This window comes from Adiantum capillus-veneris, chromosome 3 (assembly GCF_014529385.1).
Source record: "Adiantum capillus-veneris isolate H3 chromosome 3, ASM1452938v2, whole genome shotgun sequence".
Lineage (NCBI taxonomy): Eukaryota > Viridiplantae > Streptophyta > Polypodiopsida > Polypodiales > Pteridaceae > Adiantum > Adiantum capillus-veneris.
In genome coordinates, this window is record NC_140933.1 from 87792352 (window position 1) to 87864440 (window position 72089).

A 72089-nucleotide genomic window follows, 5' to 3' on the forward strand; every position below is an offset into this window, starting at 1 on the left:
CAAGAGGCTACATATGGTGATGCACTCCAACTACTACTAGCAAGAAGGCTCAAGGTGGTTGAGAGGGTAGCCATCGAACCCTATGAACTCTACAAAGCTGAAGATGGTCACACCAAAGCTAGGCTAATCACTGGTGAGCAAATTCTTCGCATCTCTCAAATGGTGGGATCCAAGAGAGCTCAACTTTAATGAAGTGCTTCATGGAAGTTTGTAATTAATGCACCAATGAATAATCCCATTTTCTACAACTTTCAATCAGTTCAGAATATTAGGGTGAATGTGCGCATTGATAGAAAGATTTTTTTCCAACAAAGATTGGTCTTCTATTTTGGAGCTGAGAGGTTGAGAGAGATATTGCTTTCCCCTGACCCTATAATATTTCCTATTTTGGAGTATAATGTATCTTTTGATGTTCACATCTTCATCTTGCTTTAAGCATACTCCATGAATCATAGGGATTTATATGGACCTTTCCAACCTCTTGCTAGACAAACTGTGCATATAATAGCTAGCACAAAGCTTAGGTTCCAAAACATCATAAGGGACTTACTAGGCCCTCGTCGTCTAGCTGAGATTAATGCATCTATCAATCCATTTATTCTACCCTTAATAAGATATGATTTGGGCCTAGACGTTTTCATCTTTGTGCTGTATTGAGAGGAAGGCAACCCACTTTTATGATGGCTTTCCCAATTTTTTTTGGGCGTAGTGGGGAAAATGCTGGGGATTTTTTGGATAACTTGGAGATGGCTTTCCTTGTCTCCGGGAGGGATGACGAAGCATTGAAATTGAGAGCTTTTCCTTTGGTGCTCAAAGAAGAAGCTAGGGTATGGTTCCAGGCTCTAGATCCAACCCAAAGAATTGATTGGGAGGGATTGAAGGTGGCTTTCCTACGAAGATTTCAACGAGCCAATTCGGCAGAAGAACTATGGCAACGGCTTCTGTCCCTTCATCAAGTTGACCCTCATGGTTATGCAACTTATGAGGAAGGTTTTTTGAAACTTTGGGGGAAATGGTCAGACTCACTAAACCCTGGTGAGCGATCTCCCAATTGCCTCCAAAAGGATCGATTTATCTCAGGTTTGTACCCCTTGCTAAGGGAGAAGGTAAAGAGCAAATTTCCAAATGATTTTGAAGATGCCTTAAGAATTGCTAGGGAAAAGAATAGAAAGATTCTCTATCAAGCCCAAGCTGGCCAGCTAGCTTTGGGAGGCAATATCACAACTATGGAAGCTTCTCACATACCTCCAAATGTGCCTAATGCACCAGACCTCAATAGAGGTCAACAAGAAGATATGCTCCAACAAATAAACAATTTCACAAACCAGCTAGAGGGGTTGAGAGTAAATCTTGTGCAGGGTGCAAGAAGGCCTATTGAGGGAAATGGTGGGAATCGGCCACCAATGCGACGTCAAGCAATACAATTGTGGGAAATTGGCCACGGCATGTATAATTGCCCTCATCCCAGAAGATATGACTACCCTGTCAGAGGTCCTCGACAACAAGTAAGTCCACCCCGTGCTAGAGCTCAAGCACAAGAGCAACCGCAACCTCAAATTTTGCAGCCACCTCGTGCTCAAGCTCAAGCCCCTGCTACTCAACCAAATGTGAGCATCATAAGGATGGAGGAGGTCCTCAAGGGCAGAAGCAACCACGAAGAAATAGCTAAAGGGAAGATGAAGATAGATGAAGTGGCTACAATGCCTATCAAACGTGTGCGTGTCCAAGATGAAGTAGATAAAGAAACAAGCAAGGATGCAAGAAATGAAGCAAGTACATCTCGGGCAACTAAAGATGAAGCCAAGAAGAGAAAGACCCGTACTAGGTCTCAAATTGACATCTCTGATTTCCCTATGGGATCTCGGACACAACCTTATGACTTGACAGCTGATGTGAGTTCTCAAGGACCAAAGATTACTTGGCCACAACTACTTCATATCTCCCCAAAGCTTCGACGACAATGGTCAAAAATGGTGAGCACGAGGGCAAAGCGAAGTAAGCTAGTAAGTGTAATCAAAGCATATGGTCTCAAGGATATAGTGCCTTTGGTGGAGGCTCAAATCAAGGGACAACGGATTCCAAAAACTTACATTGACAGTGGAGCAGAGGTTTGTGTCATGACAGAAAAGCTAATGCATCAATTGGGTTTAGAGGTAATGGAATCATCAAACTTTAGGGCAAAAATGGCCAATAATGTCTCTGTCACTTGTGTGGGTGTAGTGAAAGCTTTGAGAGTTTCTGTTTTTGGAATCACTACAGAGGTTGATGCTTATGTGATGCCAGTAAAGGGAGAAGGATACCCCCTTATTTTAGGATGACCTTGGCTCATGGGTATAGGAGCTAGGCAAGATTGGGCAACATGAGACTTGGAGTTGAGGCCTCGCATGGGTGGCCATAGTCGGAAGGTGGTTTATAACCTAAAGAATGGGCGACAAGAGAACCTTGAACTAGAGACGTCAGCTGATGAGTGGAGCTCAAGTGGATGCTCCTCATCCATGGACGAGGAAGAGAGTTCAAGTGAAGAGAGTGATAGCACTCTCGAAGTCATGGGCGTCACCATAAAGGAAACTACCTCATCAGAAGACAACCCAAGGATCCAAATGGAGAATGTGTGGGATGCCAGCCTAGAGGAGATGTTATCCAAGGATATAAAGGAAGAAGAAAAGGAGGGTTATGTAAATGTTCTCAAGAAGCATGCATCATTGTTTATTTCTGATTACACTCACATTACAGGTGTCACTGCAGTGAAGAATCATATCCATCTAAAAGAAGGGAGCAAGCCAGTAGTACAAAAACTAAGAAGATTAGGAGTTGTGCAACAAAATGCACTGTTGTCTGAGGTGAAGAGACTCTTAGAAGCAGGATTCATATACCCAGTAGAAGATTCAGAATGGGTCTCCCCAGTAGTGGTGAGGCCAAAGAAGAATGGTAAATGGCGAGTGTGCGTGGATTACAAGCCTCTAAATGCTGCAACAAAGAGGGACCACTTCCCTCTCCCATTTCAAGATGAGATTCTAAATGAAGTAGCAGGCCATGAGAGATACACAGTGTGTGATGGCTACTCTGGCTACTTTCAAATACGCATTGCAGAGGAGGACCAGAAAAAGACTACTTTCATCACACCATGGGGATGTTTTGCATTTTGAGTCATGCCTTTTGGTCTCACCAACGCTCCAGCCACCTTTCAACGATTCATGAACATGGTCTTCCAACCTTACTTTGGTAAGTCCATAAGGGTTTTCATAGATGACTTTTGTATTTACAGCTCCAAAATTATGCATCTCGGCAAGATTGATGAAGGATTTACTCGTTTAGCTAAGCTGGGTGGACAACTAAACAAGGACAAATGTCACATTGGGGAAAGCAAGGTTACACTATTAGGGCATGTAGTGTCCATTGATGGAATCGAGGTAGATCCTGAAAAGATAGAAACATTGCTAAATCTACCTTCCCCAACTTCCATCAAACAATTAATCTCCTTCTTGCAAAAGCTAAGATATTTGAGTAGATTCATACACTTACTCTCCCAAGTGATATTTCCTCTACAACAGCTGACTCGTCAAGAGACGCTTGTTTAGAGTGAAGGAAGTGAAGGGCATTTTAGAGAGATTAAAAAAATGTTAGGGTCACTCCCTGTAATCCTCCAACCTTGTTGGGAAGAAACATTCTTTGTAAACCCTAGTGTGGGAGAAGAAGCCATTGGTGCTGCCCTCCTACAAAAAGATCCAAAAACCTCCTTTATGAGGCCTGTGTATTTTGCTAGCCGCCTCATGGAAAACACAGAGAAGGCCTACACCCTGATGGAACAGCTAGTGTTAGCTCTCATGTTTGCGGTAACCAAATTTCGGCCATACTTGCTGCCGAAGAGGTTTGTAATTATCACTGTGGAGGATATGTTTCCCTATGCACTACAACATATGGAAATCTCTGACAAAATAGCAAAGTGGGTGGTGCGACTTCAAGAGTTTGATTATACAATACAGGTTGAAAGAACAACTCGAGCATGCTTAGCCGACATTTTAACAAACAAGTGCTATGAAAAAGTTTTCCATTTGAAGAGAAAGGAACTTCCACCACCTCCAGCTCTAGAGGCTTTGGTCAATGCTTATAGCCTCTACTTTGATGGAGCATACAAGAGAACCAAGGATAAGGCAGCTGCAGGCATCGTGGTCTTATCCCCATTGGGAGAGAGGATCTATGGTGAAGGGATCACTCTAGAAGATGTCCACTCCAACAATGAAGCAGAATATCATGCTCTAATTCATGGCCTTTGTTGGTGCCTCGATAATTCAATTAAGAGATTAAACGCTTTTGGTGACTCCATGCTTTTGGTAAGGCAAATGCAAGGTACATGGGCTTGAAAAAATGCCCGTCTCTCTACTAAAATGAGAGAAGAAAAAGCTCTTATGAGGAGATTTAGGGAGGCACAAGTACATCATGTGCCAAGAGACCAGAACAAGGATGCAGACCACCTAACATCATCAAAGTTAAATGAGTCAATAGTGGGAGCAGTGGCCATCAAACTTCCACTTCAGCAAGGCAAGGAGGACTTGGAAGATATTATGCACATTCTGGAGCAAGGAGAGGCTCCTAAACACTTGAATGCAGGGGAAAGGCGATGGTTAGCTAGGAAGGCTACCAGGTATCGCATAGTAAATGATGACTTGTATTGTCTTGGTAAGGATGGTGTGCTTAGGAGAGTTCCTTTGAAGAGTTTATGACCATAATCCACAGCATTCCATAACTCTCAAAGAATAAGGCTTTGTTGAGTTATGTCATGTTGTTGACCTAGCCATCAACACTTCTTTTCTATTTGGTTTTTGCAGAGAATGTGCGGAAGCAATTTTAGGTTGCAACAATATCAAGGAGTCGGTCAAGGTGTCCATACTTTGGCACATGGTTGATGAGAAAGACATTCCAAAAATGATCTCTGATCCTGCACATGATGCATTGAAACAATCCCTTCGAAAACTAATATTGAAGGAGTTTTAGAACATTATTCCCCTTGGGACATGCTTATAGTGTGTGACTCAGTCAAGATCAGTGATAAGGGGTACAAAGCATTGTATACATGCATAACAAAGCGTCTCCGCAGAAAGGGAATGGCTCGATGATCAATTTTACCAACCCCATACAATATGGCTATTGCAAGAAAAACTGCAAAAAATGATGTTTCAACCCTGCTAGGTGGGTACAAGTGGGTTGATGACAACATGCCAATGTTTTGTTTACAACAGGTTCAACAATGTTTACGTTGAAGTAGAATCCATGCAACTAGCTATGATCCAATATTATGATATCACGATAGAGGAGACAGGTGAAAAAGCTATATTTGTGTTAAGATTAGATGAATGTCGGGTTTTCAAAGGCTAGATGGTGGAGCACACAAGCCTCACAATAATGAGAAGGGCACTGGTGGGAAAGGGGCTACAATGTGAAGAGGCGGTCGGTCGCTTGGTAGGAGGCGGAAAAGGCTAGATTTTTATGGGGTACAATTAGAGAAGAACATATGGTGGCAAGTGGCATGGGCACTCCCACACGAGGAGAATGACAATTTGAGGTGGTATTTCAACCGTTTCGGTATTCAAGAGGCAATAGATCGACAACGCAATGGGGAGCTCCTCAATCTCCCTGGCATTGGAAACTTTGAAATAGAGTGGCACCTTGGTGGCATCTTGAAAATGCTAAAATGCATGTTGGGCACTAAGGGTGGTGCAAAAACTTTATTTCCATGCATTTTTTGTTGCCATGCAAATATGCCTAAGGATGCATTGGGTTAAGGCACAAGGGTCAAAAGATCAGAAGTCCGCAAGCAAGTAGGGACTAAGGGCCCAAATAATAATCAACAAAAGGCAAGTGGGGGCCACGTGTGGTTCAATGGCATCATGACTTGCAACCAAAGCAAGCCACCATCTCGTGTAGAGGAGGATCTATATTGGCATCCCATTCTTTCTGTTCCCCTTAATTGAGTGCATGTGTGTTCCTTTCATTTGAGACTTAGAATTTTGGACAAGTTGCTAATGCTCTACATAAATTATGCATGGAACATGGAGCTAGAGTCGCAAGAGGAGTGCATTCGTGCGCTCGAAACAACTTTGTCATTGGTAGGGCTTCACTCCGATGCAGTAACCCTCTCAAAGGACCGCAAAAACCCAACAACCACATAGGATAACCCTAATAAGATATGTATGGCCATGGGTGGGGAAAAGGCAAGACACTTGCTTTCAAACTATGAGGAGGCTAAAATCTATACTCCTTTTTAGATATGGAAGCAGGTGTGTGACATAACAACCTACCTTGGCAATGAGGCAGCACTAGGGCTGAAAAGAGCACATGTGTGGGAAGCATGCAACAAAATGATGAGGCTCCTTGAGTGGCTGCACCTTAGTGAAAATGAGATACAATCATTTAAGGTGTCTATTAATAAATTCATAGAGCTAATGGTCGATGCTTGGGGTGAAATTCGTATCACACATTACATGCATATCTTGTTCGCCACAGTCCATACTTTCTTGATAGGTATGGATTCCTTGCACTCTTGAGCAATCAAGGGGGAATGGAAAGGTCACAATATCAGGCAAAGGCTGCCTATTTTAAGAGCACTCAGCATCGCGGTGGCAAGATCCATAGCAACTTGTTTCAACGAGATGCTCAGTTGCCTCTATCGTGCACTAACCGATAGGAAGAAGCAAAGGGCATGGGGAACTTGTCTCTTAGGTGCCATATTATGAAAGTGGTGAGTGTGACAAACGCAAGGATACCACGTGTCATATGCACACAAGAGATCATTGGCATGGAGGAGAAATTGGCAAAGGGAAGGGCGTGAGTGGCTTCTCACGTAGTAACAATTGTCACATTTCCACTTTTTGGAGCATATTAATGATAAATTATAATTTCTTAAAAATTTGAGCCCTATAAATATCAAAGTGAGTTTTTAAATTCATTTATAAGTTTGTGAGCTCTCTCTCTCTCTCTCTCTCTCTCTCTCTCTCTCTCTCTCTTTCTCTCTCTCTCGTCTCCTCCTCCCTACTCTCACCTCCCGCCGATGGAAACCAACAACCAAGAAAACAGAATCACCCTGGAGAACTTGGACAACATCAGACTTCAATAGTTCTTTGATACTCTTGGTCCACTCCCACATGCGCATAGGTCAACGATACCAAACGTCGAGTAGATACAACAGATAAACAAAGTGGCAAAGTGCTTGTGGGCCAAGAGAGAGTGCTAAGGGCAAGCAAACTTTGATTGATCGCAACAAGATATGCAAAGGAAAGAATGCAAGAGTTTTACAAAGAGGAAGAGAAGCATCTGATTGCAAAAGCAAAGAGGACCTACAAGATGCTCCAAGAGCGACGATACCCACACGACAAGATTGCTAAGGTCTTGAGCACAGAGGTTAGTACAAAGTACAAGAGAAGTCGGGACCAGAGACCTAACAGAGACTCACAACTACTCACGAATGAGTAGGTGGCCGATCTCATAACCGGGGCTTGGTCCACCTACTCACGAATGAGTAGGTGGCCGATCTCATAACCTGGGGCTTGGTCCACTTGCTCACAGATGAGGATGTGAATGCTACACAAGACCAAGAAGAAATGGCTAGGATGATGCTTGATCATCTAAGAAAAATCATTGGCCAACCAGAGACCCGCTCTCAAAAAGTGGTTGAAGCCAGAGCGACCTTGCTCGAGAGTGTCAACAGGAAAATTTCCCATCATGATGCCAATAGGCTTGAGATGGCCTTTTTTGAAGAGGAATGCTCGCTTGCGTTGTAAGATCTTGGCAAGGAGAAGTCCCATGACTGGGAATATGTTCTAACCACTGAACTCTTCAAGGAATTCTAGGATGACCTCAAGGTCCAAGTCACATGTATGTCTAACCAAGCTTTTGCTAGGGGGTCGTTGGATCTCAGTGTGAAAAGAGGGCCTATCCCTAAATAGATTGTTTGCTTGCAGTTGAAGCACTTGTGTCCCATAACTATGTCATAATAATCAATATCTAATTCTCCTAAATGATTTTCTCATATTAAACTGATCATTTAATGTGGGGAAGTTCCAGGGGAGAAAAAGCTAGAATATTGGTTAAGCTAGCAGACCGGCCACAGTAGGGATCCAAAGGAGGGAAAATAGGGATCCAAAGGGGGGGACATCTGCAAAAGAGCCATGTGAAACAATGGGCTAAAAAGACCCTAAGGTTCATCCCATTAAGACTTCCAAAATGCTAAGGTTCCAAAATTCAAAGGTTATGTCCAAAGGTCAACCTTAAGGAACTGGATGCTTTGTGTGTGACCAAAAAAGTCTTGCATATCCCTACATAGGAGGGGGCGATCCTTTCTTCTAGGGGATGAGAGAGAAAGCCACACACACACACACACACACACACACACACACACACACACACACACACACACACACACACACACACACACACACACACACACACAAGCTCCCTTTACACAAAGGGAATGAGGGACACATGTCTTCCTAGGCCAGATGTCCACAAGGTGTACCCAATTCCTATTGGATGGCCTTGGAGGTGGACCAATGAGAATTAGGCTAGAGTAAATCTAGTTTAATTAATTTAAAAACACTTAATAAAAGAACCAACGAGAATTAAGTCTCCTAAATGATGACTATTGGACAGTCTCCCAAGGGATCCAATGAGCATTCAACAGCCCAATGGCTTGCCTGATTCCTATTGGCCAGGAGGTAAAGGGGTCCAATGATAGTTTAGTTCAATTATTAAATTAACTAAAGCTCTCACAAAAGGGGAAAGGGGGACACATGTCAGAAGGCTATCACTTATGCTGCTTAATAGACATTGGCTTGACTTGGGGAGGGCCAATGAGGGTTGAGGAAGAGCAAATAGCAAGAGGGCTCGCCGAAGAGAGAGAGGGGTCTGATTTTTGCAAGGCATTATCATACACACACTCACACAATCTCATGTGTGAAGAAAGAGAAGACTATCTCTTCCCAAGCTTTAATGGAGAGCTCATCACCTACTCCAAGCTTGTGAGATAGAAACCTACATCGACACACTCTTGGCATGTGGATGCAAATCCAACCAAGAGACAAGCTTCAATGCATGCTCATCTCCTCTACCATGCTAATTACTAAGCTAAGCTATGATAATATGAGTGATTATGTGAGGAGATGTACATCTTTCTCGTAAGATACTCCTTCTTCCTCTCAATCTACTCTCATACCCAGCTAGCTCTCACCATCTTCGAAGGTGTGTGAGGTCTTGGGTCTGAGAACGGGGATAGTTAAAGCTGTGTTTGCTAAGTGTTTTGCTTAGTGCATGAAGCTTTCATCTTCATTGCACTAGCTAGTCTTGAAGGAACACAAAGAATTGTATTGTACAATGTCTCTCTTGATGGGAGAAACCATAATACAAAGCCTTTTGGAGGGGGGACCGGCTCCATGAAAATCCGGTCCTCAACTATTGTCAATAGCTTAATTTCTCTCTCTTTTGAAAGTATTGTTGATGCTATCTAACTAGGTGTTATGCTTTATGTTGCTCTCTCTCTCTCTCCACCCAAGCACTCTTGTAATTCTCATTAGGAATCTATTCTAATGAAATGCCCACTATGTTCATGCTAATTTCCGCTACAAACAAGTTATTAGGCCATTAAATGTTACATTGGTATCAGAGCACAAGGTTTCTCTTTTCTTGCTCAAGAAGGGAGGTCCTCAAGCTAGCTATAAATGGTTGGTATTATTAATTTCCTGTGAGTAAGTAGAATAGGGATTTTTTAGCCTTGCAGTGCGCCTGTCTTCGTGCAGTTAATGGGGCATCACCGTCGAGAGCTATGGTCTTAATAGTGGACTCCTACGGGGCTTGCCTACGGCTTGAACACTATTGAGCTATTAGAAGCTTGATAGGAGCCGGTGCTGTTTTGGTGTCGAAAGACCCTCTCTTCTATTCCTTGCAATTAATGGTATTCGAGCCGCGGGTACAGTAGCTTGAGTGATTTTTCTAAAGGGGTAAAGAGGAGTAGAAACTAGGTCTTGAAGTGCCAAAGTACACCTAAAAAGTTTACACCTAAAAGTTGTTAGAATGGATGACAATAGTAAAGAGAGTGAAATTAATGTTGATAACTTTGATTTTGCTAATGAGCAAGCTACTAATGTTGCTTCGATGCTTGTTAACTATCTTGTTTCTAGGCTTCAACAAGCCATGGGCAATCCATCTCTCCAAAGCGAAGTGCAACGGCAGCTCCGTGCTCACGGGATTCTCCAAGCTCATCACCATGACGAGAGAACACCTAGGAAGCCTCCTTGTGAGACTCCCAAAAGAGGTCTCTCTCTGATTCGGGAAGAAGAAGAGAATCCGTACGAAGGGCTCAAGAATTTACTTCTTGATGATGCATCTCCTTCCCAAAGGAGAACTCAAGAGCCTCCACCGAAGGAACGAGAAAGAAGTGAGTCTCCTGCCACCGCGGTGGAGATGGCTCCATGAAGACCGCGGGCTAAACGCTCTCCATCACCACCAAAGTGGAGAAGACCATCACACTCTTCTCCACGCCATAATTCAAAGAGGGATGATAAAAATCAAGAGAAGAAAAAGGCGAGAAAGAGGACACCCACTTCTCCATCTTCTTCATCCTCTTCCTCTTATGAAAGTGATGGTATGAAAAAAGTGATGGTGCAACCTTTGAACCATCAAAAAGAAAAGGCCATAGGAAATCCTATGCCGCATGGAAGAGGTCATCCAAGCTGAAGAAGTTCAAAGAGGGAGGGAAGAGCATCTCTTTCCTTACCTATGATGGCACCTTTGGTGCTACGGACAAATTCTTGGCCTTTATCCAGCAATTCGATGCGGCGTTTGGAGATGAGGGCTTTACGGAGTCCTTTAAGCTATGCCATGTAGCTATGCACTTTCAAAAGTCTGCCAGGCAATGGTGGTCTAGCCTACGAGCCAACGGTGAAGGTCCACGAACATGGAAAGCGTTAAGAGCTTCCATTTTGAAGCAGTTTTTGGCCACCGATGCCAAAGACAAAGTACTCACCGAATGGCGAAGCTTAAAGCTCTCTCCCTATGAATCCATCCACAAATATGTAGAAAAGTTTTAGGACCTACAACTCAAAGCCACTGTCTTCAAAAAGTTGGATTTTGGAGAGAAAAAGCAACAATTTTGTGCGCGCTTAACCGAAGAAATGGCGGAGTATGTCAACTCCAAAAGGCCACGTACCATATCGATGGTAATACACCATACTATGGTGGCCTCACGAATCAATTTCCAAACGGGAGCGAAAAGAAATAATAAGCCCCCAGAAAACAAGGGTTCCAATGAGCCTAAGGGGAAGGACAATGTCCAAAAGTCTCCTAAGGGCAACTCCAACAAAGCTAAAGAGAAGGGAGTTTACAAAGGTAAGAACAAAGTCTCTCCTGAAGAGCTTGAGCGTTATCGTAAGGATAACCAGTGTTTCAAGTGCGGCAAGCAAGGGCATGTGTACCACGCTTGTCCCCAAAAGAACAACCGCCAAGATTCTCCTAGAGCTTCCTTGGTTGAAATCCAAGAGGATGAGACTCACCAAACTCACCACAAAGGATCTCCTCTATGCCATGCTTGGGGAAAGGTAAGAGAACATGATGCTTTTATTCTCTTTGACCCTGGTTCTACTCACAATTTTATATCTATAGAGTTGGCCACCAAGCTAGGCATACAATCCTACGAGATGGGAGATTTCGTACCCGCAGACGGTGCCTTCAAGGGGCAAGAAGCTTCAGTCACTCCCTTAATCGAGAAATTGAGGCTTCATGTCCAAGGCTATGTGGACAAAGAGGACTTCTTTATCTCTCCTCTCAAGCATGAGGATGTAATCCTAGGGGCACCATGGTTTGACCGCCTGGCTGCCGATGTTAAATTTCCTGAAAGGAGAATCTCCTTTAAGTTCAGGGAAAAAGACATGTATATAGATGCTAAGGAAATGGGTAATACTATCCCCATTGTACATACACCAACTTTCAACAAGTCAATAAAGAGCTCTATTTTCGTGTACATGATTTTTGTTAAAGATTCTCAAAATAAACCTAATGCTTTAGCAAAAGAAAATAAAAGCAACCAAAAGTAATTAGAGTTATTCAATTTTCTCAAGGGGTTTCAAGATGTTTTTATTGACGACATCCCTTGTGAGCTACCTCCTAAACGAGGTAATGATGACCATGCAATTGAACTTCTTCCAGGAAGTTCACCGCCTAACAAACCTCCTTATAGAGTTTCTCAAGCTCAACAAGAGGAGATTATGCGGCAAGTGCATGAGTTAGTTGAGAAGGGCATGGTTAGGCCTAACTCATCTCCATTTTGCTCAACTGTGCTATTAGTGCAAAAGAAAGACGGCACATATCGTATATGTGTTGACTATAGAGCACTAAATAGGATCATGCAATTGTGTCGACATCCCTTGTGAGCTACCTCCTAAACGAGGTAATGATGACCATGCAATTGAACTTCTTCCAGGAAGTTCACCGCCTAACAAACCTCCTTATAGAGTTTCTCAAGCTCAACAAGAGGAGATTATGCGGCAAGTGCATGAGTTAGTTGAGAAGGGCATGGTTAGGCCTAACTCATCTCCATTTTGCTCAACTGTGCTATTAGTGCAAAAGAAAGACGGCACATATCGTATATGTGTCGACTATAGAGCACTAAATAGGATCACTATCAAGAATAGGTTTCCCGTTCCACGGGTAGAAGACCTATTTGATAAGCTACAAGGATCGACCTACTTCAGTAGGATTGACCTAAAAAGTGGCTATCATCAAATAAGGATAGTTGATCAAGACATTGTAAAGACCGCATTTTGCACCACATTTGGTCTTTATGAATACATTGTCATGCCTTTTGGCTTGACCAATGCACCAGCCACATTCAACTGCTTGATGGAGAAGCTGTTCAAGCCTCATCGAACCTTCACCGGAGTGTTCTTTGATGATATTATCATCTACTCTAATTCATTAGACGAACAAAAGAAACACCTCCAGGTAATATTTCAACTTTTAAGAGAGAATAAACTTTATGTTAATCGAAAGAAAAGTGAATTTTTCTTGCAAGAGATTCAGTATTTAGGTCACATTATCTCTCAAGATGGCATCCAAATGGATCCATCCAAGTTAGAGGTAATAAAAGGATGGCCTAAACCAAGGAATCTTCATGAACTAAGAAGCTTTATAGGTATGTGTGCATACTATAGACGCTTCATAGAAAAGTTCTCACAAATTGCGGGACCATTACATGAGCTAACAAAGAAAAGCGTTAGGTATACATGGTCTGCTAAGGAGAACAATGCTTTCAAAAATCTTAAAGAAAAGCTTATCTCTCAACCTGTGCTTACACTACCGGATCTCTCAAAACCATTTGAGGTCCAATGTGATGCTTGTGGTGATTGCCTTGGAGCTGTTTTGCTCCAAGAAGGGCATACCATAGGCTATGAGAGTCGAAGGCTCGACCCTGTTGAGCAAGCTCTAGGCATATATGAAAAGGAAATCCTTGCAGTTCTACATGCCTTAGACTCATGGAAGCACTATTTATTGGGGACTCCTTTCATTCTGCGAACGGATCACCAAAGTCTTATTGCTCACATTGCTGGCAAGAATAATCAAGTAGCTGATGCACTCTCAAGACGGCCGAGAGTGAATGCGGTTTCCATAGCAACTCACAATGATCTATCTTCAATGATAGATGAGTATGCTATTGATCCCGAATTTAGAGATGTGATTTCACCCTTGCATTAGGGAAGAGAGAAGAACCATTTACTTTACAAGATGGTTATCTTCTCTATGGCAATAGACTATGTGTTACTAACTCACTACGTGAGAAAGTAATGTATGAATCTCATGCTCCACCTTATGCGGGGCATAGAGGGATTCAGTCTACCTTAAAGTGAATTGAAACATATTTCTATTGGCCTACCATGAAAGTGAGCATACAAGAGTATGTTTCTAAATGTGTGGTATGCCAAAGACAAAATTTGATAGAGGGAAGCAACTTGGATTGCTTCAACCCTTGCCAATCCCTAATTCACCATGGGAGAGCATATCCATGGATTTTATCTTTGGATTGCCTAAGTCTATCCATGGGAATACGGGAATATGGAAGATAGTAGACAGGTTCAGTAAACAATCTCATTTTATACCTGTCAAAAAGACTATCAAAGCCCATCAAATGGCAACCCTCTTCATTTCACAAATTTTCAAGTACCATGGCTTGCCAATGTCCATAGTGTGGGATAGAGATCCTAGAATGACCAGTAATTTCTGGAAGGGTCTCTTTGAGAATTTAGGGACAAGGCTAAACTTCTCTTCGGCCTATCATCCACAAACGGATGGCCAAAGTGAAATATCTAATCTAACCATTCTCAATCTACTAAAAGCCTATGTAACAGAAGTAGATCAAAGATCCCAATGGGAGAAGTACTTACCCTTAGTGGAGTATGATTACAATAACACTGTACATACTTCCACGGGAAAAGCACCTTTTGATGTAATTGAGGGAAGATAAAAAAGTACCTTGCTACTTAAGGTACATGGGAAGATCTTCGCTGCAGATGAGTGTAGTCGAGACCTACAAGAATCTTTTCAAAAGATTAAGGATGCTATCTCTATCTCACAGCAAAGGCAAAAGGCTGCTGCTGACAAGCACAGAAGAGCCCAAGCCTTTAAAGAAAACGATTGGGTCTTGTTAAAGTTTCCCAAGGCTCGATTAAGGCACACGACGGGCAATAATCCTACGGGCCACCAAAAGTACTATGCTAAACTAGCAAAAAGGTACTATGGTCCCTTCCAGATTCTTAGGCCAATCAATGAGATGGCCTATCAACTCAAGTTGCCCAATCATTGGCTCATACACAATGCTTTCCATGTGAGCCTATTAAAGCCGTACAAAGGAGAGCCACCTCAAGAACCAACTATTGAAGACCCACTGGAGATCGAGGACCAAGAGGAGGTGCTGCAGCCCAAGTCCATTCTACGACATGAAGACAAGGTACTAAGACGCGGTAAGACTATCCGACAATATCTTATTAAGTTTGAGAATTATCCTTTTGAAGATGCTAGATGGATGCAAGGCATACAATTAAAGGATAACCTAAACTTTGTCAATGCTTACAATGCTTCCCAAGAGTAAGCATATGTACAAAATGTTAAAAATGAACAAAGTTTCTTTTGTCTTATAAGACTCTCTTTTTCTTTATTGTGCACAAAAATGAAGTCGTATGCATGCTTAGATCAAGTTTGCGGAGACGACGTCTCCCAAACACCAAGTACAGCTTGTCACTCTACTATGGAAGATTGATAGGACTAATGTGCAGACATGCTTGCGGCAGCCTCAGGCTCTCAAGCGCCAAATAGACTAGTCATCCATTGTGGAATGATGTCGTAGGGTAACATAGGGATCCTCTACCCGCTAAGAAAAAGACTCATGAATATGCTTTATCTTCTGTACACCATAGTCGAGGACGACTATGATTTCAAGAGTTAGGTAATGTCATAATAATCAATATCTAATCCTCCTAACTGATTTTCTCATATTGAACTGATCATTTAATGTGGGGAAGTGCCAGGGGAGAAAAAGCTAGAATATTGGTTAAGCTAGCAGACCGGCCACAGTAGGGATCCAAAGGGGGGGCCATCTGCAAAAGAGCCATGTGAAACAATGGGCTAAAAAGACCCTAAGGTTCAGCCCATTAAGACTTCCAAAATGCTAAGGTTCCAAAATTCAAAGGTTATGTCCAAAGGTCAACCTTAAGGAATTGGATGCTTTGTGTGTGACCAAAAAAGTCTTGCATATCCCTACATAGGAGGGGGCGATCCTTTCTTCTAGGGGATGAGAGAGAAATCCACACACACACACACACACACACAAGCTCCCTTTACACAAAGGGAATAAGGGACACATGTCAGCTCCCTAGGCCAGATGCCCACAAGGTGTACCCAATTCCTATTGGATAACCTTGGAGGTGGACCAATGAGAATTAGGCTAGAGTAAATCTAGTTTAATTAATTTAAAAACACTTAATAAAAGAACCAATGAGAATTAAGTCTCCTAGATGACTATTGGACAGTCTCCCAAGGGGTCCAATGAGCATTCAACAGCCCAATGGCTTGCCTGATTCCTATTGGCCAGGAGGCAAAGGGGTCCAATGAGAGCTTAGTTTAATTATAAAATTACCTAAAGCTCTCACAAAAGGGGAAAGGGAGACACATGTCAGAAGGTTATCACTTATGCTGCTTAATAGACATTGGCTTGACTTGGGGAGGGCCAATCAGGGTTGAGGAAGAGCAAATAGCAAGAGGGCTCGCCCAAGAGAGAGAGGGGGCTGATTTTTGCAAGGCATTATCACAAACACACTCACACAATCTCATGTGTGAAGAAAGAGAAGACTATCTCTTCCCAAGATTTAATGGAGAGCTCATCACCTACTCCAAGCTTGTGAGATAGAAGCCTACATCGACACACTCTTGGCATGTGGATGCAAATCCAACCAAGAGCCAAGCTTCAATGCATGCTCATCTCCTCTACCATGCTAATTACTAAGCTAAGCTATGCTAATATGAGTGATTATGTGAGGAGATGTATATCTTTCTCGTAAGATACTCCTTCTTCCTCTCAATCTACTCTCATACCCTGCTAGCTCTCACCATCTTCGAAGGTGTGTGAGGTCTTGGGTCTGAGAACGGGGATAATTAAAGCTGTGTTTGCTAAGTGTTTTGCTTAGTGCATGAAGCTTTCATCTTCATTGCACTAGCTAGTCTTGAAGGAACACAAAGAATTGTATTGTACAATGTCTCTCTTGATGGGAGAAACCATAATACAAAGCCTTTTGGAGGGGGGACCGGCTCCATGAAAATCCGGTCCTCAACTATTGTCAATAGCTTAATTTCTCTCTCTTTTGAAAGTATTGTTGATGCTATCTAACTAGGTGTTATGCTTTATGTTGCTCTCTCTCTCTCTCCACCCAAGCACTCTTGTAATTCTCATTAGGAATCTATTCTAATGAAATGCCCACTATGTTCATGCTAATTTCCGCTACACACAAGTTATGAGGCCATTAAATGTTACAACTATGATGTCTGTGGCATACAAAATCATTGCCAAGGCGGTCACTATTAGAATTTGCCCCTAGTGGAAAAAGTCATCTACCCGATCAACACTAAGTTTATCAAAGGAAGTTCAATATATAACAAAACCTTGGTAGCAATGGTTGGCATTGAGTACGCAGCCTTCACAATGCGAGAGTGCATTTTGCTCCAGCTTGACCTGGATAAGGCATATGATAGGATTATGTGTTCCTTCATTGAAGATGTCATGGAATCATTGTGGACTTTGGGCCTTGCCTCTGTCGTCTTATATACACTCTAGGTGCAAGCATTAAATGTGAGCTCTTATTTAATGACATAATTGTGGGCTCCTTTGAAATCAAAATATCTATCAAGAAAGGATGCCGCCTAGGCCCTCTTCTCTTTGCCATTTGTTTGCATCCTCTTGTTACGATGCTCAAAGCTGCTACTCGATGGTGGAAAGGGGCAAATGGGAACACCGAACACACACAACATGCCTCTCTATATCCCAGGATATACATAGAACCCCAATCCACTAGAGAACTCTCTTTGCACAACAGACATTGGTGGGTACACTTGCCGACACATGCCCGAAAGCACACACACAACCAGAGAAGAGAAGGGGAACCGACACCTATACACGACAATGATGGCTTCAATTCACATAAAACACAACCATATACAACATAGCTCCAAGTCAACACACTCCTCGGTGAGCACACAACATAACCTGGGAAACCCTCCTGGCTTCGCATCAGCTTCACTACTCAACATCCTCACGGATCAACATCCTCCCATCTATAACATATGAGCTTGATTAGCAGCCTCTGGCTAAAGGATGGCAATACTTGGATATCAACCTTGCCCTCCTGGCCTCCTCGAGCTACTGCTTGATCAGGTTGGCTTTAGATTTCAACGACCTTTTGTACTCTTCTTTGGAGGCCAACCCAATAGATTTTTTGGAAGTTAAACAATCAACCTCCTCTTCGAGTTACTTCCATTGGTCTTCCTGAGCCTTTTCATATGAGGGCTTGAGATTTCAATGACCTTTTGTACTCTTGTTTGGAAGCCAACCCAATAGATTTTTTGGAAGTTAAACAATCAACCTCCTCTTCGAGCTACTTCCATTGGTCTTCCTGAGCCTTTTCATACGAGAGCTTGAGATTTTGATCGCTTTTTGTATACACTGAGCAAAGAGGTGCCCATCATTAGGTTCTTCTAGATTAATATCTTTACTGAGTTTACTCAAAGCTTTCTTGGTCAGCCTTCTAAACAGAGGGTCTTTGAACAAGTGTGCCCTAGTAACAATAGGGGATTGCCCCACCCCTTTGTCTTTTCTAAGTTTCATGTGTAAAGGTAGATGGTCTAACAGGATCTTCGTTCCTAGCACATCCATCTCAAGTAGCAATGGGATCCAATCAGCTTGGTGAGAGTAGTAGCACCTACCAAGCTTGGAAGCCATGTATTCATACAATAAGCTTGTGTCTGTGAAGCTTGAAATATTGTTCCAGGGACCTGCCTCCACATGTCCATCATAGCCCATTTCTCATAGAGACCCGACCATTTAGTTTTTTCAAAACCTGCCAACAGACAGGCCGTGCTTGTTCTGTCCTTACTCCTCTCCACCATATTAAAATCAACTATCAGTAGCCACTCTCTTTCAATAGGGGAATCCCTAAGGTGCATCCACAATCTAGCTCTATCCTTGGCCTTGCACGGGCCGTATATGTTATGGTGATAGGATGATCTGCCCACATGACTCTCACTCCTAGGACTCTCCCAGAGGGGTGATTCAGGACAACTTTGGGCTCCAAGTCCTTGTCCACAATAGAGAGGATGCCGTTGAACCCATCCACAGAACACCAACTTCTTCCCCAATGCCTGTTTTCTTTTGCTGTGAGCATCCAAATGATGTTCTTGGATGGCTCAACAATTAACTTTCTTATCCTTTCTAAACTTCCTCACAAAAGAGGGCATGCTTCTTTTGGGTCTTCAATCCTTTCACGTTCCATGATTGGATAGCGAGAACTTCCATCATTGGGAGAAAGTGACAAATTCCTCTATATCTGACCCTTGCCCAATCTCTACATCTGTGGACCCATGAGAATCCGGAGTTTCTTTAAGGTCAGGGGATTTCTTTTTCCTGTACCATTTCAAAGGGATTATGAAATGGAGATGAAACCAGTCGTACTTTTTAGATGGGTGGGGGATGTATAGGAGCCTATCTCTTTCAAGGCTCCATTAGCCTACAGTGATAAGGATTCTCTTGCCAATGCTTTCACCCTTTTGGCCATGTTTAGTCTTGGGACTTTCACAGCCGACGTAGTTGTTACTGTTAGAAGCTTGAGTTTAGATGCAGGAGAAACAAACAAAATTTCTTTGTGAGGGCATTTAGGGATGGGCAGTGTAAAGCTTTGCACCTCTACAGTCTTCTCTTGCACTTTGGTGACTTCATTGTCACAGGCCATAGAAGCCTTCTCATCCCCTATTCTTGTCCCTTTGCAATGCTTTACTTCTTTCTCACCCTCTTCCAAATTGTTGTTTCCTTGACATGGACATAATTGGATTCCCTTAAACTAGAGGCCTGGGCTATAGGTTCGAAGTTCACTTTATTCCTCATGGGGCAATCCTTGGCAAAGTGCCTAAATTTGCTACACTTAAAGCACTCCCCAAAGTAAGTCCTGCAATCAAGTGGAATGGTTACAAGTCTAGCTCCAACATTGATCACCATGCTTTTTGGTGGTCTTAAACACATTCCAGCCTATACAAACTCGGTTAGAGGACCTTCTCCTTCCTTGAAAATTTTAAGCTACATTATATATAGTATAGATAGATATTTGCGTAGTATGTGGTACTAATTTTGGAAGCATTTATTTTATGAGAGTATCACGGGATTCCATTGCATTGAGAGTAGTCGTGTTAAGAAAAATTCAAGGAAAGTAAGGCCAGAGGTGCCAGGGAGGAAAGGAAGGCCAGAGGGGCCAGGAAAATTACAAGGTAGCTTGTATTTAGGGAGGCGGTGCATAACGATAGGACAGGCAGCCAGGGGGTGTGCTAGGCAAAGCGCCTCCCAGCTTTTTTGCGAGCCGAGGAGAGGATGAGGAAGCAACCGTGCGCAGGACAACGTAGGAAAGTCTTTTTTCTTAATAGAGATGATTTGATAGGGAAGGTAGTGATTGCATCACAGTGTACTGGCTTAGGAAAAAGCACTTCTATTAAGAACTAGTTGTTGAGCTTGATTATTGCTGCATGTAGAGAATTATGCTTTCTATTGAGAGGATCTAGCTAAGTGTAGGATGAATGTCAAAAGATTCCTCCTACTGAATTAGTAATAGAGTGAGATTGTATGTATCTATATATATATATATATATATATATATATATATATATATATATATATATATATATATATATATATATATATATATATATATATATATATATATATTTGGCCATACTCTCAATTCTGAGTGGTAGAGTTTTTTGTTCTAAAAAAAATGCTCATTCAAGCTAGATTTGAATTAACTCAAAATAATACATGCAAACCCTAGCATATCCTTTGCACATGATTTCCAACATATACAAAAAAGTATCTTCAATGGGCACAAAGCCCCTTGAGGGAGTACAATTTCCAACAAATTTTGAGATACTTGTTATGGATTCCTCCTAATCTTCCCTAGTGAAGCTTGCATTGCTCCTTTTTTGTTAAGGACCTATTTTTTGTCCAAAGGACCACACTTCTTTTGAAGAGTAGAGTATTTCTAAACTTCCAAATTGCTCTTAAAGCCTTCACTCTTACTATACAAATTTTAGTCAAGAAATCCTCATTAACAATGCGTCTAGAGCCCATAGCCTGATCGTGTCTAAAGAAGGGAGTGTCCAAATGGGAGTACACCCATCTATAGACAAAGCCTCTAAAGCCTCTGATTGTCGGACATTCCCAGAATAGGTGGCAAAGGGTCTCATTTGGGTGTTTACATCTCATGCAGGGTCTTCGTCTAAACCTCTCTCTTTGGCTTTTTCCCCAGTAGGCATGACTCCAAAAGACACCTTAATCCAGAGGAAAACTTTGTCCTGCTCATCGCATTAGGCCTTCCAAATGCTTCCTACTACTTTGCTCCATTTATGTGAAGTCCACTTTCTGACCGAGATTTTGTTGAGGTGTTCTACCCAATCTTCTCCATTACAATCAGTGGTATACTTCTATTTTCTTAGGAATAAATCTACAATAAACCTCAGGCACTGTCTATTCCTCAAGGAGTCAAACAATACTAAAAGGTTCCTTTTCTTTTTTGTACCAAATCGTAACATCCCGTGCGAATCAATACGAACGTCCTTATGAGCGTATATACAATGTCGCTTGGCCACCTTTAACCCCCTGACCCGTGAGAAATTTCATAAGGTTAAGACCGTGAGAAGAATTTAATAATAAAACCTTTATGAGAGGAAACAAGAAAGAGACGCTACCTTTTAAGAACATTTGTTATCACAATTAAATATTATGTTTTTTGAAAAAATGTACCAATAAACTATTTAGATTATTATATACTTCAAAAATAAAAAATATTTGGAAAACCATTTGGAAGCATTGTAACAAATTGAAAAAAAAAAGGTGAAAGAAGACAAAAAAGATTGTGTGTGACCCAATATTCAATGGCTCTGTTTAAAGAGAAATATCAACCTCTCTCACAAAGACCTTAAAAAATATAAAAAAAGTAATTTTTTTTGCCATATGACACTAAGTGACAAATTTTATCCAATGTTCCACAGCTGCACCAAAAAATCAACTCTTCACTAAGGACTCCTTACGTGGTCCAACAAGAATAAATCTAACATTTGTAAAAAAAGCTTGCATATTTATTATCACCTTCAAAAGACACACCAATGGATCTTAATGTAACCCCTCACTAGCCAGCCAACCAACCAACAACTTACTTTTCATGTGCATGTGCTTCTTGGAACAAGCTACACAACGAGAAAGCCCACACACCCTTTTGACATCGGCATATGTACATATTTTCATAAAAAAGAGGGTGTCCAAAATACATATAACATCATGATCTTTCTTCAAACTACTTTACATACACGTGAGTATAAAGATGAGGGGGTGCATGATGACATGCAAATATACAAAGTCATTTAGAAGCAACTTTCAAATGAGTACGATTGTAAAAAAAGGGTCTAGTACTTTAAATTTTAGTGAGGAGGGAGAACATGCTTTGGAAGCTATTCCTACTTTTAGGAAAACCAATATTCTACTAAAAATAGGTTGGCAGGCATGTCTGATTAGGGGGAATCAACCAAGATACCTCGCTTGGAAAAGCGAAAAAGTTTGGATCAATAGAAGGAAAAGGGAGCGAGGGGACGTGGGTAGCTAAAGCTATATACTATTAATTCTGTTTCCAAGCAAACAAGGTTGTTCCTGACTTTTGGCCTTCTGAAATGTACATTTGGTATTTCCCTTTGACATCTTTGATTCCTCCACCCTACAACACCAATTAACTATATTTGAGTTAGACTTTTAAAAGATCTTATAATTAAGTATATTATTAATTAACCTCAAACATTTGTAAATGTACGACCGTGGAAGATAATATTATGTTTATAAAAGCAGTAAAGTTCCAATCACCTAGCCTTTCGACTTTTCAAAAATCTTGCAAGGGACGCCTTTCTTGCAAAAGGAAGCTCTTAAAAAAAAAAGAAATAAAAAGTGTAAGGAACATTTTAGACATGCAAAATATCTAAAACGTAATTAGTATAAGCATTGATCTCATGCCTCTTTGGGATCGTCGCTTCGATATGTGTTCACTAGGAGTGTTCGATACTGAACTAAGAAGTTCATTATTATTCGTCGAAGAGCTCCAATTTTGCATGCCTTGGCTCCCCATTAATGACATAAAAGCTTGGGCCTGCAATAATTTTTTTGGAAAAACAAGGCAAAAAGAAAATCTCAAAACCACCATCTTTTCATAGAAATATTTTTTGTGAGATATACATATAAATAAATAAATATATTATATACACTTTACCTATATTTTAGTGACAATTAGTAATGTATAGATATGGATATTAGAATCATTATGTAGAATCTATATCATGTTTAGATTCTTATGTTGCCTTCTTGCATTGTACCAACTTGTGAGAAGCAATGAGCCTATAGTCAAGGATAGATATATAAATATAGCAAAACTCACAATTGTGAGTGATTGTATTAGAATGCCACCAAGCTCATGCCGAGCCTTGAGGGGCAGATAATTACATCAGAGCCAGCCTAGTTAGATTAATATTTTTAAATGGCATACCTGCAACCTCCACTTTGGTAGTTTGAATGCACATGTACATAAATTATCTAGGACACATTATAAAACAAACATGTGAGATAATAAACATAATTGACACTTTGTTACCTTTTCTAGAGATATGTTGTTATACAGGTAAACCATTCCATCATAGAAAATTGTGAGCTGCTGAGTTCTACATTCTGTCATAAAAAGCATGAAGTTGGAAGTAGGATCCCAAAATACTCTGCATCTCTAATCTTACAAACAACATTTAACTAAAATAAATAGAATGGAAAAAATATTCAAAATTAAAGACCAATTTTTTCTTGAGTGTTTCCTTCATAGAAAATTTGTTCACGTTTGCAATCATAGATACTCAACCTTGATAATTAGACCAATCAAGGCTTGGCTTGTTTATGATTGGGGCATAGGCCTCTTAGTGGCAAGGAGGTGGCAAGGAGGTTTTATGGTGGCATCCTCTTGGTTTAGATGCTGGCTTTATTGGCCACTGACTCCGGTATAGCTTTTGGTGGAAATTCCAAGGTGGTTGATCCCAAATCAACAGTATTAGGAGTGTCTTTTGGGGCATGGTGTGTGCCGATGGTAGCAGTGTCTCCATGGGGGTAGCCCAAGAGAACTCTTTGGTGAAGGGGACTATGAGCCCCGCCCTTGTGTTGACGTTATGTTTGGTATGTCTCTGGTTGATTTATCTAATTGTAGGCTTGATGGAATAGCTTAAGCCTCCCGTGTTTTGACTGGTTTCTTTTTGTGGTGATATGATTTTCATGGTTATCTTGTGATGTTGGGGTGATGTTTAGTAGGGTTGCTACATTAGGCTATGATGTAATTATTTGATGGCAACCTCTTTCTGGCTAGCTTCTCAGAGTTTGCACAAGAAAGTAAGGAGATAATGTATGTGACAGGTAAGGCAAAACTTGGATGATTGGCTTAGTGCGACCCTCGCCATCCGGTTGAGCCTTGCTGTGCAAAGGATTGGGATTTTGGTAATACTAGGTACTTCTAATTAGGATTTGATGGTCCATCAAGGCCCGACATGAGCTTGAGACTGATTTATATATTTCTTGGTGGCATTCTTATATAGTCACTCACAATTGTGAGTTTCGCAAAAAAATAAATAAAATTGAATTAGGGTGGAGAAGAGCCCAAGAAAAATAAAAGAGGTTTAGGGTTCGTAGGGGATAGCGTATTTTTGAGGTTCTTAGGGACGTTCTCTTTGTGGTTGGGTGAGCGGTGAGTTGGATGATTCCTATGCCATGGAGGCCTTGATAGATGGGTGTTCGGGCCCGAATGTGTTCCAAGTGGACGTGATTGCCACAAGGAGTCCCGACCTACGGAGGCAACGTTCGCTTTTGCGACGAAGGGGAAGAAGTGTGGATTAGCAAACACTCGATGACAGAGGAAATGCTTCACAGTGTCACCATGATTAGCCTTGGTAAGGGCGAAGACGGCTTCGTGGTGCAAGTTGACTTCTGTCCAAGCCCGACTCTGATGAGTTTGGTAGAATCTTGTGCCAATTTTTTTTTGCTATACTTCATGGGCAGACGGATGACGTCGCAAGGCCTATGGGATTGGATCGAGGATAGATCTAAAGTTCAACACTTTACTTACTGCAGCTGGTAATGGCTTCTAAGTATATATACAAGAAGACTTAGAAATTTTCTCATGTAGGGAAACGGAGTTTTTCTAAGTGTTTTCATATAACATCATGAGCTTCTGCTCGAGAGGCACCACATACCTAGCTAGGTACGATTAGGGACAGGGGACCGCCGGCCCGGTGGCCCCCCCCACTGGGCCGGCGGTCCCCTCCCCCCAATCGTACCTAGCTAGGTATGTGGAGCCTCCCTCACAGAAGCTCATGATGTTGAGATAAGTCACAATGTGGGAGAGAATTTGTGCAAAACTTCTTGTGGTAGCATCATGTGCTTCTAATAAGGCTATGCACGATCTATTGTTACATGGTGGGATTTTGGAGGCTTCATCCTTGCATATGCTATGCCTTGGACCCTGCAATCTTGCCTTGAAGATGAGATTATGCGTTTTGCCCAGTGTGGGTGACCTTCAAGCCCGAGGCGGTCACTTATCAAAAGCTTCCTATATCACGTGCGTTCAAGAGGTTATTAATAATACCTCAATATACATACTATATTTACACTACCTGCCTATTTAAAAAACTCCCACCCCCCTCTGTATGTATACATTTTGATAGATTTTGATCTTTTAATAATCCTCTCCGATCAACTCACATGATAGAATACACATTCTAAAAAGTGACCGCCCTGGGCCTTCAAGAGCCTACGGTTGTGCCTCAATGAGCATATTCAATCCATCGCTTTGAAGTTAGGGCATGTGCTCTTCCTTCCAAAAAGGAAATGGATGAGAGCTGGTTGGACTTGATGTCAAAGTCTGCATTTTGTGGAATATGGACAGGCCCATCCCCCAAGTACTAGGATCTCTTATGGGCGATTTTGGAGCTTTTTGACAAGAACTGTCATTTGCATCATTTCCCCATGCATGCTAGAAGTGTTGCACAATTGGTCACTTTGCTCAAAATTTCCCTTTGGCTATTATTACCTCCAATCCTGTGCTCAAACCACATGGAAGCACCTTGATCGTGATCCCGAGAAGCCACTAGTCGAGGATTCTTTCCCTACCACAAAACAGGCAGTTAGGACAATGGAGACTATGGTCAATGAAGGTTGTAATCATCTTGCACCTAGGCATGAGTAGGGGGGAAAAAGATCTGATAATGGGTGCTCAAGGGTGGCCTTGTGTACCAGTGAATCCTTTGGGCCTTCAGCTCATTGCTTTGTTAAAGAGGATGTACGAGGTGAAGCCGTGAATGAAACAATTGAGATCGATGCCCTTCAATTTCAAGAGAAGTCAGAAGATCAATGCCTACTCGCAGAGTGCTTGTGTGTGGAGGAGGGGACAAGCAATGAAGCTCGGATGCAAGAAGTCTTGGGGGAAGTCACTACGGGCGAGGGTAGCCACGGTATAGACTATCAAGTGCTAAAGCTCCAACTCCTTCCATTTGGTGGGGGTCGTTGGTACGACGACCCAAAATGTTTCGCTCATCAAGAAGAATTGGAAGTGACTACTCATTCTAATTATGTCATTGGAAGGGATGCATGCTCAGGGGCATGTGGGGTTAGGGTAGAAGACCACCCTACATGGTGGCACTTCCGGACAGTGTTCAGGAAAAGTGTGCCTCAGTGTAGCCTTGAGCCGGTTGCAAAATCAAAGTAGCCGGTTGAGGGGTGGGCAAGAAGGAGAAAATTCCACTTAAAATACATGGAAAATAGTTCAATTTTTTGCAAAAAAACTGGCTAGTATTGTAAACTGGCTAGTATTCTCTTGGAAGGATTTTGGAATATTGGTTCAGATTTGTCTTGGAAGGATTTTGAATGTTTGTGAAAATAATTTTTGCCCAACACTGCTTCCGTGGCCAGTATCCTCCAGCTATGGCTCACTATGTGTATCTATGGTAGTAAGTCTATCTATGGTAATGTACTTGGTTATGCCCACATAAAAGGCAATGATGTTATGTGCTTGTGTGGCCCTTGCTCGAGTTGAGCAGAGCACTGTTATAGTAATTTTTCTATAATATAATATAACCTCTCACATAATGTGAGATTGAGAAAAAAAGGGTTTTTTTTTCTAAAGATGATTTTAGGGCTTTAGGGAGCTCCCTTGCAGCCTGCGAGGCTCTTATGGGCGGGGAGGCTTCGGAAGGCTTGCGACATGGCGGGAGGGTGATGTGGGTAGTTGGTCCTTGGTAGTCTCTGGTGGTTTTTAGTTGTGGGATTGGGTGTCTCTTGGGTGGAAGATCCCGGCAACCCCGTCCAATGCTCCCCCCTCTCACTCGTGCCATCTCCCTCAATTTTTGGCCTTGGGGGAGGCCGCCCCTCCTAGCCCGTTCTGGGTTGCAACGACAATCGTGTTCTGGTCGGTTTTGAAGGTGTTGGAGGAGTTCTCTCTGTAGAAGGGAGTAAGGTGGTGGAAACATCTTCACTCATGGTGGCTTCTATGGACAAGTTGTGGAGGTTTGGGGGTGCTAGGCTCACCCTAATAACCCGAGTTGTGGCCGTGGATGGGTGACAGTCATCCTCTACAAGCACAGGAATTTTTGGACAAATTCTCAAAATATTTCCGACATTGTGACTTATCTCAACATCATGAGCTTCTGTGAAGGAGGTGCCACATACCTAGCTAGGTACGATTGGGACCGGGCCGGCAGTCCCTTGCCCCCAATCGTACCTAGCTAGGTATGTGATGCCTCTCGAGCAGAGCCTTGCAGTTTTGTCATAAAAGGACAATAAGACAAAGTGTGCAGATGTAAGAAGTCTTTGTATGGGTTGAAGCAATCTCCTCGTGCTTGGTATGAGAAAGCTGACACTCATTTGGTCAAACAAGGCTTTCATAATAGTCCAATAGAAAGCACATTGTATGTAAAGCGTGAGGGTGATGTACTTCTCATTGTCGTTCTTTATGTCGATGATTTGTTGATCACTGGACCAAATGAGAGACATATTGCTGAATTTAAGGCTGATTTGAATGCTACTTTCAAGATGAAAGATTTGGGGCTGTTGCATCATTACTTGGTAGACTGTTTAAGCAGTGTGATGGTGGTATTGCCTTGTGTTAGAAAAGTTACATAGATACATTGCGATGTAAGTTTGGACTTGAGGATTGCAAACCTATTGCCACTCCCATGGAAATAGGTTTGAAGTTGAGTCTACATGATGCTAGCGATCCTGCTGATGTCACTCTTTACTAAACTGCTGCTAGTTGCCTCATTTATGTATGCAACACGAGGCTGGATATTCATTTTGTAGTCTCACAAGTCAGCAGATTTATGCATAGCCCAGGGTCTAAGCATTGGCAGGCTGTCAAGAGGATTTTTTTCTACCTTAGTGGCACTTTACACCTTGGCTTGTTTTATCCCAAGGGGGGATCATTGCCGCTAGACTTACATGCTTTTTGGGACTCACATTGGATTGGTTGTTTTGACACGCGAGTGTCCACAAGTGGTTTTTTTTTCATGCTTGGTAGTTCATGTATATCATGGTTGAGCAAGAAGCAACCTACTGTGGCCACTTCGAGTTGTGAGGCTGAGTACAGGGTAGTCTTCACAGCTACGGTTGAGTGTGTATGGCTCAGACGCCTTATGGCTGATTTGGGTGTTGGACAGGACACTACCAACACTATCTACACTGACGGTCAGAGAGCATTGGCAGTTGCGAGGAACCCAGTTTTTCATGCTCGCACAAAGCACATTGAGGTGCATTACCACTATGTCAGGGAGAGGCTCTCAGCAGAAGAGATCAGCTTGGCTTATGTGCCAACACAGGACAACCTTGCAGATCTTTTCACAAAGGCATTGTCTTGTGAGAAGCTTGAAGCTTTCCAACCTTGCAAAGCTCATGATGTTATCCACTGTATGAAAAACACTGAGAAAAACTTCTAAAATTTAGAAAAACACTGTATGATAAAATTTCTAAATCTTCTTGTGAAGGTGGCCTCTTCCGCCCTATCTCTTGCTTCATCTACTAGGTTTTTTCCGGTAATTATTGGGTGTAAATATTTTTCTCTTAATTGTTGGGTTTGGGCTCCCTGTAAAAGCCCCATGAATAGTTTGGAGTAGGTGAGCTCAGGGCATAGTCTGTGGCTGAGCTGGGTTTGTAAGTTTTTGGTTATGTTTCATATCAATCTACTCACTCTATGTGAGTCTGGAAAAAAAAAGGTTATTTCTTTTATACGACTATACAAAAGAGGCATAATAAAGGAGATCAATGACAATTACTCCTATGTGATTGCGTTCTCTCTCTCTCTCTCTCTCTCTCTCTCTCTCTCTCTCTCTCTCTCTCTCTCTCTCTCTCTCTCAAACACACACACACACACACACACACACACACACACACATACTCAAATCATAGTTACCCAAAACGGGGAACGGGGAACGAGGAACGGCAACATGCATAAAATGACATTCCCTATTTCGGATACTCACGTTTGAGACACGGAATGAGGATCTGGAACGGGAAATTGGGATGGGAACAGGGAACGGGGACCTGAAAATGGCCATTCCCTGTTACTATGACTCAAATTGCTTTTGAAAACCTTCTAATGAAGAAGTTTGTACCATTTTACATACCCCGTTTGTAAATTTAAGTTGGTAATAATTATATAGGTTTTTATGATATGAAATTGACAATTAACATGTTTTATGCCCATTTTCATACCTTTAAAACGAAAGATGAGTAGAAATAAACTTCTCCTTTTCCCTCGGAAGCCCATGATGCCCAGTAATATAATGGTAGGGTAATCCAAGAAATGTTGAACCTAAGAATCGGCTAGAGAGTAGACTCAATGAGCAAAGAACAGAATGAAATCATGAGAGTGGGAGTCTATATACAAGCACACGGGGACGGCCTAAGTAGTGCTATAGTAAAAGGAGGTCAAATGCATGCTTAGGGGAGTTTCCCATTGTCCTTGGGAAAATAGACTCTATATTGAGTTTGAATCTTTAGCACCCTCCCTCAAAATCAACATTCTACCAAGCCTGAGTATGCTCTATGGACCACCTTACTTGTCTTAGGGTGGACAATAACTTTAGCCCTTACTCCACTGATTGTCAGAGATCATCAAAGTCGATGTACAGGGTTCCTTAGCAAACAATGCCTTCGTGCCCACTTTCATCAAAGTTGCTTTCCCTATTTTGGCCATTGTCCTATGCATCTATGAAGGTAATAATCAACTATTTAGCAAGTCTCATCAAATATATACCTTATTGATATTTGAGACTTTAGACCACCATTGTAACAGAGTTGCAGCCACAACTTTGGTTCTGAATGAGAGGGTCGCCACGAGGACTAGACATAACGTCAATGATGCTAGTAATTGAACAGATCAAGGATCGGCTTAATGGCAATGCAATCATTGAAGCCAAGCCTTTGCTCGTAGGTTAGGTCCCTTGTGCCCCGCTGCAATATCATCAATTTGTGATTTCAGTAGTAGCGATTAGCTGATTAGTTGATGCCATTAAAACCCTTTGGGGTCTTCTTGGGCTCTTTTATTTGGCAGTTTAGTAAAATCATTAAGTTTTGCTTAAGAGTAATCCAAGATTCTTTTTCAAACAAGTGAAATTTTTTCAAACAAATGAAAGGGTCACGGTGGCTTTCTAAAACAATAAGAAAGTGATAAAATAATTAGGTTGAGTTTAACTGGAATAAGTGTTTAGGAAAGGATTGCCTTAGCTTAGCCTTGAGACGGTTGAAAATCGAGACTAACCGGTTGTAAACCACGGTAAAGGAAAAAAAATTGATGAAATATGTGAGAAAATAGTTGAAAAATGTTACAAATTTCAACATTATTGCTAGTATTTTTGGCTTGTTTCTTTTCAATGAGGAAACTCGACTAACGACTGCTTACTAAAAGAGACTTTCTCGAACATCGATTATAATTAATCTATATAATGCAAGAAAAGGCAAGCCATGTGAGGCTGTGAAATGAAAGGTGAAATAAAAAGAACTCATTAATATATATGTATATATATATATATATATATATATATATATATATATATATATGTATGTATATATATATATGTATATATGTATATATATATATATATATATATATATATGTATGTATATGTCAATATGTGTGTATAGAATTTAATGAAAATATGCAAGGTGAAGCTTCAATTTAACATTCTAAAACAATAGAATGTAAGAAAAGTCAAGTCATGTCAAGGATGTGAAATGAAAGGTGAAATACAAAAAAATCCATTAATATTTTAAAATTGGAATTACAATTAAAATAAGTTTTAATCATCAATGAAAACATTAAAAGTATGTCAAAAAGAAAATAGAAGAAAGAAATGAAAATTGTTAACTCTAATGTTTTGTTTTTGTCAATCTTGGTTTTATCAGGATATGAAATGAAAGGTGAAATAAAAAGATCCATTAATATTTTAAAATTGAAATAACATTTAAAGTAAGTTTTAATCATCACTGAAAACATTGAAAGTATACCAAAAAGAAAATAGAAGAAAGAAATATAAATTGTTAACTGTAGTGGTTTTGTTTGAGTCAATCTTGGTTTTGACCCAAAAGGTGAGCTTCCAAAATCTTTAAATACTTGGAATAGGTGGTTTGTGTTTTAAAGTATAGAAGGAATTTTATTTTTCCAATTTTCCTTGTAGGTGAACCAACTCAAGTTTGAATAGTGCAGGATCTACGAGGCTAACCAAAAGGTCCTCACCGACTGCATGGGTTTCTATAACAACACAACCATCACAAACAACAAGAAGTTCTATTGGATGGTTTGTACACTCACCTCCATCGTATGATGGACGATTGCAGGGCTGAAGAGGAAAAACTCAAAAGGCAGCACTTCAATGGCCTTCAACTAATTGCGCATCTCCAGGATGTCCTGAATTCTGTGTCGGGAAGTAGCTAGCCGGGTATGATTGTAAAGGGTTAAGGACTGCTGTAAATTTTTTTGTATCTAAAGGCCTTTGTAATCTCCCATGAAAACCAATTTTAGCCTATCCGCATCTTGCCAAATATATGTAATGTTGTTTCTTTTCTAATACAAACCTCCTCTCTCCTTTTATGGGAAAAGAAGTAGAGAAGGAATTTATGGATTCTCGAGAGCTTGGATGAAGAGAAAGAGAAGAGACATCTCTGATTACCTTTTTGGCTTTCTAAAAGAAACCTTATTGTTGAGTTGGGTTAGGGAGACTTTTATTGTTTTCAGCGCCATGATGGAGACCTACCTTTCATTTCACAGTGTGACATGTCTTTACTTTTTTTGCATTATATTATTTTAGAATGCTAAAGTGAAGCTTCACCTTGCATAATTTTAGTACATTTTACACACACACACATGTTTTTTTTGCATTCTATTGTTTTAGAATGCTAAAGTGAAGCTTTACCTTGCATAATTCTAATAAATTCTATATACACATACACATATATTAATTAGTTATTTTTATTTCACCTTTCATTTCAAAACTTCACATGGCTTTACATTTCTGGCATTCTACAACTTGATTCCAGTCAGTGTTAACGTTTGAGAAAGTCTCTTTTATTTATGCGGCTGCTAGTCGAGTTTCCTCCTCACAAAGAAGAAAATTAAAAATACTAGCAAATTTTTTGAGATTTGCAAAATTTTTGAACGACTTTCTCACATATTTCATCGGTTTTCTTTTGTTTACCATGGTTTACAGCTAGCTAGTCTCGATTTTCAATCGGCTTAAGATTACGCTGAAGCAATCCTTTCTCAAACATTGATACCAGTTTAATTCAACCTAACAATTTTATCACTTTCTTATTGTTTTTGAAAGCTGTAGTGACCCTTTCACTTGTTGAAAAAGGAAAGGGTGGAGTGGGACATTAATGATGGGTATTCATTGTTTTCTCTCTTGAAAAGAGGGAAAGTGGAGTGGGCCTAGCAAGAATCTTGGGATGTTTGTCATGAAACTATTTCTCAGAATGAAAAGAGGGGCAACTTTGAGGGCCCTCAGCCCTCCTCTCCTCATACTTGGATTGAGGTCCCATCCAATGGCCCACATGGCCTACTCACTTTGGATTCCATTGTTGACCTTTGATTTGAATAGCATTAAATGGTCAAATTTGAATTCAAATAGTGGCCTACCTTTTCATTCAAATTCCAACAAGTCTCTCTTCAATGCAAGATTTGAAATAAAATCTCAACCCATTTTTCCATCAAAATTTCAACTCGTCCCTCTTCAGACTTTAATGCTACCTCAAACCAACTAGTGGTTTCACCGTCCAACCCAAAATATTTCGTGGCCTTTTTTAAAAGAAAGGCATCCTTGAGGAATCTCATTAGAGGCCTGACAAACCCAACATTTTGGGCCACATCACTAGATCCTTGAGGAATCTCATTAGAGGCCTGACAAACCCAACATTTTGGGCCACATCACTAGATCTTGGCTTTAACCTTGTGATTAGCCTTGGGGCAAATTAAAGGGCTCAAGCCGGAGATCCCAAACAAGTCCTAATGTTTTGAAGGTTTTGACACAACCTCAAGGTGAATGTAGGAAAGCAAGCTTTGGTACTTTAGTGACACCTTCTAGGCAGCTTTGAGTACATGCACATGAGATTGCATGGCTTGCCTGGTTGCGCCGTACATGCTTGTAGCAAGATGGAGATGTGAGCAGTGTAGAGAAGTAGAAGCGCAATGTGAGTTGCATGGCTATGTCTTACATGCGCGTAGCAAGATGAAAATGACATATCAACCACAAGAAGATTTAGAAATTTTCTCATGTAGGAAGACGGAGTCTTTTCCAGTGTTTTTCATACAGTGAATAACATCATGAGCTTCAACTCGAGAGGCACCGCATACCTAGCTAGGTACTTTACACGGGACTCGTTCACAAGAAGTTTTGGACAAATTCTCACAATAATTCCCACGTTGTGACTTACCTCAACATCATGAGCTTTTGGCCCCAATCGTACCTAGCTAGGTATGTGGTACCTCCCTCACAGAAGCTTCTGGCCCCAATCGTACCTAGCTAGGTATGTGGTACCTCCCTCACAGAAGCTCATGATGTTGAGGTAAGCCACAACGTGGGAATTATTGTGAGAATTTGTCCAAAACTTCTTGTGAACGAGTCCCGTGTAAAAGCTGATGATTGGGGAAGAAAGAAATGCTTCAAGATTCAGGCTTGTGCTGATGTGAAGTTGTGTCTACATGGTGGGGGTTTGCGGACCTATTGTTAGATGAGAGATAAGTGGCTTCTGGTGACCGCTCTAGCTCTCTCAACTCTCTACCCCAAATTTGAGGAGGATTCTCCAATGCTGAGGCAAAAACCCTTTTTTTGTGGCTATGTTGTGATCGCAAAGTTCTGGCATCCTTCACCCATGAGCCCTTCTATGAGAGCTTCAGAGAGAGGGCTTGCAAGAGGAGAAGACATAGCTCAGCTCTCCTAGAGGAGCTGATGTGAAGCAAGTGTGGCGATGGCGATGATGAAGCAAGAGGAGGCACAAGAAAGTTGCGTCTCTCTCTCTCTCTCTCTCTCTCTCTCTCTCTCTCAGCCAAGGTTGGTATGCGATGACGAAGGTGCTAGCGGAGGCTGCAAAAAGGCCAACTTCTCCTGCGCAATGCCGAGCGCAGCCCATCGTCCTCTCCAATTGCGGCCATGTCTACTGCTAGCTAGCATGCAGCAAGTGCTACGTACCCCATTGCCCCTTTGCTCGTATTCCCTCTGTTCATCGGCCATGATCCCACTTCTCCTTCTCATCCTCGTCATCATCATCGGGAAGAACTTACCCTAATTCCTTTGCTCGTAGGACGACGGCTTCCTCCCATGAAGCAATGGGCCTTCCGTTTCCCGAAAACTCATGGTTGCCACTGTATCTACAAGATTGCACGACTACGTCCTTCACTGCCAAAAAATATCCTCATCCACTTCGTAAATTCAGCTCAAACAGTTATCTCTCTCTCATAGGCCGGAGCTCGAGTGCAGGTCTGTGGCATGGCGATGGAGCATGGGTGTGGTCCTCTCTCTCTCTCTACGAGGGTGGCGAACGTGGTAAAAAAAATGCCGCATAAGTGGTATTCTTTAAAAAAAAAGAAAAATTACCAAAATAACCCCTCTAATTTATGGAAATTTTCAAAATACCATTGTATCTATTTTGGTTGGATTATTCAAGCTTATCATTCCTTTATTCTTTTCTAACAATCAAGATCCGTTTTTGAGTGCTTAGCATGTAATTTGTCACAAATTACCTCGCCAAAAAGGGCTTTTATCTACAAATAATGAAGCAATTCATCTCCAAAGCCTACATAACCTACTCAAATTCTAGTTTTACTATCTTGTATTGATAGACATTCAGTCTTCTTATGAAAGGTACAAATTTTTTAATCTTTGGAAAAATTTAATCTCACAATCAGGGGTATTTTGGGAATTTTTTAAAATTTGCAGAGGGATATTTTGGAAAATTATGACAAAATATCGAGGGTATTTTAGGAATTCCCATAAATTAGAGTGGTATTTTGGTAACTTTTCCCCCAAAAAAAATCCTATTGTCCATGTAATATAGGATATGCACATCATGAAATATGAGTAAGTCACATAATAACCATACCTTTTTATGATTCAATCTTGTCTTTGCTCTATATGCTTCAACCAATTTAAAAACAGTGCATTTTCAAAAAATAACTTCCCCTTTTTCATTAGGGAAAAGGGAAGGCATCACTAAGGCCTCACCCTCATGGGGCAAGCCAAAAACAAAAAGGCATACTCTATCTAACCAAATTCTTAAAAAATTATAGGTTTATATTTACAATAAGGTTTTTCATGGCATTTTGGGACATCCCGTAAGTTTCTTAAGAAAAAAAGGTTTTTTTATTTTGTTTTATTCTAGTAGTCGGGAATGGGTACCCTTTTTTGTCTCCCCGAAACAAAGTGGAAAAAGATATATACAAGTTAAATACAAAAAGAAAGAGACAATAAAGACTTCAATTGCACCCATACTTGGGCAGATGCTTTTGTCACTAGCTAGTTTCGCCTAAACTACGTCAGGACTCATCTCCCCAAGAGGCCATGCTTATCACTCTCCTATAGAAGACCCACGTCACTAAAAGTTATGGGCGTGATAGCAACCAAGTATCTCAGATCAAAGGCCTAGGTACTGCGAGACTTGCTTTGGACTTTTCTTTGGATTTTCCTCCACAAAATAGCTTATTGCTCACCACGCTAAACTGCCTTGAAACATGACGATTTTCCCAAAGGAAATGCCATATCCGTTTTCCACCTCCCAATCCCGTTTTGGCGACACTGACCCCCCACGAGGGGAGGGTACTTGAATGGTAGGTTAGGCATCATCTGTTGTTGCTTTGAGAGTATAACATAGAGTATAAGTTTAAACATAGCAAGGAGGGTATTATCCCTCCATCTGCCTATGCAAAGCACTCAAGTATTGGAGCTCAAGGAACTTTGCTAGAGTGATGTGTTTGGCAGTTCCATTGCTCGAGTGCGGTTCACAACGTAACATGAGGGTATCCGCTTCCTACGAGCCTCTCCGCCAAGAAGGATAACAGTCTAAGAAAAAAAGGGTCAACGTATTACCTCATGAATAGCATCAAAGTATAGGGCCTTGGACAACTCGCTTAATAAGTAGGGTAAAAGTGCCATTTTAAGGACACTCAAATAAGATCCGATCGTGAATTGTGTACACTGCATCAATCTTGCTGATTTTGGGTGCAATGTGTAACTGAGAACACCTACTATCAGAACAATTGACTTTGTCACTCTTCCGACAATGCATACAGTTAGCACGGCACAGGTTTTCACCTTCACGTGCAAAAAACATGTGTCCGCAAAGCTGGATAGACCCCTCGGTTGGAAAAAGGATAGCGCAATGAAATTTGGGCATGCCATGTAAACCGTCCCACCACTCATTCGTTTTTTGTACGTAAAGTTTGTCCTTCCATTGGAGCCTGTCCGTGTTTTGGGGCTTTTACCCTATGCGAAGTGGCATGTAGCAGGGTGACAAAGAAGAGGTCGTGGGTTCAAAACCTTGCCCGTGAGATCTTCTACCGGGCCTCTGCAAAAGATTCTGGCTAATGACATACCCCCTCTGTCGAACTTACCGTTCAATTAAGCTTAATTAACTGCGACAATATTGAAGCGCTCTCTAGTATAAGCTGGCTCTCTCTCGCTCTCTCTCTCTCTCTCTCTCTCTCACACACACACACACACACACACACACACACACACAGGCTGCAAAAGCACGTTCTTAGAACAGGAATGGATTGGTACCTGCGGTGAATGCAGTCGGATCTGAGAAAGAGCTCGAAAAGTGAGCGGCTCTCGCAGGAGCCAAGTGCACGGAATCAAGGGGAGTAGCTGAAGCTGCAGCTGCGTCCATGTTGTCGCCGCGTGCGCGCGCGCGTGTGTGTGTGTGTGTGTGAGAGAGAGAGAGAGAGAGAGAGAGAGATCCAGTGGCGCCGCTTATAAATGCGTGCTTCACAGAAACAAGCTTTCCAAATCCAACCCTCCTCATATACGACTGCTTGCAATGCACGTTTACAACGGCACCCTTTTTACCAAACCGTAACTCCTTAAAAGTGCCGGTTGCCGTTGTTTTTTTCTCCCCGGACCCTCACACACATGTTCAATATGGACCTACTCCTAATGAGAGTGATGTATACAATTATGTCAAAAAGAAGGTCGGGTAACTTGTACACAAGAGAATGACAACTTCTATCACGAATAGCCCAAGTGTAATATAATAGTATAGGACGTGGTCTTGTCTATCTCGTTCCCATGGAAGAGGGCTATTTTGCACGACTCAAACAGGCCATACTTGCTTGACACTACCGACAACAACACAACTAGTATTGATTGCTTTGATTGGTTGGCCTTGTGAAGAGTAGTTAATGTGTGAATTGGTGTAAATGGCAATAATATGTGTACTGCCTATTGGCTCGAAGTTTATAACCCGAATCTTTTGAAGATTTTGTGCAGCGCTGCATATTGGTAAAGCAAAAACTGGTGTCCTCCCCCCCCGGTAGGCCTCCTCTGCGTTTCAATAGACAAAATAGGTGGTTGCACATCTTGCTTGCTTAGGCTCGAGAACCTGCAGCGGCTCAACTGCATGGAGACACCTATGTTCGTAAGAGAGAGACAGAGAGAGAGAGAGAGAGAGAGAGAGAGAGTCGGTCTAGCCCCGCTCACTGGCAGTCTGAAATCGAACGTCACGTCCCCTATTGACGTCCGCATTGCAAAGCAAAAAAGACCAGTACGTAGCTTCGATGAAGAAGCTACCGTGCACACTCCAGCAGAGGATTTTTTCCACTGAATATACCTTGGATTTGCTACCTCCAACTTTGTACCTTAGCAGAATACCATCTTGAGCATAATTGATTGCCTTGTAGAAAATTGAACTGTAGAACACAATACATCCAAAAATCCCCATTCGTGAATTGTGAACACATCACGTCCAAACTAATCCAAGATAATGAACTTTGAAACACATCCTGGCCATAATCAGGCCAACAACAATGGATTGGTGCACTCATCCATAGTGTTTTAGATATGTCTAATTGGTTCTCTGCTAGATCCATGTGCTTTGAACTCCGATCCACGGGTTCAAACACTGATAATTTGAACTCCAACATAAGGGTACAAATTAACTATATGGAGCAATTATTGCCCCTCTCTACCATTCACAAGCCTCTCTTTGGTTGAAGCTAGTGGCGACAACTGCCTCTTGACTAGAAATCTGACGTCATGGACACTATGGTCACCACCAGGTGTGCCATGTCGATCTCCTTTGTTAAATCTTTGTCACCATTATCTCTATCTAACTTGCATTTTCCTTTGCCTCTTTGTGAGTTCCTGCTTTTGTCTTTGGCTTCAAACCCTCAAGCCAAACAAAGTGTTGTGTCACAATTATAATAGCGGTTGTCGGGCCTCGTGGGTACCAAGTCAGCAACTGAGTACTAGTACTTACATCCTCACTACAACACACCCCACAAAAATCGATGCGGATATCAACTGTTGGGATTAAAGCCCAAGTGGCCTATTATACGGATATGGCCGGCCGGCCGGCCGCCTAACTCACTTATCAGTAACTCTTTGTATATACTCAATTATACTTTTGTGGATAATAAGGTTTTGGGAGATAACCCTTCAAACGACTTCTCTGCGTACTGTGTAAGCTCTCTGTGTATCTATGTGTGTGTGTGTGAGTCAATCCAGCTCCGCTCCGCGACTTCAATTGGTATCAGAGCAAGGTGCAGTGAGTTTTTTCGTAATTGCGCGCGCGCGTACTTTTCAGGCAGATTCTGGATCCGGAGCTTGGAAATTCACACTCAACGTTTCGGGAGTATTTCCAGTAGGTGACCTGAAGATTTACCCCCCTTTCGAAGCTGTTTATGCCCTCATAATTTCGTTCTGAGCACTACATTAGAAGATAGGTTTCAACTGCAAAGAAACCCGTCTTGTGTAGATTGGCAAGCATGGAGGTGGTCCGCATCAATATCGACATCAACATACATCACTCATTAGTCTTCAAAGCATCATCTATAGACCAGGTACACATATATATCATCAGATATATATATTGCAATCTGCATTGCTACTTCTTGTGCTTGCCAGGTTCCAGGGGAGGTGTGGCCATACGATGGTTTGACACCACTAACATGTATTGCAGATTGATGTAATGTGATTGTGGGTCACGCCAGCAGACAGACCGCCACAACGGTCATAGGACAGTGATTGGTCTATTGTAGGATGTATGCCAGTTCTGGGCAGTTTGCTGAGCCATCTGAGAGGGTTGTGTGTGAGGTTTTTTGAAGCCAAGCACTGGGGGCTGGGTTACCCAGTGTGAGGTGGATTAGGTTGCTGGAGTTCCCCTCTACACGCATCCTCTTAGGCGACTTTTATCCCATAGGATGTATGACTTTGTGTAGACACTCGATTGCATCTTATGCGTCAGGCCGTTGATGCATTGTTCAGGGTTCAGTCTTGAGACAGATACAGGTTTAGTGATCGCCAAGACAGGAGACAATGTATGCTTACAATATAGCATATTACAAAGATTTCTAGATTTGTCACTAGTCAGCTATTTATGGTTGTTTTTGAGCTATCTTTTGGTTTCCAGAGCTCAGTTTACAGGGGAGACTCTGTCAAAATTTTTCAAAATATTGACAGTTCTTGAGGAGAGGTGTTCAGCTTGTTTATTGTGTACAGAGGCTAGTTTACAGGGGAAACTCTACCGGATTTTTCCCAGCAGTAAACAGTTTGGCAGATATGGCATCTTCTCAAAGTGAGACTCTTTACAACATAAAGAAGCTGGATGGCACAAACTTTCCATTCTGGAAGAAGCAAATTTGGCAGATTTTGGTGCAGAAAAAACAAGTGAAGCCACTGAAGCTCAAAGGGGAGAGACCAGAAGGTATGGCTGAAGATGAGTGGGAAGAGCTTGACGAGTTATCTTGTTCCACAATCATGCTGACACTGGCAGAAAATGTTTACTTCAACGTAGCAGAAGAGACTACAACGTATGGCGTGTGGCAAAGCTATGTGGTATGTACGAGAAACAAAGTGCTGCTTCTCAGATTTACTGGCTCAAGAAATTGGTGGATTTGAAGATGAAGGAAGGGACAGCCATGTCAAATCATCTCAATGAATTTCACACAATTTTCAGCCAGTTAACAGCACAGGAGATAGTCTTTCCAGATTCAGTGAAGGCTATGTTTCTCTTAATAACTTGCCAGAAAGTTGGGATACTTTTCGCACAGCGTTAAGTAATTCTTTCGTCCACAAGGTCTTACAAGTGCCAATGTCGAAGGCAGCTTGCTCATAGAGGAAGTGAACAAGAAGAACATTGACAAAGGCAAAGGCAACAGTGCTTTAGTCGTTCGAGGCAGACAACAGTCTAAAGAGAAGAAGGCACAAAACCGAAGTAAGTCACGTGACTCGAAGTCAAAGGATGACATAGAATGCTACCATTGTGGCAAGAAGGGTCACATGAAGAGACTGTACGAAGTGGAAACAAGAAAAAGTCAAAACAAAGAGTTCTGAGCAAGATGAAAAGAAGAGTTCTGTGAACATTGAAGAGGTGAATGTCACATGATCTGGTTCAGACAGTGATTTTGGTATAGCATCTAGTGACATCTTCCTCACAAGCAATCTTGATTGTGTTTTCTTGACTGTAGAGGATGGACATGCTATGAGTGATTGGATTATCGACTCAGGGGCATCTTTACATGTTTCTCCACACAAAGAGTGATTTACATCATATGTGGCTACTAAAGATTATGTTAGACTTGGCAATGGGCAGTTTGTGACATACTTGGAGTGGGAGATGTGTAGTTGAAGTTTCAGAATGGCTCTTCTTTATGGCTCAAGAATGTCAGACATGTTCTAGCAATCCGAAAGAGCTTGATCAGTACAGGGAAGTTGGATGATGTGGGTTATGTGACAATTTTTGGGAACAACGCTTGAAAGATCTCCAAAGGTTCAATGACTGTACACATGGCAGCAAGTCAGGAACTTTGTACACTTTACATGTTTTAGAGGTTAAAAACCATGTAATTAATGTGATTGAGCAGCCAAGTGTGTCATTGTGGCATCGTAGGCTGGGACATATGTCAAAAAGAGGAATGGAAATACTTTCTCATTATGGTTATTTGCCTGTCTTTTCATTTCAAGATTTTGAGTTTTCTGAGCATTGTGTTTATGGTAAGCAAACACAGGAAACGCACAGATCAAAGAGGAATCGTAGGGATGAACGGTTAGCTCTTGTGCACAGTGATCTATGTGGACCAATGCCTAGTTTGTCACTAGGGGGTGCAGCGTACTTTTGTACATTCATAGATGACTATTCTCGCAAAGTATGGGTTTACTTCTTGAAGAACAAGGATGAGTTGCTCAAGGTCTTTAAGACATTCTTGCAGCTTGTGGAAAATCAGAGTGGTCAAAAGCTGAAGTGCTTGAGAGCTGACAATGGTGGAGAGTACATTTCCAAATCTTTTCAAGACTTTTGTGAAGCAAAAGGGATTAAGCGGGAACTTACTGCACCATATAATCCTTCACATAATGGGGTTGCATAACGTATGAATAGGACCATACAAGAGAAGGTCAGAAGCATGTTGTCAAATGCTGAGTTTCTTGATGGATTTTGGGCGGAAGCAGTGGCTACAGCTGTCCATTTGATCAACAGGTCTCCTAGTAGGGTTCTGGATAAGAGTGAAGTGGCCGAGATGCTATGGAAAGGCAAGGCACCTTCGTATAAGCATCTCAGAGTCTTTGGTTGTGAAGCTTATAGCCATATTCCTAAGGAGTTCAACAATAAGTTAGAACCAAAGAGCAAGAAGTGTATATTTCTTGGCTACAGAGAATCGGGTGAGATGGGTTACCGGCTTTGGGATCCTGAGTCCAAAAGACTTATCCGTAGCAATGATGTGCATTTCAATGAAGCCAAGTTTCACGCAAAGCCAGAGAAGAGAGAGGAGATCAGAAGAGTTGTGTTCAGGGAAGATGGACCTAGTACTAGCACATCAAGACAGCATGGTCAGGCTCAGGAACAGCCTATAGTGGCTAGAGAGGCAGAATCAGTTGTGGTGAGACGCTCTGAGCGTATCTCCAACCACCTGATCGTTATGTGCCATCTCTAAAATTATGTCATGCTCACAGATTGCGAAGAACTATCTTGTTACAAGAAAGAATTACAAGTGGTTGACTCGAAAAAATGGCAATTGGCCATGCAGTCAGAGATGACAGCTCTGCATAAAAACCAGACATGGAAGCTAGTTAAATTACCATAGGGCAAAAAGGCTCTACCTTGTAGATGGGTTTACAGGTATAAGATCACCGCTCATGATAGTCAGCCAAAGTACAAAGCAAGGCTTGTTGCTAAGGGCTTTAAGCAAGAACAAGGCATTGACTATAATGAAGTCTTCTCTCCAGTGGTCAAGATGACTACATTGAGATGCTTTCTTGCATTGGTTGCTATATTGGATTTGGTGTTGCACCAAATGGATGTCAAGACAGTGTTCTTGCATGGTGATTTAGATGTGGAAATTTACATGCAGCAGCGAGAAGGGTTTGTTGAGAAAGGCAATGAGGATTTGGTATGCCAGTTTTTAAAGAGTCTTTATGGCTTAAAACAATCACCGAGGGCATGGTACCATAAGTTCCACCAGTTTATGCTTTTTGAAGGCTACAAACGTAGTGAGTTCGATCACTGTCTATATACAAAGAAGGTTAAGGATGGCAGTTGGTTGATCCTTATTTTGTATGTGGATGACATGTTGATTGCTGGCAAACACTTGGAAGAAATTTCAGCTTTGAAGTCAAAGATGGAAAAATCATTTGACATGAAAGACATGGGTGAGGCAAGTCATATACTTGGTATGCGCATTGAGAGAGACAGATCAAAGAAGTTGATTGGTTATCTCAAACATAGTATATTGACAAGTTTTTGCAACGTTTCAATATGGAGAAGGGAAAGGCATTGAGTGTTCCATTGCCACCATATGTGAAACTTAGCAAACAAGATTGTCCTGTGTTTAAGGAAGAAAAGGTTGAAATGGATAAGATTCCATATGCGTCTGTAGTGGGTAGTTTGATGTATGCAATGATTGCTACACGTTCGGATATTGCATTTGCAGTGGGAGCGGTTAGCAGATATATGTCAAATCCCGGCAAGAAACATTGGGAGGCAGTGAAAGGTATCATGAGATACTTAAAACATACAAAGAGTATGCGCATATGCTATGGTAGTCAGGATTTGAGTGTCAGAGGATACACTCACTCAGATTATGCAGGAGACTTGGATAAGAGGAGATCTACATCAGGCTATGTCTTTACATTGGCTGGAGGTGCCATATCATGGCGATCTCGATTAAAAGATTGTATTACGCAGTCTACTACAGAAGCTGAGTATGTTGCAGCAAATGAGGCATGCAAAGAAGCTATTTGGCTTGGTAGATTGGTAGCAGACTTGGGAATCAAAGTAGATATGCCAGAGTTATATTGTGATAGTCAAAGTGCTATACAATTGGCAAAGAATCCAGTGTTCCATTTGAAGACTAAGCATATTGATGTGAAATATCACTTCATTAGGGAAGTACTTGAAGACAAGCATATACAACTGCTGAAGATCCACACCAAGGACAATCCTGCTGATCTACTCACAAAGGGACTTCCAGGAGAGGGCTTCGTGCATTGTCGTGAATTATTTGGCATTGGATAGATGGCATCCATGTAAATCTTTGTACATTTATGTTCATAGATTTACAATTACTTAAAGTGTCACATTGGACTTTAAGTGGGAGGTTGTTGGGATTAAAGCCCAAGTGGCCTCTTATACGGATATGGCCGCCCGCCCACCTAACTCACTTATCACTAACTCTTTGTATATACTCACTTATACTTTTGTGGATAATAAGGTTTTGGGAGATAACCCTTCAAACGACTTCTCTGCATACTATGTAAGCTCTCTGTGTGTGTGTGTGTGTGTGTGTGTGTGTGTGTGTGTGTGTGTGTGTGTGTGTGTGTGTGTGTGTGTGTGTGTGTGTGTGTGTGTGTGAGTCGATCCACGCTCCGCTCCGCGACTTAAAGCCCAAGTGGCCTCTTTTACGGATATGGCCGCCCGCCCGCCTAACTCACTTATCACTAACTTTTTGTATATATTCACTTATACTTTTGTGGATAATAAAGTTTTGGGAGATAACCCTTCAAACGACTTCTCTGCGTACTGTGTAAGCTCTTTGTGTATCTGTGTGTGTGTGTGTGTGTGTGTGTGTGTGAGTCGATCCACGCTCCGCTCCGCGACTTCATCAACGACTCAAAGCTTGTTTTAAAAGTCAAAAGCCCTGAGATAAGCATCGAAATCACCATTGGTATCATATTGTCAGTATATGCATCGGTATAGCTACCACCGAAAAAATAATGAAATGTACGTCATTATACGCGTCCCAATACGGGTCGATATGCAAAATTTCCATATCGACGCGTATTTTGAGCCTTATAACAACGCGTATACCAAGACCTGTACCGATGGAAAAATCTGCAAACAAAAATTTGGGCAGAGAGAGCTGGGAACTAAAGGAAGAGTGCAAAAACAACCGCACTCCACCTACAGTTTGGCGCTAAAGAGCAAGTTTATACAGATTAGCAAAATTATAAGAAGAACAAAATCACAAAATCAAAAGCTTAAACATGACAAGTTCCCAAAAGCATAACCATAACATTGACTTCCAAACCAGTTAAAGCAGGACTTGAAAACTGCAAAACCATAAACATAACCCACTTGACATACCATAACCATAACCTGCCTGTCATATATACCATAACCATAACTTGCTCCTCATACCATAACCATAACAACCATACCATCATTGCAAAACCATAACCATAATCTGATGCTGCCAAACCATAACCATAACATGATTGCCATACCATCATTGCAAAACCATAACCACAACTTGATTGCCAAACCCTAACCAGACCATGATTGCCATACCATCATTGCAAAACCATAACCATAACTTGATTGCGCAAACCATAACCATAACCATAACCTCTGTGCCATACCATAATTGCAAAACCATAACCATAACCTGATTGTCATACCACAATCATAATCGTAAACAGAATGCAAAACCATAAACATAGGCATGAAACTGTACATGCATACGATGAATGAGTACAACTGTATCAAGAAGACTACATCTACAAAAGAAACATATATGGAGGATGTCACCCTCATGGTAATGCCTACAAGTAGATGGCCTCTCCCTCCTCCTATAGTTGGGTCAAAAGGGCCACAAGCTGTCCATACTTGTACCCATACTTCTCCTCTCGGTGTGTTAGAGGGTGCTTCACGGCAACTTCCTGCAAAATCATGGTTTAATCAAAAAATAAATCTCCAAATAACATATACATTTTTGACAAGTTCAATCATACTATAATACTTACAAACTCATGCCGAAGTGTGACGTAGCCTCCACTCCCAAGATATGACGCTCCAACAGACTCCAAATGTGCTCTGGCTGCATCTCTTTGCTGCTAAAATCTCTCAGGATTGTCTTGTGTCTATTGTGAAATCCCCGCCCACTCCTTTGCATCTAACCATGCTGGCTTTGGAGCGCCGTCCTTGTACCTGTCTCTCACTACAAGAGGTTGTGTGCTCTTGTGACACTTTTAGCGACGGAATACATTGGGTTTTTATACCCCGGCGTCGCTAAAAGCGTCGCTAAGAGTGTCGATACAGTGACGTCGCTATAAGAGTCGCTATAATAGTCGCTATAGGCGTCGCTATAATCGTCTCTATATAGCGACGCTTATAGCAACGTTTGCAGGCCATCTATAGCAACGCTACAGAGCCTTATATAGCGACGTTCATAGCGACGCCCGAGAGGAAATTTTTTTGGTTCAATGCCCTGCCACCCATCAACCATATTGAATGTTTCATTAATTGATTCACCTTTGAAAAAAAGTACAAAGGTAGATATAGATCCAAAATAGTCACCCACAAGACAATATAACCATTAACTCCATCATCCATAGTACGTATTGTTTGCAAAATAAAGATACAAAACTGACAAGCGTGAATTGATGAAAGTAAATCAATGACAATTGTACACATAGGCAAAATCGCTTGATTGTTAAACTTTGCAAATGTAATAGTTACAAACCATTGTCATTATTGAAAAAATATACATGGTTTCAAAAAGACGTATAAAAGTCGTCTCATGATACATAAGCTATGACAAAAAGAAACTAATGATATCTAGCTACGGCTAAACTGATGTCGTTTAATCAGACGTCTCATCGAGTCCAAGCGGCGTATCTGTCGGATTCTGCAAAAAAAAACAAGAAGACAGCTTTTTGTAAGTATAAACATATAGCGACGTTTATAAAAAAATACAACAAATAGAAGAGAGTAAACCCTAATACTAACCATGCCGTGACGAGAACTCATAATGTCCATCAGGGCGTTTAAGCCCTTCTTGCCTGCGTACTTGCACTTGTACGGTGTGGGATCACGTCCTATCATCGACCAATGTCAAAACATACAAAGAATCCATTATGTTAGAATTTAAAAACCCATAAACCCTAAACTATCAAACTTAGAGAGCAATGCAAAAACACTTACAAAATCGGCCTCAAATGATGCCCACCCACCACTCCCCAAGTGGTGCGAACTCCCTGCCTCTACTCGCGCTCTGGCTGCCTCCTTTTGTTGCTTCCACTTGTCAGGATTCTCGCGCGCTGCTTTCTTCGCATTATTCCAATCTTCTTTGGCCAGCCAATCTGGTCTGTTCCACCCATGCTTGATCGCTTTTTGCACTTTGGAATGCTTATGCTTGCAGTATTCGCACATTCGAAGCTTCATCACATCTTCATTGAAGCGCTCATCCCGTGTTGGAACATTGGGAAACTCTTCATGAAGAATGCTGATGACTCTGTCTTTTAAATCATTCGGTACTTCACTCCAGGTGTTTAGTATGTAGTGTCTAAACACCTGAGAGCAAAGACCGCACATGCGGGAAATCACCTTCTTGCCTTCATCATCCAAGATGATGCCCCGCTGACTCGTGAACCTGGGTGTCTCGACAGGGGTCTCTAGCGGCGTGTCGATGGGGGTACGGACGTCAGGTGTCACCACTAGAGTCTGAGTCCCATCAGCTAAGTCATGGATCGACGGGGTGGAGAGGTGAGAGTATTAAACTCTTGCATTGAGGTATTTGTATGTGTGAGGCCCATTCACATCTACACAAGTGTTGTATGCGGCCCATCACTTGCTTCCCCTCAGGGTTCATAATGGTCTCATCGGACATACGATTGATGAGGTAGGTGTATCACTTTGGCATGTCCCTCCCGTGAACTATAGCAACCCTGTCCGATGAATGCTCATCATCCAGGCCAGTAGGTGACCCTGACGCAGTGTTCGAGTCACTCCTAAGCATCTCCGATGCAGTGACCGAGACACCGGCCACTCTCAAATGCGTAGGCAGTATAATCCTTCTATGTACTCAAAATAAACCTAAATCTAATCTAATCTAACTTAAATAAACCTAAATCTAATCTAACGTAAATCTAAATCTAACCTTATTTTAAACAATAGAAAGAGGAAAATGGTATAACTTTTCTATCACCCAAGTGCGGTGGATTGGTTATGCCATTTCCCTCTTCAATAACAGGTAAATAACGTAAATAAACCTAAATCTAATCTAATATAACATAAATCTAAATCTAACATAAATAAACCTAAATCTAACTAAAAATAAACCTAAATATAATCTAATTTAACTTAAATAAACCTAAATCTAATTTAACGTAAGTCTACATCTAACCTAATCTTTAACGTCTTTTGGGATAGTTTCCTACAACGTTAAAACTCTCTTCTTCTTGTCTCTGTGTGTGTGGGGGTGTGTGTGTGCCAATAAAAAGAGAAAAATGGTAGAAACTTTCTATCACCCAAGTGTGGTAGATTGGTTATGCCATTTCCCTCTTGAATAACAGGTCTTGAGTTCAACTCCTCGTCGTCTAGATCTTTAGGTCTCTTTAATTAGTTTCCTACGATGTTAAATTAAACTCTCTTCTTCTCGTGTGTGTGTGTGTGTGTGTGTGTGGATGTGTGTGCATGCCAATAAAAAAAGGAGAAAATTGGTATAACTTTTCTATCACCGAAGTGTGATAGATTGGTTATGCCATTTCCCTCATGAATAACAGGTCTTGAGTTCAACTCTTGTCCACTAGATCTTTAAGGTCTCTTGGGATAGTTTCCTACGATGTTAAGACTCTCTTCTTCTTCTTCTTCTCTCTCTCTCTCTCTCTCTCTCTCTCTCTCTCTCTCTCTCTCTCTCTCTCTTTTCCTCTCTCAATGTGTGTGTGCATTCTTTGTTTATGCATGTGTGTGTGTGTTTTTGGTTTATGCATGCTCTCTCTCTCTCTCTCTCTCTCTTTTCCTCTCTCAATGTGTGTGTGCATTCTTTGTTTATGCATGTGTGTGTGCGTTTTTTGTTTATGCTTGTGCTCTCTCTCTCTCTCTCTCTCTCTCTCTCTCTCTCTCTCAATGGTAAGATTATGTGACGGTATGGTATTAAGTCCAAAAACTATCGTTTTGAAGATGCTAGATGGATGCAAGGAATACAACTTAAGGATAGTATGAACCTTGTCTTTTCTTTGTGCACAAATTTAAATAGTATGCATGCTTAGAATCATGTTTGTGATAACGACATCACTCAAACACCAAGTAGAATTTGTCACTCTACTTTGAGATTATGATATGGACTAAAGATCAGGCATGCTTGTGGTAGCTAGGTCTCCCAAGCACCAATGCTTGGGCAGCATTCCCACCTCAAGGTTAGTCCTACCTTGCCTAAGATCAAAGGACTTTTTAACACTAACTTTTGGAGGTCTTTAATGAAGATAACCCTAAGGTATTTAAGCTCCATTAGGTAGCATTGCTCTTTAACATACCATCTCTCATTTGGACCCCTTTAACCTTGGCAGTGAGTTGAGATATATCCATAAGCACATGTCTATATTCTAACCCTTGTTCTCGTTTATTCTCCCACATTAAATGATGAGTTTAATATGAGAGAATCATTTGGGTTGTTTGATTATTATATTTTATGACACCTCTCTCTTGAAATCATAGTTGCCTCGACTATAAGGTAGAAGGAATAAAGTATTAGTCATTAGTCTACGTTTCTTAGCGGGTAGAGGATCCCTTTTCACCCTGCGACATCCTTAGAATAGCTTTGGGTTGTAGCACCTCTTCTTGGTCTTTGATTTTTGGAGGGTCTTCAATAATTGTTTCTCTTGGTGGCTCTCCTTTGTAGGGCTTAAGTAGGCTCACATGAAAAGCATTGTGTATGAGCCAATGGTTGGGCAACTTAAGTTGAAAAATGTTGGAATTAGGGTTGCAGAGAAACGCACATAGCTTGGAGAAGATGAAGAAATCTTAAGGCACACAATGGAGAGTGTGTTACTTAGTGTGCAATGGAAAGATAGATAGCCCTAGAGTGATGGGCGTATATACAATTCTCGGGGAAGAAAACATCCTAAAGAGGGAAAAAATGCCCCGACAGTCCTAGTGTGTTCACACACATCACTACCACATGTATATGGTAACAAATCCCCCCTGGAGTGATGTAGTAAATGAGAGCTAGCACATGAGAAAAGGGAATTTCCATGCCTTGAGGACATGATCAGTCCACAAAGGGGAGTAAGCCCAAAGCTTTGCGGAAAGCTTCAAGATTCTCACGAGACAATGCCTTTGTGAAAAGATCTACAAGGTTGTCCTGTGTTGGCACATAAGCCAACCTGATATCTCTTGCTAAGAGATTCTCCTTGACATAGTGGTAATGCACCTCAATGTGCTTTGTGTGAGCACCAAAAACTGGGTTCCTCGCAACTGCCAATGCGCTTTGACTGTCTGTGTAGATAGTGTTGGCAGTGTCTTGTCCAACACCCAAATCATCCATAAGGCGTCTGAGCCATACACACTCAACCGTAGCTGTGAAGACTTCCATGTACTCAGCCTCACAACTGGAAGTGGCCACAGTAGGTTGCTTCTTGCCCAACCATGATATACATGAACTGCCAAGCATGAAACAAAAACCACTTGTGGACACTCGCGTGTCAAAACAACCAACCCAATCTAAGTCCAAAAAAGCATGTAAGTCTGGAAAAAATGATCCCCCCTTGGGATAAAACAAGCCAAGATGTAAAGTGCCACTAAGGTAGAAAAAAATCCTCTTGACAGCCTGCCAATGCTTAGACCCTGGGCTATGCATAAATCTGCTGCCTGTAAGACTGAAAACTGAATACTTGGCCTCGTGTTGCATACATAAATGAGGCATCCAATAGAAGTTTGGTAAAGAGTGACATCTACAGGATCACTAGCATCATGTAGACTCAATTTCAAACATGTTTCCATGGGAGTGGCAACAGGTTTGCAATCCTCAAGTCCAAACTTACATAGCAATGTCTCTATGTAACTTTTTTGACACAAGGCAATACCACCATCACACTGCTTAAACTTTATGCCCAAGTAGTGTTGCATCAGCCCCAAATTTTTCATCTTGAAAGTAGCATTCAAATCAGACATAAATTAAGCAATATGTCTCTCATTTGGTCCAGTGATCAGCAAATCATCTACATAAAGAACCACAATGAGAAGTACATCACCCTCACGCTTTACATACAATGTGCTTTCTGTTGGACAGTTACAAAAGCCTTGTTTGACCAAATTAGTGTCAGCTTTCTCATACCAAGCACGAGGAGATTGCTTCAACCCATACAAAGCCTTGTTACATTTGCACACTTTGTCCTCTTGTCCTTCTTGACAAAACCGCGAGGCTGCGTTACATAAACTTCCTCAAATATGTCACCATTCAAGAAAGCAGTAGCAATGTCTAATTGATGTACATCCCAACCAAAATGAGTTGCCAATGCGCATAGAAAATGCACAGTAGTCATACGACAAGTGGGAGCAAAAGTCTCTTCATAATCTATGCCTTTTCGCTGTGCATAACCCTTTGCAACAAGTCAAGCCTTATGGCGATCGATCTCACCATGCGGCTTTCATTTCAACTTGTAAACCCACTTTGTACCAATGGCCTTTTTTCCAGGAGGCAAATCACATAAAGTCCATGTGTCATTTTCTACAAGTGCATCATATTTTGATTGCATGGCAGCCATCCAATTTTCTAAATTTTGTGCTTCATCAAAAGATAGAGGTTCCTCAAAATCATGTAAGCTAGACATAGCCAAAGCATAACAATCTGATGCATAAGATGCATGGCGAGAGCCTAAACGAGTACGACTAGACAAAGGTGCATCCAATTTACTGTCATGCAAAGTGTGCACCAGCCATTTTGGCATACCTCTAGCCTGCTCATTTTCAGCCCTTTCCTCATCAAGTACATCATGTACATTTGCATCAGTAATAGGCTGACCTATAACATTTTTGAAAACCCCCTTAGGCTGTACATTTGCCTCATTGGAATTTACATTCGAACTTTCACCACTGAAAAGAGGCAACAATGTCATAAATGTCCTGTGAGATTACATTACTGTCTCTAGTACATGACAGCAAGGGCTGAACAGAATCTTCCACAAACACTACATCTTGTGAAACCAAAATACGCTTTGTTTGTGGATGATACAACCTGTAACCTTTGATCTCAGCACTATAACCAACAAAAATACATTTGACAGCGTTATCATCCAATTTTTTGCAGTGCACTTGTGGCACTAAACCATAAGCCAAACAACCAAAAACACTCATGTTCTCAATATATGGCTTTCTATCATGCCATGCTTCATATGGAGTCATAGACTGCAACGCTTTTGTAGGACACCTGTTGAGTATATAGGTGGTACACATGACAGCCTCGAGCCAAAACGAATGTGGTAAAGCTTGACTCTTGACCATACATCTTGCCATTTCCGTAAGAGACTTGTTTTTCCTCTCAGCAACACCATGTTGCTGAGGTGTATATGGCACTATACATTGGTGTTTTATCCCATGGCTAGCCAGAAATGCATCAATTTCATAAGACATATACTCCCCCCGTCGATCAGAACGGAGGGTGCCCATAGTATATTTCGATACCTTTTCAGCCATAGCCAGAAATTGTTTGAAGCACATAAAAACTTTGGACTTTGCTTTAAGAAAAAATACCCATGCATGCCAAGAGTAATCCTCAATAAAAGTCACGAAGTACAGGTACTTGCCCAAGGACGGAGTTTGCATGGGCCCACAAACATCACTATGCACAAGCTGCAACCTGCATGTGGCCCTAACTGAACCATCCTTTGGAAACTTAGAGTGCTGCATTTTACCCAAAATACAGCCTTCACAAACATGTTTCATAGGTGCTTCAAGAGGCGGCAAAGAAGCAACCATATCAGATTATTGAAAACACAGCAAATTGGCAAAATTCAGATGCCCAAAACGTGCATGCCAAAGTTTGCATCTGAAATAGCCCTTGAACCTGCAACAGCATTTGCAAAAATTTGTCCACACTTGTCATACTAAGTGAGCTTATATAGCCCACGGCACAAAAGGCCAGATGCAACAATTTCATCACCAAACTTGAGATCATGAACTGTCATCCACAAATTTGATTATAAGTCCAAGTCTAGCAAGTGTAGATACAGACAAAAGATTCTTCTCAATCCCAGGTACATAAAGTTCATTAACAAGTGTGAAAGAACTGCCATTTGCAGCAGTAAGTAAAATCTTTCCAACCCCTGAACCAGATAGGAGGCATTTGTTGGCACAAGTGACTGAATTCCCATGAGGGACACAAACTCGAGAGAGGTGAACAATTTACGATGTGAGGTCATGTGCTTTGTAGCACCACTATCGAAATACCACACATGTGAATCAGCAACAACTGACATGCATCCATCATGGACAGCAGGATTGTAAGTACACTCTGCACTAAAAGCCCATTTTGCATCAACGTCAGCAACACAGTCTTCTTTTACAGAAGACTCAACAATGGCTGCATTTGTAGTGGAACCAGCATTTGCAGTGGAACCACCCTCTTTCTTCTTAGCCTCTTTGGCATTCAACTTAGGACACTGCTTGATCAAGTGATCATTAGCTTTACAATAATGGCAACGCATCTTCTTTTTGCCCTTATCGCCAGAATTTCCATACGAATTGCTGCCAACACAAGCATTAGGAACAAAAGTTTTGCCACTCGCAGCAGAACCATAAGAAGTGGTTGCATTGTTGTTACCACCCTTTCTTTGAGAAGAAATAAAAGCATGTTCAACTGCATGCTGCCTAGTCCTCTTTTTTCTAGAAAGTGACTCTTGCAATAGCAATGTGCATAATGCATCAAACTTGACAACTTCAGGATTTCCTTGGGTCATAAGTCTCCAAGTACTAGCAAAAGTCTGGTAAGAATCTGGTAAGGCATCAAGAACAGTCTGCACAAGGGAATTGTCTAAAATGACTTCACCTGCAAAAATAAGTTGCTCATTCATATCCTTGACACTAGCAAGGAAGTGTCCATATCATCTTCCTCATGCATAATATTCGACTACAGCTCTTTGCGTAGTAAAGCAATTTTAGCCTCATTGCGACTTGCATAAAGACCAGACAAAATATCCCAAGCCTATTTTGCAGATTTTGCTAAACAAATGTGAGGAACAATGGTGTGTTTCATAGACAACACAATCAATGCATGAGCTTGCGCATCCTTTACATCCCAATGAGCTTGTTCTGCCATAGGCAAAACAACTCTAATAGCAACAATCCTTGCAGCAAGACCTGCAACATCCTCAACATCCCCTGTATCCTCAGAACCAGGAAGTACATCAATGCCCTGCACAATATTCCAGACACCCTTTGACACAAGAACATGTTGCATCATATAAGCCCACATAGGGTAATTTTCCCCATCCAACTTGTCCTTAGCAGCAAACATTTTGAACACATCTCTGTCGTTGTCAGCCATGGTAAATGCTGCACCTGATGTGAAAACTGCCCGAAAATAGGAGAAATAAAGCGAGAACAAGACGTGCTATATAGTACAAATCGTAGAATACTGTAAGGCACTTGTTATGCAAAAAACAGCACTGGCAAAAAATTTGCACAAAATGACAAAATAGCCTGTGCAGTACTGCCTATGGTGGAAACGGAGACCGAAATGATCCAAAATCAAAAATCTGAGCAGACTAAGCTCTCCAAGCTTGCCCAAAAAAAAATTTGACCTATGAATGCTTGCCAAAGCTCACAAGAATCAGAGAAAGTGACCAGGCGTGTGCTGGAGCGGCTAGTGACTGAGCCCGGGACGAGACGACGCAACCTGCTCCGATACCAATTGTTGGAATTAGGGTTGCAGAGAAACGCACACAGCTTGGAGAAGATGAAGGAAGCTCAAGGCACTTAGTGTGCAATGGAAAGATAGATAGCCCTAGAGTGATGGGTGTATATACAATGCTCGAGGGAAAAAACCTCCTAAAGAGGGAAAAAATGCTGCGGTGGTCCTAGTGTGTTCACACACATCACTGCCACATGTATATGGTAACAAAAAAGACCATAATATCTTTTTGCTAATTTAGCATAATACTTTTGATGGCCCCCTATAGGATTTTTGCCCGTCGTTTGCCTCAATGGAGCCTTGGGAAACTTAAGTAAGACCCAATCATTTTCTTTGAACATTAAGGCCCTTGTGTGCTTATTAGCACAAGCTTTTTGCCTTTGTTGAGAGATGGATATAGCCTCCTTAACCTTTTGAAAAGATTCTTGTAGGTCACAGCCAATGTAATTTTGTTTGGCTAATAATCGCCAATTTGGCGAATCTTGAAAGTTTTGAGGGTTTTTTTGGCTCTCATTGATGTAGACCTTAAGATGTTTTTCGCCAGACTTTGCTATAAGATTTTTTATTTTGGGGTAGCTAGTCGCCAAAGATATGCCCACTGAAGAACTTGATGGTAGGGGAGATTGAGGGCCAAGTAGGTTTGATTGACTAGATTTTATGTAGGAGGTCCGAGAGCTTCACACTTCCTCATTTAGTTTTCATCTAGATTTCAAAGACCTTATCCTACTCAACAAGATGTTGTCTCCTAGCAAAACCCTAGTACATATAAGATGTGTTGTGACATTGATACTTATTTGAAAAGTCTAGGTGCCACTACTTAAATCACTTCTTTCTATTATATAAGAAGTTGTAAGAGACGTTCCTTTTATCATTACATGTGATAGTGAAAAAAATGACCAAGGTCTAAATTATTTTTTTTATTGAAAAATGATAAATTTAATTTTACGATTCTTACTCGCCAAATTCATAAACATTTCTCGCCAAAAACTTGAGTAATATTTCAAGGTCGGTGTCCAAAAGAAATACATTGGTCACTGCTATACTCTTCAGCGATGAAAATCTTCCCATGTACTTTAAGTAGCAAGGGACTTTTAGGTCTTCCCTCTATGATCTCAAAAGGTGCTTTTCCCGTAGTAGTACGGACATTATTATTGTACACATACTCTACAAGGGGTAAGTACTTCTCCCATTGTGATTGTTGATCTACTTCTGTAACATAAGTCTTTAGTAGATCGAGTATCATAAGATTGGCTATCTCACTTTGGCGGTCTAATTGTGGGTGATAGGCCGAAGAGAAATTCAATCTTGTACTTATATTTTCAAAGAGACCTTTCCAAAAATTACTGGTCATTCTAGGATCTCTATCTGACACAATGCATGTTGGTAATCCATGGTGTTTGAAAATTTGATATATGAAGATGGTTGCCATTTGGTGTGCCTTAATAGCCTTTTTGACAGGAATAAAGTGTGCTTGCTTGCTAAAGCTATCAGCTATTGTCCATATTCCCATATTCCCATGGATAGACTTGGGTAATCTAAAGATAAATTCCATGGATATACTCTCCCATGCTGAGTTAGGGATTGGCGATGGCTGGAGTAATCCAGGTTTCTTCCCTCTATCATACTTAGTCTTTTGGCATACCACACATTTTAAAACATACTTTGTATGTCCATTTTCGTGGTAGGCCAATAGAAGTACGTCTCTACTCCTCAAAGAGTAGGTTGAAATCCTCTATGCCCTACATAGGGAAGAGCATGGGATTCATACATGACTTTCTCATGAATGGAGTGGGTAACACATAGCCTATTGCCATGGAGAAGATAACCATCCTGCAAGGTGAATGGTTCCTCTTTCTTCCCCAAAGCAAGGGAGGACATTACATCTTTAAATTCAGGGTCAATAGCATACTCATCTATCATAGAAGATAGATCATTGTGAGTTGCTATAGACACCGCATTGACTTTTGGTCATCGTGAAAGTGCATTGGCCACTTGATTGTGCTTACCAGTAATGTGAGCAATATGAAAATAAAATTACGAAAGAAAATTTGCCCACCTCATTTGTTTGTCAGAAAGCTTGGTTTGCATCATGAAGTACTTGATACTTTGGTGGTCTATTCATAAAATGAATGGAGTCCGCAATAAATAGTACTTTTATGTGTCTAGGGCATGTACAACAGCTAAAAGCCCTTTCTCATAAATGCTCAAGACCTGCTCATCCGTATTGAGCCTTCGGATCTCATATGCTATGGCATGCCCTTCTTGAAGCAAGATTGCTCCAAGGCAATCACCATAAGCACCCATTGGACGTCAAATGTCTTTGAGAGATCCGGAAGCATGAGGACTGGGTGAGAGGTAAGCTTCTCTTTGAGCTTGGTAAAAGATTTTTTTTCCTTAGCAGTCTATGAATACCTAACGTTCTTATCTATTAATTCATGTAATGATCCTACTATTTGAGGAAATTTTGCTATGAAGCGTCTATAGTATGCACACACACCAATAACGCTTCTTAGCTCATGTAGACTCCTTGGATTGGGCCATGATCTTATTACCCCTAACTTTGATGGATCCATATGAATACCATCTTGAGAGATAATATGGCCTAAGTATTGAATCTCTTGAAGGAAAATTTCTCTTTTCTTTTGGTTGAGAAAAAGCTTGTTCTCTCTCAATGCTTGAAAAATCACTTGGAGATGTTGCTTGTGTTCCTCCAAGTACTTGGAGTAGATGATGATATCATGAAATAACACTCCAGTGAACTTGCGGTAGGGTCTAAATATTTTCTCCATCAAACGATTGAATGTGGCTGGTGCATTGGTCAAGCCAAAAGGCATGACTAGATATTCATAAAGACCAAACGTTGTACAAAACGCGGTCTTTTGGATATCTTCATCCACTATCCTTATTTGATGATAGCCACATTTTAGGTCAATCCTACTAAAGTAGGTAGAGCCTTGTAGCTTATCAAACAGATCTTCTACCCAAGGCACATGCATTTTTTTTTTATAGTGATATGGTTTAGTGCTCGATAGTCCACACACATACGTTGCGTACCATCTTTCTTTTGCACTAAAAGGATCGAAGAACAAAAGGGAGAGGAGCTAGGCCTCACCATCCCTTTGTCTACCAATTCTTGTACTTGCCTCATGATCTCCTCTTGTTGAGCTTGGGAAACTCGATAAGGAGGCTCGTTAGGCGGTGAGCTTCCTTGTAGGAGCTCAATTCTATGGTCATCATCCCCTCATTTTGGAGGTAAGTCCATAGGGATATCACCGATGAAAAAATCTTTGGGTCCATTTAGAAAAGTAGACAAGTTTAACTCTTCTTGATTCCCACCATTTTTGTTTGATAAACCATTAGCGTCATTAGTGGATTCTTTGACAAAAATCATGTACACAAAAATCGAGCTTTTAATTGACTTATCAAAATCTGGTGAATTTACAAGTGGTATAGTACGACTAGACTCATTAGCATCTATATACATGTTCTTTCCCCTGTAGGTGAAGTAGATTCTCCTTTTAGGAAGCTTCATGTTGGAAGACATGCGATCAAACCATGGTGCCCCTAGATAGCATCCTCATGTTGGAGAGGAGAGATGAAAAAGTCTTCTTTGTTGACATAGCTTTGGACATGAAGCCTCAACTTCCCAATCAAGGGAGTAACAGAGGCTTGCTGTTCCTTAAAATCCATGTCAGCCATTACAATATCTCCCATCTCAAAAGCTTGAATGCCCAACTTGGTGGCCAACTTCGTTGATATGAAGTTGTGAGTAGAGCCAGGGTCAAACAAGATGAAGGCAGCATACTCCCTTACCTTTGTCCAAGCATAGGAGAGAGATGATCCTTTGCAATGAGAATTTTCTTTTGGAGCTTCGATGGTGGAAGTCCGGCGAAAGCCCTAGGAGTCTCATTGCGATCATTTTTCTTGGGGCAAGAACGATAGCCATGTCCTTGCTCCCCACACTTAAAACACTTATGGTCCTTGCGAAAATCTTCAAGCTCTTCATGAGAGAGTTTGTTTTTACCTTTGTAAACTCCCTTCTCTTTGGACCTATTATTGTTGTAGGATGTGCCTTGGGAAGAGTTTTGGGAATTTGTTTTCTCCTTTGCATCATTTTTGTCTTTACTTTCCATGGGTTTGACATTTGGTCTAGCCCCTTGTTGGAAATTGATGTGGGAAGCAACCACTGTGTGGTGGATTACTTCGGTGATAGAACCAGGCCATTGGGAGTTGACATACTCGGCCGTTTCTTCAGGTAATACCACACAACATTGTTGCTTTTGCTCGGCAAAGTCTATCTTTTGGAAGACAGTAGCCTTGAGATGTAAATCCCAAAACTTGTCCACATATTTGTGAATAGACTCATGTGAGAGAATCTTAAAACTGCCATTTCGTAAGTACTTGTCCTTTGCATCGCTTGCAAGGAATTTCTTCATGATAGAAACTCATAGAGTTCTCCATGTCTTTGGGGCTTCACCGTTTCCACAAAGGCTATCCCACCATTGACAAGTCAATTTTTGGAAGTGCATAGCTACATGGCGTAGCTTGGAGGACTCCGTGAAGCCCTCATCTCCAAAGGCCGCATCAAATTGTTGGGATGAAAGCTAATACTTTGTTGGTGGCACCGAAGGTGCCATCATAGGTGAGAAAAGAGATACCCTTTCCTCCCACTTTGAACTTCTTGAGCTTTTGTGATGTTCACCATGCAGGGTATGATTTGCGATGTCCGCCCCTCTTGTATTCTCTAGGATAATAGACATAGCTCTCGTCGGGAAAGGAGGAAGGTGAAGAAGAAGGAGAAGAGGGTGACCTCTTTCTTGACCTTTTCTTCCTTTGTTTCCTCTCTTCCCTTTTGAGTGATGAGGAGAAGGACTATGTGTTGGCCCTTTCCTCATGGGAGGAGTTGGCGATTGTCTAGACCGCCGTCTTTGTGGAGCCACATCTTCAGAGGAGCTTAGGAATTCATTACTTTCTTGTTCTTTGGATTCCTCATCTTGTATGGGAGAGAGTCTTCTTTTGGGGGTCTCATCAAGAGGCCTCCTAAGCTCTCTCTCCTCTTGGAGAGGAAGGAAAATCCCATAAGCACAAAGTTGTTGAGTAGCTTCGGCTTGCAAAGTAGGGTTGCCCATAGCTTGAGGCAACTTAGTAACAAGATAATTGATAAACATGGGGGCATCATCATTAGCATCTTCATGTACAAAATCAAAGTTATCAATGTTCATTCGACTCTCTTGGTTATTGTTAGCCATGCTAATTGTACTTATGTGTTTACTTAGTGTATTCTTTGGTAATTCAAAACCTTAGTTGCTACTCCTCTTAGCCTTTGAAAATAAGCACTTAAGTATCTACACCCATGGCTCGAATTGGTTAATTATACAGAGTAGTAGGGTGGGTCTAGCATAGCAAAATTGCAAAGGGATAGCTCTTTTTGAACTTCTTATGGCTCAATAATGGTAAAGCTTTAGGCAAGTCTAGAAAGAACCCATTATTAAGACCAAAGCTCCCGGGGTGTGCACCATATCCCACATAGTGGGCTCAACGAAATTGATAATAGATCCTAGTCCCACTTACCCTAATATAATGAACAAAATCAACCATTAATAGGCTACTTAAGGACCTCTCTTCTTAAGCAAGAAAAGAGAAACCAAATGCTTTGATACCAATGTAATGGAAATGGCCTATGAACTTTGAGAATAGCAGAATTAAGAGAATTAGAGTGAGCATTTTTGTGAGATTACTTTGAGAACATAGAGGGTAAAATTAATTGATGGTAGCAACATGAACATAGTACTTAATTAACTTGGCATGAACAATAATTTTGCAAGAGAGAGAGAGTATTAGAGAACATGACAATAGTTGAGGACCGGATTTACCTGGAGCCGATCCCCCCTCCAAAAGGAGTTTGTATTATAGATTCTCCCATCAAGAGAAACTTGATACAATACAATCTTTGTGTTCCTTGTGACCTTGGTGATGCTATGAAGATGGAAAGCTTCATGCATCACGAACATAACATAAACTTTGCAAAAAGCATTAGCTATCCCCAGCCTCAACCCCAAGGCCTCAAAACCTTCAAAGGTGGAGAGAGCTAGCATGGACTGACGGTAGGGAAGAGGAAGAAGATTCATCCATAGGATAAATAAATAGTTCCTCACTTATCATCACTCTTTAATTAGCATAGCATAATAGCATAGTAATGAAGATGAAGAAGATGACAAGCTTAAGCATTGAAGCATGAGAGTGTTGGTGTAGGCTCTCCACTTCTGAACAAGCTTGGAGAAGGATGGAGCTCTTGCACTTTTCACTCCACACAATGAGAGAATGTGTGTGTGTGTGTGTGTTGGAGAGTATACTCCCTCTCATTCTTGGTCCACCTCTCTCTCTCTCTCTCTCTCTCTCATATTATTTAATTATTTCATTTGGACATGTGTCCTCTTTTTCCTCTTTGAAAGAAAGAACTTTGAATTATTTATTTTTATGTATCTAAATTCTCATTGGACCCCTTTAAAACCTATCCAATAGCATTCAAGAACATCATGAAGGCCACATGTGGATGATAATTTGAACATGTGTCTTTTATGCTTATTAAGTCATTTGGTTTGAATTGAATACTTCAAGCACTTAGTTAATAAAGCATGGAAACATTGATGCCTCTTGAGATTTTATTTTTGAATTGAACACTTTAAGAACCTTAGTCATTTAAGCATGTGAGAAGCACCTCAAGCTTTTGGGCAAGGTTCCCACTAACACTTAGCAACCCGACAAGCACCTCATGCTTGGGTAGGATTCCCACCTCAAGGTCAGTCCTAGCTTGCCTAAGATCAAGTGACTTATTATCACTAACTTTTGGAGGTAGTTAATGAACGTAACCCTAAGGTCTTTAAGCTCCATTAGGAAGCATTTCTGTTTAGCAGACCGTCTCTCATTTGGACCCCTTTAACCTTGGCCCCGTGTTGAAACAGATCCATAAGCACATGTCTATATTCTAACCCTTGCTCTCATCTATTCTCGCATATTAAATGACCAGTCTAATATGAGAAAATCATTTGAATTGGTTAGATATTAGATTTTATGACAAGCTTTTTAGCGGTTGGACGGGTAGAGGGCATGTGATTGCCTTTCAACAAGATTTTCTTGTTAACCAACTTGTCATTACATCAACAAGTGAACACAACGATCATATTATTGAACTGTAATTTTCACTTTGGCATGCTTAGGATACAACGTATTTACCTAAAAAGCTCTGTGACGGAGGCATCACCATACTGCAAATAAAGTATTGCCAAAGCGGTACGGAGAACTGATATTTTTGCACCAGTGTAAAGCGACATATGTGCAAGAGTTTGCATCATCTCGCCCTCTTTATCGTTGCTATCATAACGTCGATATGGACGGGATGACTAAGGTTGGTTTGTAGTATTGCCTTGAATGTTGTCGCCTTCTATGTTTTTAATGATGGATCCATGTCAAAGAACGCGCCTAACATATGCTCTATCTCTACTTTTTGAAATGTGGAATCAAGTATTGGTTGGGTGGACTCAATCGATGGCTGTTCGTTGGAAATCTTTATCTCCAGGATAAAGTTGGAGCAATTTCTACTAGGAGAGGTTCATCTACTGCCTCCGGACCATGAGATCGATAACGCATGTCTTGTAGTTGCTCTATGGGAAAGAGACCGTTATTGTGTGTATACTGGTCATAGATTTTTTGTTTCCAAAACATTTGATGCTTGCAATGCGCACAAGGATACACCATCCTATCGTCCATACTTTATCTAGCTACCAATGATGCAACAAATAAATAAATCACTCTTGTTCTAAGTACACAACACTAAATACATGACGATACATGACAACCTCACATTATATAGCCATGCTCGATCACCACACACCTGTGGGTTTTTGAACTACACAAGTCATTTCTGAATACTTTTGCAGTTTTGAAGTCTGCTTGTAAATTTTTTACTATTTGTCGCTAGCTCTAGAAACCTCACATTCTCTAGCCATGCCCGATCTCTGCACACCTCGGTCTAGAGGTGCATGGAGATCAGGACCACAAGGTAATAATCTTGTCTTTATTGGTCAATGACTATATAGTAGGATTTTTGAAGTCTATGTGCACTATTGAAGTCTTATTGCGTTATTTTACTTCGTTTGCCGAAGTCTATTTGTGTTTTTGAATTACAGAAGTTACTTCTTAAGAAATTTGTATTTTTGTAGTCCGTTTGCGATTTTTCTACCATTTTCTACTAGCTCTAACAACCTCACATTCTCTAGCCATGCTCAATCTCCGCACACCTTGTTAGCGGGTTGCCCCGACGGATGTTTGTAGCATAGCTCTTTGTACTAACATAATGTCAATATGAAAGTAAGTGACTTGGGATGGGGCACGGAAACTTAATGAGAGTGTCAATCTCACCAATCAAGTGAACTAAGAGGGCTACTCAATCTACAACAAAAGCAAATCAACCACTTCCTAGTCAGATAATCAGTATGCGTCCAATCTCACCACTCTAGATCATCATGCCATTTTAGCATCCAAACAAATTCGGAATGCAACGAAACTTAAGGAGAGGTATCACAACACCTAAGGGCTCAATCCTACCAAGGTCTCTCACACCATCTGGGAAGGTACATAAATCACGATCCATCACAAAAAATGTGCAGAAAACTGAAACAGAAATACTCCGAAAGGTCCTCCTTAAGCATAGAAACACTTATCCATGGTCAAAACATCAAAAAACAACCATTTTAACCTTCAAATCAATGCATTTAGCTCACAAACAAAGCGTCGCAAACCACAACAGAATTGAAAATGATTGCACTTAGATTGTAGAGCAAGAGACAAGGAACACAATGTGCTATTCGGAAATGAATTCTGATTACAAGTCCAAGAGAAAAGAGGATTACAATTTGTAGCAGTAAGAGGCTCCCACAGTGCAAGTTTTCAAATCTTCCAAACTAATGATATCTCTTTAGTCCAAACTAAGGGTTTTGACTTAAAAGTTAAGGGAGCTTTCCCACTGCCATCCGGCCTCTTACAAGGGTGTAGACTCAGAGAGGTAGAGAGGGTATTGTCTAATTACAACACAATTACAACTCATCATAGGCTGAATTACATGGCTTTCTTTGAAAAATCGAGTGAGTGTTTATAGGGTTTGGTGTGCATACGCCTATATCCACCAAACTACCCCCCTTCTTATTCATTGCACGGCCTCGTGTAAGCCGTCTCTGAGCGAGTCTAATGCCTTCTCTCGAGCGTTGTTGTAGTGAGGTTTCCGAACTTCTGAGCTCTTGATTCGATCTCTACTTTGGTGGCTAGCTCTCGGAATAGATTGTTGCTGAGGGTACTTTGATAGGAAATATGTCGGGCTAGTAGATCTTTTGTCATGGGATTGAATATGGAAGAGTCCACTTCCAAGAAGCCTGTCATGAACGCCTCTTTGAAGGTCTATATGTAATGACAAGGCATAAACATGGCTCTTACATATAATCCTACGATGACATTCCTTCTTGGGATTTTGGTCTCTATATTCTAGCAAATGCCTCGCGTGCCTTCGACAAAGATTTGCCATGGATGCTCAACTGCTTCTATATCCTTGAAAGCTGTAATGCAAGTGATGACCATCCTGGCAATCTTTACAAGCATTTGATAGGTGAGATCCAGGATCTCTTGATCATGTTGATTACCCCTTTTAGATTTTGAACCGTGTACTATTCGGATGGTGGGTTGTTATTAAGAGGCTTTATGATTACCGGGTAGTTTAGCAATGCCAGTCTTTTGCTTTGCCAAATGTAAAAGTTGTTCCAGAATTGCCTTCTGTTGATGGGACAGTAAGTGGGATTGATCCTGAGATGCTCAGGAGCGTTCCTGTAATGGGTTTCATCTGTTGGCCTCTGATCAAACCATTTCTTTCGCCAGAGGGGTTGATTATCAATGACTGTATGAATCTGAAGTGCCGTGACACGAACCTCCTTGTAGTCCCCTTTGCTATTTGGTTCAAGTTCGGGGAGCATTTTTTGTTGCCATAATTTAACCTCTTGTTGCATCAGTGGCAGGGAAATCATCTCATGCCTGAGATTCTTCTCATCTGGAGTAATCATGAGGAGGGCAGCCGATTCCAGCACCTTCAGTTCATACTGCATATAAGCTTTGTGCGAGGGCTCCTTTACTTCTGAGATCCAGCGTTGAATTTCATCCTTGGCCGACTCCGAAGTGGATGTTGTGGCAGGATTTGCAGATCCCTGTGTTCCTTTTCCTGTGCTAGTAGTGGGAACCTCTGCTTGATGGGCCTCAAACGTGGAAGGTTCAAATCCTCCTTCCTGCTCAAATTCCACTGGGGCCTGCTGATACTTTGTCTGATTTGCTCTCAGAGTCGCTAAGTCCCCTCTTGCCCCAGCCAACTGCTTTTTTAAATCTTCGATTTCCTCGTCCTTGGCTTGTTGTATGGCCCTATGTCTTGCTGTCATGATCTGTCTGTCATATTTTTCTTGAGTCAGGGCTTCTTTCAAATCTTTGATTTCTTGCTTTAAGGAGGCAGATCCTGCATTTGTCATTGAGGAGGAGGGGGTTTCTTGTATGACCAGAAGCTGAGTTAGAGATCTACTAACCACAACATACGAGCTTTGTAGCTTCTCACTTGTTCTCTTTCTTTGGTGAGCTCCTCCTTGAGGTGTTGCTGCTTGACTTGCAGTGCGGAGTTCGCCTCGTTAAACTGTTGCACCTCCTTGTAGTAGTAGGCTGCATTTTCTTTTTCTCTTTGCGACTCTGATTGTGCCTGGAGTTGTGCCTTCTCTAGTGTCTCTCTTTTTTGCTTTAGCTGCAAGGACTCTACTGCCGTCTTAGATGCTTCTTTCTTTGTATCTTCTAACTTCAACACTCACAGATTTTAAAGAGCCCTTTGACATTGAAATTGTACCTTGATCTACTCTAAGTGAGCATCAATGTCAAAGGACTTGACTATCTCTGCGCCCTCCTCCATTGTCGCTTGTGATTGAGGCGATCGTGGCCTCTCTTGGGTTTTTTGACCCTGATCTGATTGTTCAGCCTCATCAGTTTGCTGTCCTCTTTGTCTTTGATCTTGTAGAGTAGTGGAGGTTGTAGTGGGCTTCGTTTCTTGATCTGCTTTTAGTTTTGTCTGGTTTTCCTCCGCTCCTTGCTCTGGCAAGCCTTTTTTCCAGTCTTTGGAGGTGTCCCAGTGTCCTTGGGAGTACCAAAGTATTGACCTTGCTGGTCTTGTGTGTCTTGCTGCTCCTCCCCTTGCGAGTTACTTTCCTCTTTTTTGCTTTGATTAGTTTCGTAAGATGATTCGAGATCATTGATGCGTGGCTTCTTGGATTCTTCTTTTTCTCTTTGCTCCATCTTTCGCTTGAGTTCATTATGAATTTGTTGCCGCATGGTGCTGGCAATCTCCTATTTTTCTTCAGCTTCTTGTCTCTTTTGTTGCTTGATCCTTTCTAAAGCATCTGTTTGCCTGCGTAGCAATGGGATGTTTTCTACATCTTCCTCCTCTTTCTCATCATCAACTTCTGCTCCTTGGGTTTGTTTCTCATCATGTTTTTGTTGGCAGAGCCTTTCCCTCAATGCTCGAGCTTCTTCCATTGTCCTCCTGGAATGAGTAACGGGAATGGCCTCTACCACGTGTACAGCTTTCTTTCTCAATCGGGTATATCCAAGTGTGTATTGGCTGTCCTGCTCCTCCTCCAAAGACTGATACTCCGAAGGAGTGTCTCTTGGTTGGGACCCCACTTCTTGGCTGCTCCGAGCATCTAACTCTGTCTTTTCACTGTCTGAATCTTTTAAAGGTGCACTTTGCCTAGTCTGTTTAACTTCTAGCTTTGGCCTGGTCAAGGGTCTTGCCACTGGTTTTACTGCTCTTTTAGATACGTGGATCAAATCTATCTGCGCTTCGGCTGGTGGTAGATCATCGATCATCCCAGTGCTTGATAGGCAATACACGTCAGCATGGGTCCGTCGTTCATGTAGGCTTTTTCTTCTTTGGCTCCCCTTTAGGTTTGCTTCGACAAGATTGTCAAGAAGATAACCAAAATCACAACTGACCACCCTCCCTTCAGCCAAGATCATTGCCATTACCACGGCCATGTGCAACAAAGGTTCTGTATATTTTGGCGGCTTCTGCACTTTGAAGTGTTGCGATATAAGGCGCAATGGAAATTGAGTTTTTGAGTATATCAAGTCTTGGTACGTTAGCTTGTGGCCTTGTTGCTTCAAGAAGGCTTTATCATTATCTATTGCCTTTGTCTTTTGCAAGAGATTGTGTGTCCCTTGCGACAGGTGGAGGGCTTCATTGATAATTTATGATAATTTATCGTACATGGATCACGATCTATGTTGGGAAAACTTTTGATACAGTTCTCTTGCACATATGTTCCTTTAGATTTTCCTAGCACACTAGTGACATATTTTCAAGTTTGGACATGTCTTTCCTTAGTTTGCCCCATTTCCTAGTTTATGGTCATGTTTTTCCGTTTTGACCATATCTGTTCCTTGCACCCATTTTTGAACACAGGTTTTGCCTGAGGTCTATTGTTGTCTTGATTCCCAATGATGTAGGTCTGTAGTTTATAGTTTTGCCTAGCTCCCTGTCAAATTCCATCAGAAATTGAATCCATTTGAGGAGACAAATTGATTCTTGTAATTTTCACCATTTTGCAAGTAATCCTTTGCTTAGTTTTGATCCTACCACCATCCTTAAGTTACATTTTCTTGTTGATAGGCTCCGAGGAGAGTGTGAAGTCTCCCAATTGACTTTAGCAGTAATTTGAAAACTTGTTAGGAACTCTGTCTTTAGCCTTTCTTTAAAGGTCTTGCTAGCATCCCAACATTTGACCTCTCATGAGTTTTTCTCTGGGATCCCACCCTTTTTTCCAGTGAAAATGACCAAAGGACCATTTGCAGACTAAAAGTAGCAATCCAGGAGGATTTGATGATCTTAAGAGCACTTTTTGCAACACCAGTACTATTTTTACATTGCCCAGCTAGTGAGCCACTTTTGCACTGATTTTGGCAGAAAGGAACATGGATCGTGATCCATGTTGGGATGCATTTTGAAAAACCAGTTATAGGCGGTTGTTCCTGGCCCTCTATGGTTGCTCCTGTAAAAATTTCTATGATTTTAGGGTTTGAGGAACATGGATAGCGATCCATGTTCCACCACATTTTGCTACTGTTTTTACCCTGCCTGATTCTGTCAGCTATTTGGGGTCTACTGATGAAATATTTTTGGTTTTTGATGGGTTTTGGACTTCCCCATTGGCCCTGTTAGTTTGCCAATTTTGTGACCTTGTACTGCTCTGGTTTGTTGGTTTAGCACTGTTGATGTAGTATGGGGCATACGCACATGCTCTTGCAAGGTTAATGATCATACTTGTCAAAGCTGGTGTAGTAAGATCCACCAAGGTGGTCGTAGCGGGCGAAAACAACTCCGGGAACTCTATGCTCCTGTGGCTCTCTCTCTCTCTCTCTCTCTCTCTCTCTCTCTCTCTCTCTCTCTCTCTCTCTGAATGTAAATGAGCTTATGTTGCCCCATTTTGACTATATGTTCCTAATGTACCCGGAATGCCCCATTTATACTTTCCTCCATTGATCATGTCTTGTTGTTCATATCATTTGCGATTCAAACTGTTCATCATTCTGACACTCATTTGACAAATGGCGTTCGATCTGCAGTTTTGATCCTTCAGAAGTTGGCTCAAAATTCAGCTTGTGTCGAGTCTTTCCCTATTTGCCATGTTCGAAGTTCTTGCTTTGAAGTTTTGGTGTTTGCTGTTAAAAGTCAATTCTGACTTTCCTGCCTCAACTTATCAATGTTTGTTGATTTTTTGTCATTTTTTTGTTTTTTGTTTTTTTTTTGTAAACAAAAATTATTTCCAATCATTATTAGTTGGCCAAAAATGAACCAAAATTAGCGTAGCCTCCCTTATATACATACTCTTATTTGGTATTGGATGGTGATGGTATGGCTCATGATTATGCCAACTAAGAGTTTGTAAGGCTCTGAAAAACTTGTTTTAAAGAAGAAGAAAGGAAATAAAAAAGGAAAAAAGAAAAAATTTGATAAGAATAATATACAAATGATAATCCTACCGCATTTTCCCCCCTTCCTAGAGTGTGTCGTCCCCTGAACATGTGTTAGAGTGCATGGGAACAAAGAATGTGTCCATGCATAGTGGTATAATGTGGCTCTATTATGATGATTGAAGATATGCCTGGGGAAACAAAATGTTGTGCGAGAGAGAGGTGCTGAAAAATATGTTCAGTGGTTGCTGGTGGCGAGGTTGCATTGAAGCTCCGTGGTCCGAACAGTAGTAATTAGAGAAGACGCACCTTGTGTTTGATAGTGACCTGCAGAAATTTTGATGCTGCTGGTTGTTTTGTTGGTTGGGTTTGCTCTGGTTGCCACTGAAATTGCTTGCTTGTGGATTCACTAGAAGAGGCATCGTGTGAGCGAGTTTGTTTTGGTTTCCATACCCACTTGACATTGTTGGGTGGCCGAGGGTGTTGTTGCATTAGCCTAGTTTGTCTGACAAAAGCCGTAGGTAATTTTTCGAGGTCTAATTTGTGTGTAGGTAATGTAGGTGGACTTGTACTATTTTGTTGTTTTGGTATCCCCAATTTCTTAGGACTGGTTTGCATGATTGATTTGTTGTGGAATATCGTTGAGCTAGTATATGTGGCGATGGTAGAGGTTCCCATACATAGTCTGTTGTACAAATTGCGTGGTGAAAGATTGGCCCTCTTGTTTGAGCAGTAAAGTATTGTCCTGCCAGTTGACATGGCTTGATAAGTGCGCATCCATGACACGTCCAAAATAACTGCTTCGTTAAGATGCTGATCGTCGACCACATGAAACTGATGTGAATAAACTATACCATCAATGGTGAATGGTAAATTTATGTGGCTCAGACTGTCCATATTGCCTTTGTTTGCTACTTTGAACCCCATAGTGTTTTGGCATCAGAGGCTTCCGTATGATTTTTCTAAAAGTGGAGTAGTTAATCACGTTATCTCTGGCCGCATCTGCAAGTTGTAAATTAATGCGTAGATCCATTCCTCCTAACCATGTAGCTGTTGTTTGTATGGATGCTATCAGAGCAGTATCAATAGCCTCGTTCTCTTGTGTTGTCCTCTAAAGGTTTGCATGCTATTTGCACTTTCATATTCTAATTTTGGCTTCCTGCTGTGCCTGTTTCCAACTATCTTGTACCTGTCTTCTATGTTGAGATGCTATGTGTAGTGTTGCGAGTTTGTTTGGTGTAAGCAAAAGAAGATATTTCTTTAATCTGTAGCCACTCGTCCAATTAGGCATCTCCTCTCCTGCTATTGTTGCAAGCTTGATGGCGCCACTTTGTGATATGTCATGTATTACAAAAGGCCCCATCTCTCGCTTTTCGAGTTTTTTGGAGTGTTGTTTGAGAGTACACATTAGAATGTAATCTCCTTTTGGGAACTCCTTGCCGATCACATGTTGATCATGGAAAGCCTTCATTTGTTTTTTCTGAGCATATATCCCAGCTATTGCTCTACGTCAGGTGTCATCTAATTGTTACAGGGTGTCTAGTCTCTCCGATAGCTCATGGCCCGTCCATCCATAATTGTGTTGCCACTCGTAGAGTTTTGATTATGAATTCCAATGGTAGGATCGCATTAATCCTGAATACCAGGTTAAAAGAAGTCGTGCCGATCGAAGTTTTAAAAGCTACTCTATAAGCCCATAAGGCAGTGTGTAGCTTTTGATCCCAATCATTTCTTCAGTCTCACTGACTATTTTGGTGAGTACGATGCATAAGATTTTGTTGGTACTCCCTGCTTGCCCGTTTGTAAGGTTTCCAGTTTCTGAAACCTTAAAGGTTGTATAAAGCTTAATCAAATTGATATGATTATTGAAAAAACAATGTAGATTGTCCAACCATGGCAAATATTGGTATTTTTGGAATCTTAAGCACAGCAAACCCCGGGCTAGAAATTTTCAGAATTGAATTCCGATAAAAACTGGCATAGTTATGACCCCTGGAAGTTTACCCTGTGAATTGAGTAAAATAGGTAAAATTGAAGGGTTGCAGTAATCATTTAAGCATAGACTTTATTAAAGGTCTCCCAGATATTTACAAGATATTTACCAATTAAGAAAAAATAGGTCAAATTATAGAAAAATTGACATTTTAAAAGCTGGCAGGTAATGGGAGCGTCATCACTGACCTGCCAGGGACTCATTTAGCAGCAGGGGGCGTTTTTTGACTTGCTGGGAACTGCTTGAACTGCAAGCAGTCCCCAACAAGTCGGTGAGAGCTTATGAATGCCAGAAAACTATAAATAGGACCCTAGCTTCACATTTTACACAGACTCGGAGCCTTGATACTCTCACTGCTTTTTTCAGCCGGTGAGAGCTTATGAATGCCAGGAAAACTATAAATAGGACCCCTAGCTTCACATTTTACACAGACTCGGAGCCTTGATACTCTCTCTCTCATCTAGAGAGAACACTATGCAGAAATCATTAGAGATTAATCTCTAATTGATTAACCTAAACGGTAATTAGTCTAATCTTTCATCATTAGCAAGGTTAGATTAAGCTATTTTGTTAATAAATAAAAGATTAGGACTATGTATACTCATAAAATCTCTCTTAATTAATTAATCTCTGCTGATTATTATAATTAAACTTAGTAATACTCAGCTAATTAATTATCCTTTCATATTAGGGCTGAAATTAGCCAAAATAACCATGAATTAGTGGTAAATATATTAATTAAGATTAGATTAAGTTGAAGTAATTATCAGAGATGCATTAGACAATTATTAATCTAGAAAAATTATCCTATAATTTTCTGAATAGTTTTCCTAATTAGTTAGGCATAATTACTCTATTTTATGAGTAATTTAAATAGGGGAAATTAGTAAATGGATTTCAAATGATGTGATATATTTATCAGTGGTTAATTAGGTGTTAAGGAACCCATGATAATTAGGAGAATCTCAAAAAATTAATCTAGCTAATTACTTTAGCAGAAATACTCTGTTTTTTGAAAAATTTAAATAGGGGAAATTAGTAAATGGATTTCAAATATCATGATATATTTATCAGTGGTTAACTAGGTGTTAAGGAACCCGTGATAATTAGGATAAGCTCAGATAATTAATCTAGCTAATTATTTTAGCAGAAATACTTTGTTTTTTGAGCAATTTAAATAGGGGAAATTAATAAATTGATTTCAATTACCATGATATTGTGGTGTGTGGTCGTTGAGGTAGAGTCCAACCACCTAGTGTGGACAGACATGTGATGGTTGTAACTGCTTGATGGTTATAATATAAGGAGCTGCTCTCGGATGCAGGGAGCAAGCCTAGTTTGGTCTT

At 41.2% G+C, this 72089-nt stretch overlaps 1 protein-coding gene across 1 annotated transcript; it reads right to left on the reverse strand.

The window, feature by feature from the left end:
- Window positions 1-22224: 22224 nt before the first annotated feature.
- Window positions 22225-37387, reverse strand: LOC147461260 (protein TIFY 10A-like). Its single transcript, XM_086500418.1, has 5 exons — window positions 37159-37387; window positions 23466-23539; window positions 22835-22967; window positions 22688-22745; window positions 22225-22544 (listed from the first exon to the last, which is right to left on the reverse strand). The coding sequence occupies exons 1-5, from the start codon at window positions 37265-37267 to the stop codon at window positions 22439-22441; spliced, it is 480 nt and encodes a 159-aa protein (XP_086356544.1). The 5' UTR covers window positions 37268-37387; the 3' UTR covers window positions 22225-22438.
- Window positions 37388-72089: the final 34702 nt, after the last annotated feature.

Coding starts and splice junctions, on each gene's coding strand:
- LOC147461260 (XM_086500418.1), bottom strand. CDS start 37,267: ATGGACGCAGCTGCAGCTTCAGCTACTCCCCTTGATTCCGTGCACTTG. Junction 23,540..37,158: donor TCCGACTGCATTCACCGCAG/GTACCAATCCAT, acceptor TTTTTATGACAG/AATGTAGAACTCAGCAGCTC. Junction 22,545..22,687: donor TTGAAAAGTCGAAAGGCTAG/GTGATTGGAACT, acceptor TTGGTGTTGTAG/GGTGGAGGAATCAAAGATGT.